At 42.1% G+C, this 72,089-nt stretch overlaps 1 protein-coding gene and 1 long non-coding RNA gene across 2 annotated transcripts; both read left to right on the top strand.

Annotated features, from left to right (window-relative positions):
* Positions 1–39,297: 39,297 nt before the first annotated feature.
* LOC311119154 lies at positions 39,298–40,360 on the top strand. Its single transcript, XR_014611916.1, has 3 exons — positions 39,298–39,700; positions 39,830–40,058; positions 40,345–40,360. It is a non-coding gene; the product is annotated as an uncharacterized lncRNA (long non-coding RNA).
* Positions 40,361–40,370: 10 nt separating this feature from the next.
* On the top strand, positions 40,371–48,145 carry LOC311119144 (NLR family CARD domain-containing protein 3-like; the record flags this gene model as incomplete). Its single annotated transcript, XM_084193889.1, has 2 exons — positions 40,371–42,110; positions 47,171–48,145. Coding segments are annotated over 2 exons (2,283 nt in total), but the record flags the coding sequence as incomplete, so codon positions are not given.
* Positions 48,146–72,089: the final 23,944 nt, after the last annotated feature.

The raw sequence follows: 72,089 nt of genomic DNA, 5'->3' as shown, positions 1-72,089 counted from the left end.
CTGGACACACACACACTGGACACACACACACACACACACTGGACACACACACACTGGACACATTTCCATGTGTAGGATTTTGATGAAAGGAAATCCCATATAGCCTACTGGACAGGACTTTGCTATGGCATCTTCTGTTTGGGTGTCTCAGGTCAGGTCTGAGCCATGATCAGAATGTGTCTCTGTGTCTATTTCCAGCCCTGCCATTTCTACCTGTCCTGATCTAGTGTTTCACCCCTGACCTCCTCACACCGTCTCACTGTCCATGTCTGCTTTTAGCTCCCACCTCTACTTCACTGTGTTATAATGGACCTTATGCTTGTTATGTCACCTCTGGAACCAGTTATCAAACATACTGACCTTTCTGACCCTATCCCATGGCCCTACTTTCTACAATTGAACATGTAAATTCCTCTATGAGTTTTGTTTAGTGTCCATTTACTTATCTATGTATTTGTTGTATATTGGGGTTGTGCCGCAGAGCATCATGGGGGTTTGTATGTGTTGAGATGATCACATTCCAGATAAATGGTTGAACTGATCTCCTGTCTCATCATTATTGAATTGTTATACAGACGTGGTTATGAATCCCACGAGACATAACAAAAGATTGGTGATGAGTAAGTCTGAATCTACAGGAACTATTCTGTCTGGAAGTTGTGGGTTTTTACAACTGTTTAAAAATGTTATTTTCTGTGGTCCAGTCTAGGCTAATGTTAGCACAGTGTACTGCTAGCAGAGGCAAGTGCATAGTCGAGCTAGCTAAGAAAGAGAGTTAACCAGTGGTGTAAAGTACTTAAGTAAAAATACTTTAAAGTACTACTTAAGTAGTTTTTTTGAATGCTTAGCAGGACAGAAAATGGTCCAATTCACACACTTATCAAGAGAACATCCCTACTGCCTCTGATCTGGCATACTCACTAAACACATGCTTTGTTTGTAAATTGTCTGAGTGTTGGAGTGTGCCTCTGGCTGAACATAATTTTAAAAACAAGAAAATTGTCTGGTTTGCTTTATGTGAGGAATTTGAAATGATTTATACTTGTACTTTTACTTTTGATACTTAAGTATATGGAGAATTATGACTTTGCTAATATTTTCAAGTGGAACCTGAGAGGATGTTTATTCAGTTTCAGAGGGAGACGTTTTAGAGTGACACCTAATAGAACATAGGGAGTCTGTTTGTTGTAGGGGTCAGTATGGGGAACCACCCATATTTTGGGAAAGATTATAAGTATGGGCTAGAGACAAAGAACATTAGAACAGACTTATTATTTTGGGACTCTGTTCTCCGGATGCTATATACATCTGTAAACTTATGCTGAAATCTTGTGATATGAATAAAACGTATGATCAAAGTTCAGTATTAGCGGACTCCTTTGTTTAACAGTATATAATATTGTGGAGATACTTAAAGGACATTTTTTACCAGAACCACTAGTTAATGCTGAAAGGTTCAGGTTCCACAGGAGACATCAGGAAGAGGGAGAATCAGTAACAATGTTTGCTGCTGCATTAAAGAAACTACCAGAACACTGAGTTTAATGCTGTTCTAAATGACATCATTAGAGACAGACTAGTATGTGGGCTACGGAGTGAAGCTACACAAAAGAGACTGTTGACTGAAAGTCATCTGACCTCGGCAAAGGACATTGAAATCAGTGTGTCCATGGAACTAGCTGCTAAAGAGGCTCACCAGTTGAGTTCATCAGGAACTTAGTGGGTTCATCTAACAATCCTAATCATCAGCTGATACATTTTAATCTCATACACAGGGTAAACCTTCCACCTAGAAAACATAATTTTATATAAATCACAACTGCTCCTCTGTGTGATCTATGTAATCAAGGTGCCTTGGGCTCCTTTAATTATATGTACTGGGAGTGACCAGGGGACATGTTTTGGAAAGAGGTATCCTCATACCTTGTTCCCCCAAACTCACCACTGTCATTACAGCAAAGACGTATAATGTTGTCAGGTTGGACAGCAGCTAAAAATATTTTGGAACTAAGATGGCAACCACCACACCTCATTGGATCAGCACTTTTATAGATATCATTTATTTAGAACTATCTACTGCTAGGATCAATGGGGCTAGCCAAACAACAATTGCAGCTGAAACCATAAAATAACTCCTGTAGTTGGTTTTACCCAACAGATTAACCGTTAATTATAATTTTTGTGCAAATGTGTACCTTGATTTAGTATTTAATTTAATGGAGATCAGGTTGGGTGTGTTGGGGTGGTCCCAGGAGGGGTTGGAGGGTGGGTTGGGGTGGTCCCAGGAGGGGTTGGAGGGTGGGTTGGGGTGGTCCCAGGAGAGGTTGGAGGGTGGGTTGGGGTGGTCCCAGGAGGGGTTGGAGGGTGTGTTGGGGTGGTCCCAGGAAGGGTTGGATGGTGGGTTGGGGTCGTCCCAGGAGGGGTTGGAGGGTGGGTTGGAGTGGTCCCAGGAGGGGTTGGAGGGTGGGTTGGGGTGGTCCCAGGAGGGGTTGGAGGGTGGGTTGGGGTGGTCCCAGGAGGGGTTGGAGGGGTTGGAGGGTGGGTTGATGCAGCTGAGGTGGGTGATTGTATATGTGGTTTATTATAATTGTATTTATCTGCAATAACTAGTTTCCATAACATACTGATATATATTTTAACAGTATTGTGTCTCTAGCTGTATAACCATTCCTGCTGCTAGTTGTTCTTGTCTGTGTTTCTTTAAAATAAATACAAAGTTGATCACAAAAAAAGGAAAAGTGCACAGAGTTTCAACTGAAAATCAGAGACCGGGAAATCAAGTCACATGTTTCCACTGTGGCAAGGTGGGACATCAGCTATCAACATGCTGGTGGAAGGACATGGATTGTCCAGCCTGTGGTAAAAAGGGCAACATCGAACAAGCCTCCAGAAACAAAAAGAGAAGAGGGAGAGCAGGACCTGCTGTCTTGACATTGTGTATTTTTCCCCAGTGGGAGCAGTGGTTCTTGGGGAAGAGGGAGAGCAGGACCTGCTGTCTTGACATTGTGTATTTTTCTCCAGTGGGAGCTGTGGTGCTTGGGGAAGAGGGAGAACAGGACCTGCTGTCTTGACATTGTGTATTTTTCCCCAGTGGGAGCTGTGGTGCTTGGGGAAGAGGGAGAGCAGGACCTGCTGTCTTGACATTGTGTCTTTTTCCCCAGTGGGAGCTGTGGTGCTTGGGGAAGAGGGAGAGCAGGACCTGCTGTCTTGGCAGCCTGCTTGGTGACTGTAGCTTCTTTCTCTGCGTTCATGTGGTTCTCACCAAGCTCACATGCCAGATCCATGATGAAATGTCTCCTGCTGACTGTCTTGTCAAGGCATTGCTTGTACAACAAGTGTTGATAGCAGTCATGTCGAGCACATTGTAGAACACCTCAACAGGCAAGAGGAGAGTACCCCCTTTTACAGAGTACAGTCAACAGGCCAGAGGAGAGTACCCCCTTTTACAGAGTACAGTCAACAGGCCAGAGGAGAGTACCCCCTTTTACAGAGTACAGTCAACAGGCCAGAGGAGAGTACCCCCTTTTACAGAGTACAGTCAACAGGCCAGAGGAGAGTACCCCCTTTTACAGAGTACAGTCAACAGGCCAGAGGAGAGTACCCCCTTTTACAGAGTACAGTCAACAGGCCAGAGGAGAGTACCCCCTTTTACAGAGTACAGTCAACAGGCCAGAGGAGAGTACCCCCTTTTTCAGAGTACAGTCTGGACATCTGGTCGAGTGCATCCACACCAACCTTTTACATAAAATAAAATAGAATAGAATAGGTTATAATTATATAGAATGATAATACTAATAGTAATAATATGAATGTAATATAATAAAAGGGGATCCTATTTGGTGTTTGGCAGATGGGAAGGCTATCTGTATATGGTAGAGATACTGTATATACCTTTGTGTGATTGTAGTCTGTCACTGTCTCCGGTTTCTTCTTCTGGTCACTGCCGGTGGCAACAGTGGGGTGCATGGTGCTGAGGAAGCTAACACTTATTTATTTTACATCTGTACACCGTGAGTGTTGCTTTACCACCCTCCATCACACCGTGAGTGTTGCTTTACCACTCTCCATCACACCGTGAGTGTTGCTTTACCACTCTCCATCACACCGTGAGTGTTGCTTTACCACGCTCCATCACACCGTGAGTGTTGCTTTACCACTCTCCATCACACCGTGAGTGTTGCTTTACCACTCTCCATCACACCGTGAGTGTTGCTTTACCACTCTCCATCACACCGTGAGTGTTGCTTTACCAGCAGCTTCTGCCTTTGTTTGTTCACTGTTTTGTTCACATTCATCCCATCAGATTGTGTAAAGGATTTTATGAGTTCTGAAAAATACTGACTTGGAAGCATCTCTCTGACCTCACACTGCTGAAACACACCCAAGTAAAGACCACATAGCTACAGTTATATGCTTTTCTGTTTTTACCCACTTTTACAGCCAATGTATGGACTGGCATCCATATGAATCAGTAGAATATACAGACTAGTTAGCCAATAAGGGTTCAGCAACATCAAGCAAGCAGCACTAAACAGGCAGGCATCTCAGGCAACACAATCTCACACTCAATACGTGCAAATATATGTTAAAAGTATTGCAGCAGATTTCGTGCGAATGTGCGCGTTTTTGTGCTACTTAATTCGTAAGAAAAGACTAAACTAATTGTGTGACTTCCTTTGTGCGAAAAGACACACATTTAACGAGTACACGCAAGCCTTTGCAGCAACCATTTTTTTTTTTTTTTTTTTTTTTTTTTTTTTCCCACCTTTATTTAACCAGGTAAACCAGTTGAGAACAAGTTCTCATTTACAACTGCGACCTGGCCAAGATAAAGCAAAGCAGTGCGATAAAAACAACAACACAGAGTTACATATGGGGTAAAACAAAACAAAGTCAAAAATACAACAGAAATACATATAATATACAGTGTGCAAATTTAGCAAGTTATGGAGGTAAGGCAATAAAATAGGCTATAGTGCAAAATAATTACAATTAGTATTAACACTGGAATGATAGATGTGCAAGAGATGATGTGCAAATAGAGATACTGGGGTACAAATTAGCAAAATAAATAACAATATAGGGATGAGGTAGTTGGGCGGGCTAATTTCAGATGGGCTGTGTACAGGTGCAGTGATCGGTAAGGTGCTCTGACAACTGATGCTTAAAGTTAGTGAGGGAGATAAGTGTCTCCAGCTTCAGAGATTTTTGCAATTTGTTCCGGTCATTGGCAGCAGAGAACTGGAAGGAATGGCGGCCAAAGGAGGTGTTGGCTTTGGGGATGACCAGTGAGATATACCCGCTGGAGCGCAGACTACGGGTGGGTGTTGCTATGGTGACCAATGAGCTAAGATAAGGCGGGGATTTGCCTAGCAGTGATTTATAGATGGCCTGGAGCCAGTGGGTTTGGCGACGAATATGTAGTGAGGACCAGCCAACAAGAGCGTACAGGTCACAGTGGTGGGTATTATATGGGGCTTTGGAGACAAAACGGATGGCACTGTGATAGACTACATCCAATTTGCTGAGTAGAGTGTTGGAGGCTATTTTGTAAATGACATCGCCGAAGTCAAGGATCGGTAGGATAGTCAGTTTTACGAGGGCATGTTTGGCAGCATGAGTGAAGGAGGCTTTGTTGCGAAATAGGAAACCGATTCTAGATTTAACTTTGGATTGGAGATTCTTAATGTGAGTCTGGAATGAGAGTTTACAGTCTAACCAGACACCTAGGTATTTGTAGTTGTCCACATACTCTAAGTCAGACCCGTCGAGAGTAGTGATTCTAGTCGGGTGGGCGGGTGCAAGCAGCGTTCGGTTGAAGAGCATGCATTTAGTTTTACTAGTGTTTAAGAGCAGTTGGAGGCTACTGAAGGAGTGTTGTATGGAATTGAAGCTCGTTTGGAGGTTTGTTAACACAGTGTCCAATGAAGGGCCAGATGTATACAAAATGGTGTCGTCTGCGTAGAGGTGGATCTGAGAGTCACCAGCAGCAAGAGCGACGTCATTGATATATACAGAGAAAAGAGTCGGCCCAAGAATTGAACCCTGTGGCACCCCCATAGAGACTGCCATAGGTCCAGACAACAGGCCCTCCGATTTGACACATTGAACTCTATCTGAGAAGTAGTTGGTGAACCAGGCGAGGCAGTCATTTGAGAAACCAAGGCTATTTAGTCTGCCAATAAGAATGCGGTGGTTGACAGAGTCGAAAGCCTTGGCCAGGTCAATGAAAACGGCTGCACAGTACTGTCTATTATCGATCGCGGTTATAATATCGTTTAGGACCTTGAGCGTGGCTGAAGTGCACCCATGACCAGCTCGGAAACCGGATTGCATAGCGGAGAAGGTACGGTGGGATTCGAAATGGTCGGTGATCTGTTTGTTGACTTGGCTTTCAAAAACTTTTGAAAGGCAGGGCAGGATGGATATGGGTCTGTAACAGTTTGGATCTAGAGTGTCACCCCCTTTGAAGAGGGGGATGACCGCGGCAGCTTTCCAATCTCTGGGGATCTCAGACGTTACGAAAGAGAGGTTGAACAGGCTAGTAATAGGGGTTGCGACAATTTCGGCGGCTAGTTTTAGAAAGAAAGGGTCCAGATTGTCTAGCCCAGATGATTTGTAGGGGTCCAGATTTTGCAGCTCTTTTAGAACATCAGCTGTCTGGATTTGTGTGAAGGAGAAGCGGGGGGGCATGGGCAAGTTGCAGCGGAGGGTGCAGAGCTGGTGGCCGGGGTAATGGTAGCCAGGTGGAAAGCATGGCCAGCCGTAGCAAAATGCTTGTTGAAATTCTCGATTATTGTAGATTTATCGGTGGTGATAATGTTTCCTAGCGTCAGTGCAGTGGGCAGCTGGGAGGAAGTGCTCTTATTTTCCATGGACTTTACAGTGTCCCAAAACTTTTTGGAGTTAGTGCTACAGGATGCAAATTTCTGTTTGAAAAAGTTAGTCTTTGCTTTCCTGACTGCTTGTGTATATTGGTTCCTAACTTCCCTGAAAAGTTGCATATCGCGGGGGCTATTTGATGCTAATGCAGTACGCCACTATATAAACAATATAAACGCGATATTATAAATATACAGAAATATTGTCTTAATTTAATCCCTTTTAAAAACTTGTAGTTGTTTAGAAACTGTTGTAGATTTTTCTGAACAGACTTTTCAGAATACAATGAATATAAGCAAAGCATGATGGATAACGGTGTTTTACATGATTGCAGTTCCATGTATTTCTTACAGAAAACAAAGGTGTAAACCGTTGCTGACGTAAAAAGGGCTTTATAAATACATTTGATTTATAAATTAGATTTTATTGACCAGAATGTAACCGAAAATACAATACAATAGCCTTGCCATTGTTAATCAATACCAATTTCAGTATCAAATGTGGGGAAATTGATTCAGTCATTGTAGTCTTAAAATATTGTTGGCCAACCAAAATGTTAACCCGCAAGCGGATAGGGTGGAATTGTACTGTGAGCTGGCTGAGTCTAAACACATGGCTCTGGGTGTAACCACCTTTTGTCTTTCCACTGAAAAGGGGGTAGCTGTATCCAAATATGGCCAACGGAGTATGGCCGAGTGGGTGTGTCGAAAGGAAAGTAGTGGGCGTGTGGAAAAGGAGTGGGTGTGTCGAAAGGAAAGTAGTGGGCGTGTGGAAAAGGAGTGGGTGTGTCGAAAGGAAAGTAGTGGGCGTGTGGAAAAGGAGTGGGTGTGTCAAAGTGCTCTGCTACAGGTTAGACGGTTTTGATTGAGAAGTGTTGTTTTTCTTCTGTGTCTTCCCAGGAAACTACCGTACATTGAGCTACCGTACCACCAGAGTTTGGACTTCTGTTTTTAAGCCAGAGGATGAGTGTGAGTCGTATTTCACTGTTAGTTTTACACAAATAATTGTACATTGTCAGTTCTAAAACTGATGATTGTTTATTTGTGATTAAAAGTATTGATGATGGGTGTAGTTCATGCGTAGAATGCGTGTGCAGCTGTCACCCAGCTACTAGGTAGCTACTTCCCATTGAGTCTGAGTTAGTTTTAGTAGCTACTTCCCATTGAGTCTGAGTTAGTTTTAGTGGCTACTTCCCATTGAGTCTGAGTTAGTTTTAGTAGCTACTTCCCATTGAGTCTGAGTTAGTTTTAGTAGCTACTTCCCATTGAGTCTGAGTTAGTTTTAGTGGCTACTTCCCATTGAGTCTGAGTTAGTTTTAGTGGCTACTTCCCATTGAGTCTGAGTTAGTTTTAGTATCTACTTCCCATTGAGTCTGAGTTAGTTTTAGTGGCTACTTCCCATTGAGTCTGAGTTAGTTTTAGTATCTACTTCCCATTGAGTCTGAGTTAGTTTTAGTAGCTACTTCCCATTGAGTCTGAGTTAGTTTTAGTGGCTACTTCCCATTGAGTCTGAGTTAGTTTTAGTATCTACTTCCCATTGAGTCTGAGTTAGTTTTAGTAGCTACTTCCCATTGAGTCTGAGTTAGTTTTAGTAGCTACTTCCCATTGAGTCTGAGTTAGTTTTAGTAGCTACATCCCATTAAGTCTGAGTTAGTTTTAGTAGCTACTTCCCATTGAGTCTGAGTTAGTTTTAGTGGCTACTTCCCATTGAGTCTGAGTTAGTTTTAGTAGCTACTTCCCATTGAGTCTTAGTTAGTTTTAGTAGCTACTTCCCATTGAGTCTGAGTTAGTTTTAGTAGCTACTTCCCATTGAGTCTGAGTTAGTTTTAGTAGCTACTTCCCATTGAGTCTGAGTTAGTTTTAGTAGCTACTTCCCATTGAGTCTGAGTTAGTTTTAGTAGCTACTTCCCATTGAGTCTGAGTTAGTTTTAGTAGCTACTTCCCATTGAGTCTGAGTTAGTTTTAGTGGCTACTTCCCATTGAGTCTGAGTTAGTTTTAGTAGCTACTTCCCATTGAGTCTGAGTTAGTTTTAGTAGCTACTTCCCATTGAGTCTGAGTTAGTTTTAGTAGCTACTTCCCATTGAGTCTGAGTTAGTTTTAGTAGCTACTTCCCATTGAGTCTGAGTTAGTTTTAGCAGCTACTTCCCATTGAGTCTGATTTAGTTTTAGTAGCTACTTCCCATTGAGTCTGAGTTAGTTTTAGCAGCTACTTCCCGTTGAGTCTGAGATAGTTTTAGTAGCTACTTCCCAGCTTTTGACTGGTAGTGTATATATCAACACTGTATCAACCACCCCCTCATAACTAATATATCAACACTGTATCAACCACCCCTCATAACTAAGATATCAGTATTGTAACAACCACCCCCTCATAACTAATATATCAACATTGTATCAACCACCCCCTCATAACTAATATATCAACATTGTATCAACCACCCCCTCATAACTAATATATCAACATTGTATCAACCACCCCCTCATAACTAATACACTGCTCAAAAAAATAAAGGGAACACTAATATAACACATCCTAGATCTGAATGAATGAAATAATCTTATTAAATACTTTTTTCTTTACATAGTTGAATGTGCTGACAACAAAATCACACAAAAATTATCAATGGAAATCAAATGTATCAACCCATGAAGGTCTGGATTTGGAGTCACCCTCAAAATTAAAGTGGAAAACCACACTACAGGTTGATCCAACTTTTATGTAATGTCCTTAAAACAAGTCAAAATGATGCTCAGTAGTGTGTGTGGCCTCCACGTGCCTGTATGACCTCCCTACAACGCCTGGGCATGCTCCTGATGAGGTGGCGGATGGTCTCCTGAGGGATCTCCTCCCAGACCTGGACTAAAGCATCCGCCAACTCCTGGACAGTCTGTGGTGCAACGTGGCGTTGGTGGATGGAGCGAGACATGATGTCCCAGATGTGCTCAATTGGATTCAGGTCTGGGGAACGGGCGGGCCAGTCCATAGCATCAATGCCTTCCTCTTGCAGGAACTGCTGACACACTCCAGCCACATGAGGTCTAGCATTGTCTTGCATTAGGAGGAACCCAGGGCCAACCGCACCAGCATATGGTCTCACAAGGGGTCTGAGGATCTCATCTCGGTACCTAATGGCAGTCAGGCTACCTCTGGCGAGCACATGGAGGGCTGTGCGGCCCCCCAAAGAAATGCCACCCCACACCATGACTGACCCACCGCCAAACCGGTCATGCTGGAGGATGTTGCAGGCAGCAGAACGTTCTCCACGGCGTCTCCAGACTCTGTCACGTCTGTCACATGTGCTCAGTGTGAACCTGCTTTAATCTGTGAAGAGCACAGGGCGCCAGTGGCGAATTTGCCAATCTTGGTGTTCTCTGGCAAATGCCAAACGTCCTGCACGGTGTTGGGCTGTAAGCACAACCCCCACCTGTGGACGTCGGGCCCTCATACCACCCTCACGGAGTCTGTTTCTGACCGTTTGAGCAGACACATGCACATTTGTGGCCTGCTGGAGGTCATTTTGCAGGCCTCTGGCAGTGCTCCTCCTGCTCCTCCTTGCACAAAGGCGGAGGTAGCAGTCCTGCTGCTGGGTTGTTGCCCTCCTACGGCCTCCTCCACGTCTCCTGATGTACTGGCCTGTCTCCTGGTAGCGCCTCCATGCTCTGGGCACTACGCTGACAGACTCCGCAAACCTTCTTGCCACAGCTCGCATTGATGTGCCATCCTGGATGAGCTGCACTACCTGAGCCACTTATGTGGGTTGTAGACTCCGTCTCTTGCTACCACTAGAGTGAAAGCACCGCCAGCATTCAAAAGTGACCAAAACATCAGCCAGGAAGCATAGGAATTGAGAAGTGGTCTGTGGTCACCACCTGCAAAAGCAGTCCTTTATTGGGGGTGTCTTGCTAATTGCCTATAATTTCCACCTGTTGTCTATTCCATTTGCACAACAGCATGTGAAATGTATTGTCAATCAGTGTTGCTTCCTAAGTGGACAGTTTGATTTCACAGAAGTGTGATTGACTTGGAGTTACATTGTGTTGTTTAAGTGTTCCCTTAATTTTTTTGAGCAGTGTACATTTAAAACCAAATACTTTTAGACTTTTACTCAAGTAGTATTTTACTGGGTGACTTTCACTTTGAGTTGAGTCATTTTCTATTAAGGGATCTTTACTTTAACTCAAGTATGACAATTGGGTACTTTTTCCACCACTGGAGTTAACATCGTCATGGACGGCAGAAAAGGACTCGAGACGGACATTGGAGCGGGAAAACAACGTGATTAAAAAGGAGGAATATACAGTGATTAAAGGATAGGGCATTTATTCAACTGTGAAGACAAACCTTTTAATTAAAACTGCTAAATGAGCGAATTTAGGAGGAAACGTCAGTGAGTGAAGTGAATGAAGATCACGTGACTGAGGAAAATATTGCTTTGGTTGAGGACAATATTGAAGTGAGTGACAATCAGGAGCTTATTGAGAAATGAACAATTATTGGAATTGATGGAAACATTGGACAGTTTGATAAAAGTAGTATTGAACAGTGGAGCTCATATACAGAACGGTTTGAATATTTTGTTCTTGTAAATGACATGGATGAGGACAACATTGTGCCTCCATATTTTAGTGTAATGGGGCCAAAGACATTTAATTTACAAGGCAGGCTGCTACAGCCAGTCAGAACAGGTAATAAGACGTATGGGGATATTGTGGAGATACTTAAAGGACATTTTTCACCAGAACCACTAGTTAATGCTGAACGGTTCAGGTTCCAAAGGAGACATCAGGAAGAGGGAGAATCAGTAACAATGTTTGCTGCTGCATTAAAGAAACTATCAGAACACTGAGTTTAATGCTGTTCTAAATGACATCATTAGAGACAGACTAGTATGTGGGCTACGGAGTGAAGCTACACAAAAGAGACTGTTGACTGAAAGTCATCTGACCTTGGCAAAGGACATTGAAATCAGTGTGTCCATGGAACTAGCTGCTAAAGAGGCTCACCAGTTGAGTTCATCAGGAACTTAGTGGGTTCATCTAACAATCTTAATCACCAGCTGATACATTTTAATCTCATACACAGGGTAAACCTTCCACCTAGAAAACATAATTTAATAGAAATCACAACCTCTCCTCTGTGTGATCTATGTAATCAAGGTGCCTTGGACTCTTTTAATCATATGTACTGGGAGTGATCAGGGGCATGTTTTGGAAAGAGGTATCCTCATACCTTGTTCCCCCAAACTGTTATTACTGAATGATAATTCACCACTGTCATTACAGCAAAGACGTATAATGTTGTTGTAGTGTATTGACAATATGATGGTGTTAAATGTTGTTTAAATGGAACTGAAAGAAGGTTGATTTTTGGTATCAAGAAGGAAGGTTTTAGCGTGACGCCACATATGACAGACAGGAAGTGGGTTGTAAGATACGGGGATTGAACAGTAGAGGGAGCCATTCAACTCTTGGAAGGCTATATAAAGGGGGGAAGAACGGCGGAGAGTTAGAACGGCCATAGCAATCGGGGAGCCGTTCTCCGGACACCGCGGGTCTGTACATATACTGTAATCTTGTGGTTTGAATAAACCTTATGATCAATGTTCAGTATGAGCAGACTCCTTTTGTTGACAGCAATAATGACCACCATTCATCATATACGACATAATGGCGAGCTTGCCAGGAGATGGTTATGCAGTCCTTCTTTGCTGCATTTGGAGTCGCCAAGCTAACTCAAGCTGACTTCGGTTTGGAGTCATGACCCGACTACATACAGCTAAGTTGTTGGTTTTGTTACTGCTTGTGTACACTGGAGGAGTGTACCATTACGACCGTGTTTCGGGTGGCGTTATGGCTGTTGACTAGGAGTCTGAAAAATTTCTAAATTTGGTTGATGGGTAAACGGGGAATAATAGCATGTTTAGGACAATGGATTGGTAGAGAATAAATGTTGGAAGACGTCTGCATAGTTAGGGCACCGTGAATACGGAAAAGACCTCGGACCGAGGCGATTCTTTAGGAATGGGCCATAAAATCCTTGCAACGCGTTAGGTGGTGTAAGGTTGATTCTGGGAATTATTAAGCTGGACGAATTATATGCATGTTATATACTCATCGTATGGTTGACGAACTATAATGTATGGGGTAACCTCTCTATGATTATCCAGAACTTACGGCAACAAAAAGTTAGACGGAGATAATTGCGATGATGATGATTTGGCCACGGTGCGGGGTGTTCATTTGTATAGCTAGTAGGCCGCAGTTAGCTGGAGGCTAGGGCTAATGCTTGATTGTTTCAGGCCACGTGGTACATCGTGGCTAAATGCTAATGCTACATGCTAATTGTGTTTTGTGCCACAGTGTACCTTAGGCTAAGCTAAATGTTAATGTTGAAGGCTAATTGTGTTGCGTGCTACATGCTAACGGATATCCTTAGAGATTCCATTGCGATGGATTAAAGTCTCTTAAATTTGTCTCTGTGTTTAAGTCAGGTTGTATGTTTTGTGAGCGCTGTTAAATGTTGTTTGACTAGGAGGGGAAAACGAGAGTTACAGTTGGACGGTTATTCTGTCTGTTTGGGGAGAGATCTAAAATCTTCCACGGTGAAAACGTGTTTTTGAATGGATGTGCGCATGTGCATGATTTTGCGACACTACACTACAGAAAGGGGGAGTTTATGACACGAGATTAGGACACGTTTTGGTTTACGGCACTAAATCTACGACATGCGGTTGTGCTCAGCCTACAAAACAAAATGGTTGGTTAGGGTCATAGGTCCCATCTGGGGGCTGCAGGGAGACGGAGAAACACACAGACAGAGAGATTTTAGCACGAGTATTCTAGTTTAAAGATTGGTTAAAGATGAAACTTGTGGTGTGTCCTATTGAATTGATAAATTAAATATATGTTGGCGAAGAATAATGCATTGAATTAAATGACGGATTAAAATAAAAATGTTTTGTTAAAATAAAATAAAATAATGTTTTTGAGCGATCTATGTAGTTCTGATTTTAGTCTTAGAGTGAATAATGTAGAACGAACGAATATTGAATGGTTGAAATAACTCAGGGATTGCATTAACTACTAAGATGTTATTCTGTGTCTCTGTTTTTTTCCTGTCATATGAGTGGAGCAATACGATACGATACGACAGGAGAGAGGAGGGGCTGACGTGTGCGTCACGTGACAAGGTGTGACGAGGCAGACGAGAGGATCAGATCAGGCTAGTACACAAAATCATCCTAACAAAATATGTGATGTTATGACAATTTCACATAGGCTTGGCAAATACTATTTCATTAAAAATTGCATTTTGGAGGCTCTGTGTATCACTGGGGTTTGATGGGAATTGGAGTATTGAAGGGTTGTAAGGTTAGAAGGCTTTGTTTATGGGTATTTTAGTCTGAAGATGACTAATTTGCATTTACTGGCAGTTGATGGGTTGTGGTAAGATAGTCAACACTAATTGATAAATTGGTGATATAGGAATAAAACATTGGTTTTAAATTATTCATAATTTTTAATTGAGTTTTTAATTGGTTTTTTATTTTTTAATTAAAGGGTTTTTGAATAAGGCATTTAATTCAATTTTTTAATATTTATATATATATTTTTTATTTTTTGGGGGGGGGTTCTTAGGGTTATATTAATAATTTAAGGGGGGAAGCCATAGGCTATACAGTCTAAAATAACATAGTTCACAATAAAGGAATATAAAAGGCTTGATATAGGGGAAAATTGATTAAAATAGTCATTTTTTAATCAAAGTAGGGTTAGAGAGTAGTGTTAGAAAGACTAATGGCAGATGTTAGTACACCTTTTTCACATACGGATTAAGCAAAAAGACACCCACCTTACGAGAAGAAAAGTACAGCTTAGGGGTGTTTATCCTCAGCTTTCAGTGATCATCTAGCAGGGTGATTATGGCATCAGAGATGAAGACGAATACAAGCAGAAATGACGATGAAGATGAATTCAAAACTCCAGAAGGAAGGAAAACCGAGATGTCTGGGAACTTAAGGAGATGAGGATGATGAAGATGAGAGTGATTGAGAGAGGTCATGGGTGGATATGACTCTGTGATCAGAAGGAAGTTGGCAAGAGAGAAACGAAGAAGGATACACGAGATTTAATCTCTGATGAAAGTTGAACGAAGAAGGGGACAAGAGATTCGAGTTCTGATGAAGAAAGCGATGAAGATTTGGAGATGAAGGGTGCTTTATGTTCGAGGATTTTATCCTACAATGACTGGCAAAGAAGAAATAGAGATATAGACCGATGCTTATCATGCCTGGATAAAGCAAATAGTTTAGAAGTAACACAGTTGAAGATACAGAAGAGGAGAAACTGCTGAGAGGATCCCAAGAATTGGAGAAGAAGAAACTCTGAAAACTCAATCATACAACGGGTGGAGAAGATAAGTTTTGGTTATGAAGAATCAGAGTGAACCAAATCAACAATCACTGTTACAGCTTTAACTGAACAATATCCAATGCAATTGTACCAGTCAAGGGGGGACCAGATGTTCCATATCGACCGCCAGTTTCTGGACAGACACAGAATTGGAGGAGGAGGAAGAACAGAGAACATTTTTAAGGAAGATACAGGGGCAATTCAAGATCACCTGTTAGTGTCTAGAAGATCCGGAAGGGGGGTGCATTGCTGAGAGCATCGATTAGAGGAGAAGAGAAAATAGCTAACAGTTGAAACAACCGGCCATTAGAAGTGATAGTGAATAGGGGAAAAACTTATTTGGGTTTAGGCCTAAAGAGGTTAAACATCTCACTAATTGATAACGAATTAGGATAGGGATTTGTTGTAGTAAAACAGTTAATCAAAATAGACATACTAATATTAGAAGATACTGTTATTGCAGTGTTGGGAAGAGAATTGAATTGTACAATAAGATGTACACTAGACTGTCTATTAAGACAATCTGTCTGAAAAGTTAAAAGGGGTGATTATTATTCTGGGTTACATTCTTACACTAAGGGATTTCAGGCTAGGCTAAAAGGTGGTTAGTCGTTTTGCCAAGTCTGTGTGTAATGAGTCAGAAGCAGGTGGGGAACTTTCCCAATCACATATTCTACAAATTTGGTGGTAAGGGATTTTGTGAAAATCAGGGGAAAAGGTTTTAAATGTTATGAGAGAAAAGATTAGATTAAAATAAGTTAGGAGTAGATTAGGGTTGGAAGAACTCTGAGACAGTAAGCTAAGTTTCAAAGTTAGTAGTAAGACAGAGAGAGAACAGTGAGGAAGGACATTTTAAAGTTTAGTGGGAAGATAGGGTAGGAGTTTAGATCGGTTAGGAGCAGATGCATTGAGAAAGTATGTGTTGCTGAATGATAAGAGAAGATTGAGGGTGATTGAGTATCTATATTTACAGTTCCCAGCAGGGAGATCAAGGTAATTATGGGTGTATTTTGTGTAATCAAAAGTTTGAAAGTCAGGGATTTAGAGAAAGGACTGAGATTTGGGGAAAAAGTGACACTAGTGGTGATAGATGGAAGGACAAGCAAAGACAACTTTTATATTGGGGGAAAAACTAGGAGTAACTAAGGACATTCACACTTCAGTCTATTATAACAACAGTGAGAAGCAAGTTAACTCTTTCAACATTGATAGGTATTAAAGTCATAAATATATCGCATTTGATTATAAGGGAACCAATACAGCACCAATTTTAGGGGGAAAAATACTTATTAGGGTTTAGGATGGGGACGTTTCTCCCATATGGAGAGATAATTATGGAGAATAAGTATTGTTATCAGGACCAGGAGTAAAAGGAGGTATAGTTTAGAAGAGGGTTAGGAGTGACTGTTCACTTATGTTGCGTAATGTTATAGAGAAAGGTTAGGGAGAATATATGTGTACTTATCTAGTGCAAGCATTAGAAGTTGTTCCGGTTAGGAATTATTGGTTAAAGGGCTATGTAATTCATAAAGTAACGCTTATGATGGAAGATTTGAAATCTGTTAAAGCTCCACAGTCATTGAGGGAGTTCAGGAGGAGTAGAACTGAATGGACAGTAGTCACTCCAACAGTAGATAATACACAGAGGATAATGGGAACCTTTGCACTAGAAGTAATTAGGGTTGATACAGCAGCTAAATCAACTACTTTAATGGTAACTTTGGAAGGGATTAGTGATATGATGGCAATAGCGAAAGAGGGAGTATGACATCGACAACAACTGTTCTGAAATTAAGGGGTTATGTTACGGATGGAGAGTGCTGTCAATGATAGTACGAATAGGGTTAAAATAGGAGAACAGAGAGTAGTAGAGAGAATATAGATTCATCATGGAGGACAGGATGAGATCTTTGATTTTGATGACAGACAGGGAGAGGTATCTGATCAGTACCGCTCGTTCTTCTGTTGTGGAAATTAGAGATAGATTAACTCATTCTGTAAGATCAGTGAGGAATCTTGAGGGTCCATGTCTGTTGAGAATTCCAGCCCAAACGTGTTGGACGGTCGCGCGGCCTCTATCAGGTATGGGTCAGTCTTATGCTTTGTCATGACTGTGGTATTGGCAACAGTCATTGACAGATAAAATAATGTAGTTGTCAGAACAGTGGTTTAAGCCTAGGTTTAAGTATTCTTGGGTAAATGAATTACCCTATAGAAATTGTTAAATGGGAAAGGAAAATCAGGTAACAACGGAACCCTGAAGTATTCAGGTGAAACATTGAGGGCTAAAAGTTGTTTTTGTTCTAATAAAACATATGAGGTAAAGGGTATGTTTATGGGAAGATTAGATTGGGATGTTATATGATAACTTTGGATGAGCATGAACATAAGGTTAGAGATGACAAATATAATGTAATTTTTAATATACCAGGGAGTAAGAAGAGCAGGACTTTGATGGTGGAACGATTAGCTTTTGACTGACAATGTGACTATGGGGAATTTTAGAGATATTTAGGGGTTTGGGGGTGATAAAGCATATATATATACTTATATTAGGGATGGACAGGATTTGGTTACATGTCAACGTTGAAGCTTCCATATGAGGCTTTTACTATTAAAAGAGGAGTAGCACAGAACACAGATCGATCTGAAATTAGAGTTCAAAATAGGATGAAAAGGGACATGTCATAGGCTTCAAGCCTATCATTGAAGGATAAGTCTAAGGGAGAAGGGGGGACTTTATTCATGGTATGGTGTAACATTTGGGAAGATCATATTGATAAATATTAGTTATACTTTGAGTCCAGATAGTTCAGATAAGATCACTGGGGTTATAGATGCATTATAAGGGATGTGTTTGGGAGATCTGAGAAGATTTGGTTGCAAGATCAATTAGGCCAGTAGGGGCAGTGATGGGTCAGATTTTAGTTTCAGCTTTGATAACACTGTGATGTTTGTAATTTGTTACTGATCTTTGAGAAAGTTATGATATTGAGATAGGTTGGAGAGTGATTCCTGGAGACAACACTCAGATGCCGGTGTTGACTGTTCCGGATCTGGAGGAAGATGGATGGACTACTGATGGATAAATATCATTTTGATGATTTTTCAATTATTTTTTTTTTTTTCAATATTGGGGTGATGTTGGTATGATTTATGAATCAAAGGGGGGAATAGGTTTATGTGATTCATGCATCATTTATATATCATTTTTTAAATTCTTAGGTGAAATTGAGGTTTAATTTGAAAGTGTTTGTTTTGCAAAAGATACTGTTTGGTCGTTTATTTTCTTGTCATTCCAGAAGCATTTGGGAGAACATGTGGAGATTGGAATACTCAAACAAAGACAATATGAAGGGACAATATGACTGGAGGAGATGAAACAAGGAGGGTGTGGCTGATTCCATCATCAACAAGTCCATTGGAAGAGGACACTACAGGGAGATGAAGTGTAGTGGACTACATTCCAGTGTTTGCAATGAAATATAGACATGTGTAATACATAATTGTGTCATATTTTTAGGTATTAATTTTGGTAGAATGATGTTTGATGTTATTGACTACATGTAAGGATCTTAGATGTTTTTGTTTATTTCGGTGAATGTTTAGGGACAGAGAGGCTAGGAAGGGAGAGTTTCATTGTCCGGTCCAATGGGTTGACCAGCCGTACAATGGATGTTTATGGATAGGATTTTGTTTAAAGGGGCTTACATGTGTATTTAATTGCATCATAGTTTCAAATTCATTTACATGGTTAATGAGGTTATCTGGAGTACCGACGGTGGTTGCCTGGGGTAGAGGGACCGTGAGAGAATTTTACTGTCTTGATTGATATGGATGGATGGCTGCCAGACAGTTTTTCGCTCTTACACTCCATAGAGATTTCTTCATATGCCATAGTAATGTATTCCCACTTCATAAACAGTTATTGCATAGAAAGGAATTTACGCTCTAGAGAAGAATGTTTTGGTTTAATGTTAAAGATACTCAATGAGATAAATTGTTACTTGTTATAATCTTATTCTGTTTGGTTTCGAGACGTTTAGGTTGTCTCGAAAGGGGGGAATGTAGTGTATTGACAATATGATGGTGTTAAATGTTGTTTAAATGGAACTGAAAGAAGGTTGATTTTTGGTATCAAGAAGGAAGGTTTTAGCGTGACGCCACATATGACAGACAGGAAGTGGGTTGTAAGATACGGGGATTGAACAGTAGAGGGAGCCATTCAACTCTTGGAAGGCTATATAAAGGGGGGAAGAACGGCGGAGAGTTAGAACGGCCATAGCAATCGGGGAGCCGTTCTCCGGACACCGCGGGTCTGTACATATGCTGTAATCTTGTGGTTTGAATAAACCTTATGATCAATGTTCAGTATGAGCAGACTCCTTTTGTTGACAGCAATAATGACCACCATTCATCATATACGACATTGTCAGGTTGGACAGCAGCTAAAACGATGTTGGAACTAAGATGGCAACCACCACACCTCATTGGATCAGCACTTTTATAGATATCATTTATTTAGAACTATCCACTGCTAGGATCCAAGGGGCTAGCCAAACAACAATTGCAGCTGAAACCATAAAATAACTCCTGTAGTGGGTTTTACCCAACAGATTGACCGGTAATTATCATTTTTGTGCAAATGTGTACCTTGATTTAGTATTTCATTTAATGGAGATCAGGTTGGGTGTGTTGGGGTGGTCCCAGGAGGGGTTGGAGGGTGGGTTGGGGTGGTGCCAGGAGGGGTTGGAGGGTGTGTTGGGGTGGTCCCAGGCGGGGTTGGAGGGTGGGTTGGGTTGGTCCCAGGAGGGGTTGGAGGGTGGGTTGGGGTGGTCCCAGGAGGGGTTGGAGGGTGGGTTGGGTTGGTCCCAGGAGGGGTTGGAGGGTGGGTTGGGGTGGTCCCAGGAGGAGTTGGAGGGTTGGTTGGGGTGGTCCCAGGAGGGGTTGAAGGGTGTGTTGGGGTGGTCCCAGGAGTGGTTGGAGGGTGGGTTGGGGTGGTCCCAGGAGGGGTTGGAGGGTGAGTTGATGCAGCTGCGGTGGGTGATTGTATATGTGTTTTAGTATAATTGTATTTATCTGCAATAACTAGTTTCCATAATATACTGATATATATTTTAACTGTATTGTTTCTCTAGCTGTATAACCATTCCTGCTGCTATTTGTTCTGATGTATATTTTAACAGTATTGTGTCTCTAGTTGTATAACCATTCCTGCTGCTATTTGTTCTGATATATATTTTAACAGTATTGTGTCTCTAGCTGTATAACCATTCCTGCTGCTATTTGTTCTTGTCTGTGTTCCTTTCAAATAAATAAAACGTTTCAACAGAGTTTCAACTGAAAATCAGAGACCGGGAAATCAAGTCACATGCTGGTGTAAGGACATGGATTGTTCAGCCTGTGGTAAAAAAGGCAACATCGAACAAGCCTCCAGAAACAAATAGAGAACAGAGAAATCACAAAAACGGGAAACAAGAAACAGACATTCCAACGAAAGACACATAGACATGTTCACACTGTTGAGTAAGAGAACACTGAGGTGAGTGACTCATCAGACGAGGAAGTCAAACTGAAAATCCTGACCTTTTCCTGGCGGGCCGCACGGCTACTATGTCTCCCCCTTGCTAGAGGGACAGCCGGTGGGTATGGAGATTGACACAGGGGCAGCTGTATCTCTTGTGTCAGAAAAAATACACTGAAACACCTTCCACTTCAACCAGCGCACCTCGTGTTAAAGACTTACACAGGTGAATCTGTCGGTGTGAGAGGCATCACTGATGTCACAGTTCAGGTAAACAGACAAACTGAAAAGCTGCCACTCTATGTTGTGAAAGGAGACTATGCATCACTACTGGGATGTTCATAGATTGAGAAAATCACACTGGACTGGCCATCAGTGCATACAATGACACATGGAGACACAGACCTACAGTGGGGGAAAAAAGTATTTAGTCAGCCACCAATTGTGCAAGTTCTCCCACTTAAAAAGATGAGAGAGGCCTGTAATTTTCATCATAGGTACATGTCAAATATGACAGACAAAATGAGAAAAAAAAATCCAGAAAATCACATTGTAGGATTTTTTATGAATTTATTTGCAAATTATGGTGGAAAATAAGTATTTGGTCAATAACAAAAGTTTCTCAATACTTTGTTATATACCCTTTGTTGGCAATGACACAGGTCAAACGTTTTCTGTAAGTCTTCACAAGGTTTTCACACACTGTTGCTGGTATTTTGGCCCATTCCTCCATGCAGATCTCCTCTAGATTAGTGATGTTTTGGGGCTGTCGCTGGGCAACACGGACTTTCAACTCCCTCCAAAGATTTTCTATGGGGTTGAGATCTGGAGACTGGCTAGGCCACTCCAGGACCTTGAAATGCTTCTTACGAAGCTACTCCTTCGTTGCCCGGGCGGTGTGTTTGGGATCATTGTCATGCTGAAAGACCCAGCCACGTTTCATCTTCAATGCCCTTGCTGGTGGAAGGACATTCATTCTTTCCTTTACACGGATCAGTCGTCCTGGTCCCTTTGCAGAAAAACAGCCCCAAAGCATGATGTTTCCACACCCATGCTTCACAGTAGGTATGGTGTTCTTTGGATGCAACTCAGCATTCTTTGTCCTCCAAACACGACGAGTTGAGTTTTTACCAAAAAGTTATATTTTGGTTTCATCTGACCATATGATATTCTCCCAATCCTCTTCTGGATCATCCAAATGCACTCTAGCAAACTTCAGACGGGCCTGGACATGTACTGGCTTAAGCAGGGGGACATGTCTGGCACTGCAGGATTTGAGTCCCTGGTGGCGTATTGTGTTACTGATGGTAGGCTTTGTTACTTTGGTCCCAGCTCTCTGCAGGTCATTCACTAGGTCCCCCCGTGTGGTTCTGGGATATTTGCTCACCGTTCTTGTGATCATTTTGACCCCACGGGGTGAGATCTTGCGTGGAGCCCCAGATCGAGGGAGATTATCAGTGGTCTTGTATGTCTTCCATTTCCTAATAATGGCTCCCACCGTTGATTTCTTCAAACCAAGCTGCTTACCTATTGCAGATTCAGTCTTCCCAGCCTGGTGCAGGTCTACAATTTTGTTTCTGGTGTCCTTTGACAGCTCTTTGGTCTTGGCCATAGTGGAGTTTGGAGTGTGACTGTTTGAGGTTGTGTACAGGTGTCTTTTATACTGATAACAAGTTCAAACAGGTGCCATTAATACAGGTAACAAGTGGAGGACAGAGGAGCCTATTAAAGAAGAAGTTACAGGTCTGTGAGAGCCAGAAATCTTGCTTGTTTGTAGGTGACCAAATACTTATTTTCCACCATAATTTGCTAATAAATTCATTACAAATCCTACAATGTGATTTTCTGGATTTTTCTTCCTCATTTTGTCTGTCATAGTTGACGTGTATCTATGATGAAAATTACAGGCCTCTCTCATCTTTTTAAGTGGGAGAACTTGCACAATTGGTGGCTGACTAAATACTTTTTTTCTCCACTGTACCTGCCATCTTAAAGAAACATGGAGAAGTCTATAATGGACAGCTGGGTAGTATGAACGACATTACAGGGAATCTTAGCATTAAGCCAGACAGCAAACCAACGTTTCTGAAAGCAGGACCTGTACCTTATGCTATCAGACCATAAGTCAAGGCTGACTTGGAGGCTTTAGTCAAGAACAAAGTACTGGAGCCGGTCAGCATGAGTGAACGCATGAGCAACACCCATCTACCAGTCCTTAACACTAGAACCGTCTGGCCTTTCAGCTAGTAGGGATGGGTACTCCAATCCTCGGGGTGTCACACTTGTCCCCCATCCCTAGCAAACACAGCTGATTAAACTAATCACATTCTAAACTGAAGATCATGATTAGTTAATTATTGGAGTCATGTGTGTTAGCTGGGCCTGGGGCAAAATTGTGACACCAATCAGGCCCCGAGGACTGGAGTTTCCTATCCCTGCACTAGAGCAAGGTGTGACACCAATCAGGCCCAGAGGACTGGAGTTGCCCATCCCTGCACTAGAGCAAGGTGTGACACCAATCAGGCCCAGAGGACTGGAGTTGACCATCCCTGCACTAGAGCAATGTGTGACACCAATCAGGCCCCGAGGAACTGGAGTTGGCCATCCCTGCACTAGAGCAAGGTGTGACACCAATCAGGCCCCGAGGACTGGAGTTGCCCATCCCTGCACTAGAGCAAGGTGTGACACCAATCAGGCCCCGAGGACTGGAGTTGCCCATCCCTGCACTAGAGCAAGGTGTGACACCAATCAGGCCCCGAGGACTGGAGTTGCCCATCCCTGCACTAGAGCAAGGTGTGACACCAATCAGGCCCCGAGGACTGGAGTTGCCCATCCCTGCACTAGAGCAAGGTGTGACACCAATCAGGCCCCGAGGACTGGAGTTGCCCATCCCTGCACTAGAGCAAGGTGTGACACCAATCAGGCCCCCGAGGACTGGAGTTTCCCATCCCTGTGCTATAGCAAGGTGTGCAAACATGGTTGATAAATAAACGCTTGATACATAGTGCATAAACTATTGTAAAAGATTAATTGCATGAAGAAATATTCGTGGAAATATATATTTTTTGTAACTTAAAAAAAAGTTGATTCTACAAAGTAAAAATAAAATCGCCCTATATCCTATTTCTGTTTCCCTTAAAATAAAAACATTACAGTATAATCCATCTGATCAACTTTATTTGTAGATTCAATTAGTAATAGAGTTATAGTACTTAATAAAGTCGATTTACAGTTTATTTTGACAAAGTAGAATGAAAAATATAATAATAATAATAATAAAATAACCAGCCAGGTTTTTAGGTGAAATTATTTGCTGTATTCATAAACAAACGCACCAGTGCATGAACAATTATAAAGGATTAATCAATGAATAAATATTTGTGGAAATATATTAATGACAAGATGTAAAAACAATAATGTGTTGATTGTATCAGACACTGTACCGAGCCTTTACATATGAAACAATCACGTCTTCTCTTTATGCTTCAGGTCCATAGTCAGCACACAGCTTCGGGGCTTTGTGTGAGCAAGCCCCACAAACAAATCGGTTGCCCTGCACACAGTTTTTATGGGACTTTTTCCGTCCGCTCTTACTTACTTGACATTGTGTCTCCTTTTTCTCCAGTGGGAGCTGTGGTGCTTGGGGAAGAGGGAGAGCAGGACCTGCTGTCTTGGCATTGTGTCTTCTTTTTCCCCAGTGGGAGCTGTGGTTCTTGGGGAAGAGGGAGAGCAGGACCTGCTGTCTTGGCATTGTGTATTTTTCACCAGTGGGAGCTGTGGTTCTTGGGGAAGAGGGAGAGCAGGACCTGCTGCCTTGACATTGTGTATTTTTCCCCAGTGGGAGCTGTGGTGCTTGGGGAAGAGGGAGAGCAGGACCTGCTGTCTTGGCATTGTGTATTTTTCCCCAGTGGGAGCTGTGGTGCTTGGGGAAGAGGGAGAGGAGGACCTGCTGACTTGACATTGTGTATAATTTTTTGGGGTTCCACGTGTCTCAAAACCACAGTCTCAGACAGTCTCCCACTCGGCTGGTCTGGTTTCATCTTTCCCCAGATATGGAAAGACACTGAGCAAGTTGGTTTCGACATCGGCTGCTAACCAAAACAGAAGTCACATGCATCATTATCAGTTTCTATCTGCTTTCTATTGGCCATTCATCCATTGACGACAGAATATGATGTTACTCGTTGTTGCTTAGTAACCAGAGCAATGCTGGCACTAGAGTGGTCATGTGCTAAATGAATGAACAGCAGGGATGTTGGTGAAAAAATGATATTTGGAAATAGAGCTTCACCTCTTGAATTTGGAGAGTTATTTGATAAAGGTAAGTGTCATAGAAACTGCAGAATATGCTCTTTCAGATACAGCACTATATAGAAATCACAATGTTTTACCTGCATGTGACTCTGAAGGAGGATTTGATAAAGAGATGCTCCTTTCCCTGCATCTGTCAATTATAAGATGCGTCCATCTCTTCATGTACAATTTGACAACTGATAATATTGTCACTCATCAGACTATTTAATCTGGTCTATAGGCTAACTCTTATTATGTGTGAAATGAGTTGAGGTATAGTTTAGGTGTAGTTTTGATGGGCCGGCTGTGAGGCTGACTGGCATCATTTGTTCACTCATCAACTTCGGTAGTCAAGGATATGTTTTGCATTATTCTAAAGGCCTTCTTTTTGCAACACATTCTCACACTCAATTCGAGCAAATATGTACAAAAAGTATTTTAGCAGATTTTGTGCATTTTTGTGTGGCTTAATTCGCCCCCCAAAAAATGTATTTTCCTATGAATTAAGTCGTACAAAAATGTGTATTTTCACACAAAATCAGCCACACAAAAATGCATGCTTTTTGTGCATATTTGCACGGATTGAGTGTGAGATTGTGTTGACTGCAACACATAGCATGTTTTCGTTTCCCACAATACATTTGATTAGTTATAGACTTATAGTAAATAAAACAGACCTGTAACAGTTTATTTTTACAAAGTAAAACATAAAAGAGAAATGTATCAACCCACAAGGCGTGTGGTCAAATGATTTGCTGCTGATAAACAGGCATAACACAAACTCATCATTACACTATTGTTCTAAACGAATTCAACATCTGCACCCTCCTTATCATTCAGTTAAGCCTAATTTAAATTCAATTGTGAAGTAAGGTGCAAAACTATCGCCCATTCATCCATTTGTCATTTATTCAGTGAGGAAAGAGAGACTCATTAGTGGCGCATTGTCTTGGCAGATTAAATGGGGAATAGGTGTGAAAAAAATGGGTAACAAGGCTCAAAATACTTTTCTGTTTGTGGAAACAGCATGTTTCTATGATCTGTCATTAAAAAGATAAAAACAAAAGTCTTTAAAAATGAACCCGTCCTCCTATAGCTCTTCCCACCAGCCTCCTCTGGGAAATGTCTCTGTTCTGGTAGAAGTAGATAGTATCACATCTTGTTTCTGTTGTATCTACATGTTTCTACATTAAACAACATGTTCTGTTCTTGAGACTGATGGGGAAGAGTGGGGTGGAAAGGCTTTTGCAACACTACTTTAGTTAGCACAACCTTGTGACTAATTTTACTTCCTGTTTGCGATACTTGGGGGAAATTCAATGTTATCTTTATACCTTCCCAATACCTTCCCCCCATGTCTCATATTCACTGTTATCTTTCTGTCTTCCCAATAATTTCCCACACAGAGATGGCTTGATGTGGTGTGCAGCATAGAGTGTATAGTCCTTTAGTCTCTATGGGCCAGATGGTAGTATACAGTTCAGAGATGGCTTGATGTGGTGAGCAGTATAGAGTGTATAGTTCTTTAGTCTCTATGGGCCAGATGGTAGTGTACAGTTCAGAGATGGCTTGATGTGGTGTGCAGCATAGAGTGTATAGTCCTTTAGTCTCTATGGGCCAGATGGTAGTGTACAGTTCAGAGATGGCTTGATGTGGTGAGCAGTATAGAGTGTATAGTCCTTTAGTCTCTATGGGCCAGATGGTAGTGTACAGTTCAGAGATGGCTTGATGTGGTGTGCAGCGTAGAGTGTATAGTCCTTTAGTCTATATGTGCCAGATGGTAGTGTACAGTTCAGAGATGGCTTGATGTGGTGTGCAGCATAGAGTGTATAGTCCTTTAGTCTCTATGGGCCAGATGGTAGTGTACAGTTCAGAGATGGCTTGATGTGGTGAGCAGCATAGAGTGTATAGTCCTTTAGTCTCTATGGACCAGATGGTAGTGTACAGTTCAGAGATGGCTTGATGTGGTGAGCAGCATAGAGTGTATAGTCCTTTAGTCTCTATGGGCCAGATGGTAGTGTACAGTTCAGAGATGGCTTGATGTGGTGTGCAGCATAGAGTGTATAGTCCTTTAGTCTCTATGGGCCAGATGGTAGTGTACAGTTCAGAGATGGCTTGATGTGGTGAGCAGCATAGAGTGTATAGTCCTTTAGTCTCTATGGGCCAGATGGTAGTGTACAGTTCAGAGATGGCTTGATGTGGTGTGCAGCATAGAGTGTATAGTCCTTTAGTCTCTATGGGCCAGATGGTAGTGTACAGTTCAGAGATGGCTTGATGTGGTGAGCAGCATAGAGTGTATAGTCCTTTAGTCTCTATGGGCCAGATGGTAGTGTACAGTTCAGAGATGGCTTGATGTGGTGAGCAGCATAGAGTGTATAGTCCTTTAGTCTCTATGGACCAGATGGTAGTGTACAGTTCAGAGATGGCTTGATGTGGTGTGCAGCATAGAGTGTATAGTCCTTTAGTCTCTATGGGCCAGATGGTAGTGTACAGTTCAGAGATGGCTTGATGTGGTGAGCAGCATAGAGTGTATAGTCCTTTAGTCTCTATGGACCAGATGGTAGTGTACAGTTCAGAGATGGCTTGATGTGGTGTGCAGCATAGAGTGTATAGTCCTTTAGTCTCTATGGGCCAGATGGTAGTGTACAGTTCAGAGATGGCTTGATGTGGTGAGCAGCATAGAGTGTATAGTCCTTTAGTCTCTATGGACCAGATGGTAGTGTACAGTTCAGAGATGGCTTGATGTGGTGTGCAGCATAGAGTGTATAGTCCTTTAGTCTCTATGGGCCAGATGGTAGTGTACAGTTCAGAGATGGCTTGATGTGGTGAGCAGCATAGAGTGTATAGTCCTTTAGTCTCTATGGACCAGATGGTAGTGTACAGTTCAGAGATGGCTTGATGTGGTGTGCAGCATAGAGTGTTTAGTCCTTTAGTCTCTATGGACCAGATGGTAGTGTACAGTTCAGAGATGGCTTGATGTGGTGTGCAGCATAGAGTGTATAGTCCTTTAGTCTCTATGGGCCAGATGGTAGTGTACAGTTCAGAGATGGCTTGATGTGGTGAGCAGCATAGAGTGTATAGTCCTTTAGTCTCTATGGGCCAGATGGCCAGTTGGTGAGGGCCACAGCATGGGGAAATAAACTGTTCAGATGGGGGTCTATAACATCCAATCACATAGGTTTACAGCAGCTGACAGTTGCAACATCATTGCTAATAATGCAAACTGCCTTGGTTTAGATAAAGACATGTTCTGTACAGATGTAGGATCTTAATTTAATCAGCCTGTTGCAGGAGAACTAAAACTTGTTGTGTATTGGAGGGTTAAAAAGTCTTCTGAAGTTTGTAATTTTCCCCTTTTCCACCTTTCCCTTTTGGAAAATGTCAGTTATCCACATAATAATTCAAATGTTGAGTTGCTTCAGGATTATTTTCCTGCTGTAGCAAACGGGCTCAAATTAAGATCCTACATCTGTAGCAATATACCTGTCTTTAATGTACATGGCTATATTAGGAGGACAGGATTCTCTTTACACCATTGTTTTTTGACCATTTGACATATTTTATTTACTGTTGTTTAGGCTGGTTGAATGAGTTCCCTATGAGAGGCTACTTAATCTGCAAGAAAACAGGCGGCCGCACCAGTTTCCTCATATGAAATACAAAGTAAGTGTGTAGCCTACGCACTTACAAAATGGCTGTTGAAACTGTGGGACACATTTCTCGGCAACATTAAAATTAGGGTAAATGTGTTGATTTGAAGGAAAGACGGGCAGACTCTGGTAAGTCTAGGCTACATAGAACTATTATATTAGAAAGTTAGGTCGTTTACAGACATTCAATAGTCAGAGTAGGTTTGATATATGATCACTTATCATGCTGACCAACCTGAAGGTCTCTGTTGGAAATGTGAAACATATCATGCCTAGGCTACATGCTCTGTCCTGCTACTGGTAGGCCTGTAACGTTATGGGAACTGATCTGAACAGGTTTAGGCTGGTCATCTAGGATATGTAGGCTATAGCTGAGGTATAGACCTCCATCTGCATATCACTAACAAACTGCTATTATATACTCAGCAAAAAAAGAAACGTCCTCTCACTGTCAACTGCGTTTGTTTTTAGCAAACTTAACATATGTAAATATTTGTGTGAACATAACAAGATTCAACAACTGAGACATAAACTGAACAAGTTCCACAGAAATTGAAAAATGTGTCCCTGAACAAAAGGGGGATCAAAATCAAAAGTAACAGTCAGTATCTGGTGTTGCCACCAGCTGCATTAAGTACTGCAGTGCATCTCCTCCTCATGGACTGCACCAGATTTCCCAGTTCTTGCTGTGAGATGTTACCCCAGTCTTCCACCAAGGCACCTACAAGTTCTCAGACATTTCTGGGGGGATTGGCCCTAGCCCTCACCCTCCTATCCAACAGATCCCAGACGTGCTAAATGGGATTGAGATTCGGGTTCTTCGCTGGCCATGGCAGAACACTGACATTCCTGTCTTGCAGGAAGTCACGCACAGAACGGGCAGTATGGCTGGTGGCATTGTCATGCTGGAGGGTCATGTCAGGATGAGCCTGCTGGAAGGGTACCACATGAGGGAGGAGGATGTCTTCCCTGTAACGCACAGTGTTGAGATTGCCTGCAATGACAACAAGCTCAGTCCGATGATGCTGTGACACACCGCCCCAGATCATGATGGACCCTCATTCCTTCTACGATAAACGTGAATCCGACCATCACCCCTGGTGAGACAAAACCGCGACTCATCAGTGAAGAGCACTTTTTGCCAGTCCTGTCTGGTCCAGCGACCAGCGCCGGTGATGTCTGGTGTGGACCTGCCTTACAACAGGCCTACAAGCCCTCAGTCCAGCCTCTCTCAGCCTATTGCGGACAGTCTGAGCACTGATGGAGGGATTGTGCGTTCCTGTTGTAACTCGGGCAGTTGTTGTTGCCATCCTGTACCTGTCCCGCAGGTGTGATGTTCGGATGTACCGATCCTGTGCAGGTGTTGTTACACGTGGTCTGCCACTGCGAGGATGATCAGCTGTCCGTCCTGTCTCCCTGTAGCACTGTCTTAGGCGTCTCACAGTACGGACATTACAATTTATTGCCCTGGCCACATCTGCAGTCCTAATGCCTCCTTGCAGCATGCCTAAGGCACGTTCACGCAGATGAGCAGGGACCCTGGGCATCTTTCTTTTGGTGTTTTTCAGAGTCAGTAGAAAGGCCTCTTTAGTGTCCTAAGTTTTCATAACAGTGAACTTAATTGCCTACCGTCTGTAAGCTGTTAGTGTCTTAACGACCATTCCACAGGTGCATGTTCATTAATTTTTTATGGTTCATTGAACAAGCATGGGAAACAGTGTTTAAATCCTTTACAATGAAGATATGTGTTATTTGGATTTTTACGAATTATCTTTGAAAGACAGGGTCCTGAAAAAGGGATGTTTCTTTTTTTGCTGAGTTTATATTATAACCTAGCCTACTTTACATAATATAACATCTCTTACTTGTTGCAAAAAATACTTTCTGAATGTATCAATGATTTCCCCTCAGATCAATCATGCCCGTTTTAGCCCTTCTGTCTACATTCTCAGATTCAAAGACAACAAATAGCCGACTTTTAATTAATACAAATAAGTGTGAGACATGGCCTTGTGTTGCTGCACTGTCTATAACTACCTTAACAAACAGTGACTTATTATTATTATTGACAGTTAACATGGAGAAGAGATGTCACAACCAGATGTTCATCTGATTGCATTAAATAGCCTGACTGTTTCGATATGTCTGTTAGTAAATGTTTTATTTCTAAGAGATCATGAGTAAAAGAGAACAATGGACATTCTAGAATGAGTTGTCACTGTGTTCACCACAACCAACATGCTGCATCTCTGTTTAGGGGTCAGTGGTCTAAAATGAGTCTCTCTGGGGAGAGAGAGGAGGGGGTCCCTGCCTCTAAAATGAGTCTCTCTGGGGAGAGAGAGGAGGGGGTCCCTGCCTCTAAAATGAGTCTCTCTGGGGAGAGAGAGGAGGGGGGCCCTGCCTCTAAAATGAGTCTCTCTGGGGAGAGAGAGGAGGGGGGCCCTGCCTCTAAAATGAGTCTCTCTGGGGAACATGACACCAAAGCTAAGAGGTGAGATTATAGTTTTGTTTAAGAATTATTAAGTACATTTCCAAAACTCTATGTCCACAATTTTTTTTAATTATTGCTTATGGGTACCTAAAATATTACGCTTTGAACACACCGACTGCGTCATTGCGCAAAATAGTATGCAGCATCATCTAAATATGTGTGCAACAAAAGTTAAATATTCACTTTCTGCTACCATTTCTGTCAAGCCGTCTATGTACACTGTTTGACGCATACGTTCGATAAATCCAACGTACGCACCACACAGAACGCACTGCAACTGCCTCTGCAACGCAATGCTGAAAGGCAAACACAGCGTTCCATTGGAAATGAATGTACTTCTGGTACCAAAATGCAAAAACGCAGTCGGTGTGTTCAAAGCGTTACTGATCTCAGATTTTTAATTAATAGATTTTAGATGTATATGAAAATGTGTTTTTTCGCAAAACCCTATATTTCCAATGTTTAGCTGGAATGGGATGTTCGTTTCCTGTATATTTGACTGTGATATGTGGTTGTCTCACTTAGCTATCTTAAGATAAATGCACTTAATCCACATAATAATTTGACCCAGTTTCTCATAGCAGAAAGATTATCCTGGAGCAACAGGAAATGTGAATTATTATGTGGATTATAATTCATTAACATTTTTTGTTAGGGCAAATCAAGTCTTTTAAAAGCTAAAATACACTACAATACAGCAACTGTATTGTAAGTCACTCTGGGCCCGGTTTCCCGATGGCGATGGAATTTAGGTTTACGAGTGTTTTAACGGTCGCTATGATGACTGAAAACACAACCGTGGGACAAACGAGTGACACCTTTCTGAAGATGTAACATGCATTTCCCACGCACCACGCAGAGAGAACGGTCCATTTAAAATTCATTCATTCTTCCCTCACCCTTTGCCCTGCAAGTGTCCACTCATCATACTTCATTATACGTCATCAGAAGTGTCCACTTAACTTGAGGGCTGAGGGGAGAGGGAGTCTTTTAAGTGTTTGAAACACTGCCATGGAGAGTTTTTGAAGTAACATTACCACATGATCAATGACGTCCGAAGCTTCGTTTGGTCTCATGCTTTTTCGAACCATGTGTTGCAAAATGTGAGAGATCTCACTGATTTCTCCCTGGTGCCGGTGCTTTTTTCAAAGCAAAGACTTTTTCAAACACTGACCTCTACTGGACACCTTATTTACACATTTAGTTTGATGTCTTACAGATTGTAGCCCCTGAATGGTAGCTCAGCAGGTAGGGACGGGGATTTGGATCAGACATCAACATAGGCACAAGATTGAATCCCTGCTATAGTTGAACAATTATTTTCTGTGAAACCGCACTATCTTCCCATTGTTGTTTAAATAATGTGTTTTATTTAGTGTAGCCTATGATAATATTATGTCTTTAGTATCCTAAATAATACCACAGATGCATCGTTTTTCAAAACATAGTGAACCTGGAGGCAAAAAGCGAACCCCACATTCTAACTAAATGTTGTTTATTAGCACTCAAATCTATCAAGGGCATTTTCGGCACAATTTGGTGAAAGCCCCAAAGCGTTCAGAAAGCCTCTGATTCCCATCACTAGTGGACACCCCCAAGAGTGTCTTTCAGAACCCCTCCTAAAACCACCTGTTTCGTTTTGGTTGTTGTTAGTGACTCTTTGTTAGTTCCTTCTTCTGTTTGAGAGACAATGTTTTATTTCTTGTCGAGGAACGTAACAATGTTCATGTGATTAAATTAAATCACCCGACTGTTTGGATATGTCTGTTAGTAAATGTTTTATTTCTAAGAGATCATGAGTAAAAGAGAACAATGGACATTCTAGAATGAGTTGTCACTGTGTTCACCACAACCAACATGCTGCATCTCTGTTTAGGGGTCAGTGGTCTAAAATGAGTCTCTCTGGAGAGAGAGAGGAGGGGGGCCCTGCCTCTAAAATGAGTCTGTCTGGGGAGAGAGAGGAGGGGGTCCCTGCCTCTAAATCGAGTCTCTCTGGGGGACATGACACCAACGCTAAGAGGTGAGATTACAATTTTATGAAGAATGTATTATGTTTATTTCTAAAATAAATAGCTATCTTAAGATGAATGAATTTACTGTAAATCACTCTGGATTAGAGTATCTGCTAAATCAGGAGTTCTCAATCCGGGGTCAGTGGAGGTACTGCAGGGGTTCTGCAGCACCCTGACTGGACTCGTTGCAATGGAAGACATTTTATAGAATTTTCACGACACAACCACTTTGCCTACTCTTCATTATTGCCTAATATAATGGAATGCATATTTCTTTTACCAATTCTGATGGTTGCTACAAGCCGAATTTTGACAATATTACCATTATACCAACACACTCTTCACACCCGTTTAACAACTATAAATAGCTTTGGCAAAAAAAACATTTGTCTCTCTGAAATGAAGCCATTAAGTGATCGATTTTAAACAAACACATGTCTGTTATTGAACAACCCCCTGCCATGATTAGATAGTGAGAAAACACAACCATTTATTTGATCATTTCTTTAAACAGTAGAAGCTAATTTACGAACATTTCTGAAAATGGATATATAGCGTTTTGGAATGAAACTCTTGTTATGTTTCCCCATCTGAGCTCAGAGTAGATGAGAGATGTAATGTTTGTCTCTGTTATGTTGAAGCCCAATCAAGCAGGAGAGACCAGCCTCCCCTGTCCCCAGCTGTGTGTCCATGAAGAGTGACCTGTCTATGAATCTTCCTATAAACTTTAGAGAGGGAGACTTTTCTACTGAACAAAGGTAAGAAGAACTCATGGGTCATGGTCAGTGAGTTAAACAACACTGTCTCTAGTAATTTCTCCTCTCCCATTTTCCCATTTATTTTTGTTGTTTTCATAATCCATAAGCTAATCCTTTTTCCATTTTCATAGTCCTGAAACAATATTAAACAAACTCAACTTTCCCTGTGTGTGAGTGAGTGTGTGTGTGTGTGTGTGTGTGTGTGTGTGTGTGTGTGTGTCTGTCAGTGAGTGTGTGTGTGTGTGTGTGTCTGTCAGTGAGTGTGTGTGCACTCCCTGGATGAGGAGATGTAATCTCTATCCTGATTGACGTGTCACTTTTAACCCTACCTACATGTACATATTACCTCAACTACCTGGTACCCCTGCACATTGACTCAGTACTGGTTCTCCTTGTATATAGTCTAGTTATTACCTCAACTACCTGGTACCCCTGCACATTGACTCAGTACTCCTTATAGCCTCATTATTGTTATTTTATTATGTTACTATTTCCTTTTTTTATTTAGCTAATTTTTGTTACTTTTTAACTAAATTGTTGGGAAAGGGCTCGTAAGTAAGCATTTCACGGTAAAGTGTACCACTGTTGAATTCGGAGCATGTGACATACAATTTCATTTAATTTAATTTGAAGGTCATGCGTAAAAACATGTCATCAGGTCGAGCAGTCATCTCACGCCGAACGGTCGTCTCACGCCGAACTGCGCATGTGCAGGCCGTCAAATCAAAGGCACTCCTTCCAAATAAAGTTGTTTTTGACTAACATGAAAACGTCAGTTTGTCACTTTCACGAGGTTGAAGTAATAATGTGTTCAACTACTAAAGACAGAACATTTATAAAATGAACAAATCAATCAATCCAAATTAGATTTGTCACATGCTCCTAATACAACAGGTGTAGACCTTACTGTGAAATGCTTACTTACGAGCCCTTAACCAACAATGCTGAGTTAAAAAATGTTTTACTAACAACTAAGGAAGTCATTTTTACTTCTTTGACTTCTCAAACCCTAAACCCTGGCCTGGTCTTCTTCATATGCGTACCACAATTATATATATTTTTTTACATCAGCAGTTGTCACAAAGTGCTTATATAGAAACCCAGTCTAAAACCCCAAAGAGCAAGCAATGCAGATGTAGAAGCCCGGTGGCTAGGAACAACTCCCTAGAAAGGCAGGAACCTAGGAAAAAACCTAGAGAGGAACCAGGCTCTGAGGGGAGGAGATTATAAGAGGATATGGCAATTAAGGCCAGATCGTTCTTCAAGATGTTCAAATGTTCATAGATGACCAGCAGGGTCAAATAATAATCACTGTGGTTATAGAGGTTGCAACACGTCAGCACCTCAGGAGTAAGTCAGTTGGCTTTTCATAGCCGAGCATTCAGAGGTCGAGACAGCAGCAGTGGTAGAGAGAGAGAGAGGGTCAAAACAGCAGGTTCGGGACAAGGTCGCACGTCTGGTGAACAGGTCAGAGTTCCAGATCCGCAGGCAGACCAGTAGAAACTGGATCAGCAGCATGACAAGGTATCACGTCCGGTGGAGCATGTATCGATACTGATAGGATCGAAAGAAGGGGAGCGCTGCTCTCGGATCAGTTTTGTCCATTCAAATCTTTCCTTAACATTAGAATTATTTCACAATACTGACAACGGATCAGCTTCTAGAAAGATGGAAGACATTTGATAGAATTTTCACGACACGACCACTTTGCCTACTCTTCATTATTGCCTAATATAATGGAATGCATATTTCTTTAACCAATTCTGATGGTTGCTACAAGCCTAATTTTGACAATATTACCATTATACCAACACACTCTTCACACCCGTTTAACAACTCTAAATAGCTTTGGCAAAAAAAACATTTGTCTCTCTGAAATGAAGCTATTAAGTGATCGATTTTAAACAAACACATGTCTGTCATTGAACAACACCATGCCATGATTAGCTAGTGAGAAAACACAACCATTTATTTGATCATTTCTTTAAACAATAGAAGCTAATTTACTAACATTTCTGAATATGGATATATAGCGTTTTGGAATGAAACTCTTCTTATGTTTCTCCATCTGAGCTCAGAGTAGATGAGAGACGTAATGTTTGTCTCTGTTGTGTTGAAGCCCAATCAAGCAGGAGAGACCAGCCTCCCCTGTCCCCAGCTGTGTGTCCATGAAGAGTGACCTGTCTATGAATCTTCCTATAAAGTTTAGAGAGGGAGACTTTTCTACTGAACAAAGGTAAGAAGAACTCATGGGTCATGGTCAGTGAGTTAAACAACACTGTCTCTAGTCATTTCTCCTCTCCCATTTTCCCATTTCTTTTTGTTGTTTTCATAATCCGTAGGCTAATCATTTTTTCCATTTTCATAGTCCTGAAACAATATTAAACAAACACAACATTCCCTCCCTGTGTGTGTGTGTGTGTGTGTGTGTGTGTGTGTGTGTGTGTGTGTGTGTGTGTGTGTGTGTGTGTGAGTGTGTGTGTGTGTGTGTGTGTGTGTGTGTGTGTGTGTGTGTCTGTCAGTGAGTGTGTGTGCACTCCCTGGATGAGGAGATGTAATTTACCCTTACCTACATGTAAATATTACCTCAACTACCTGGTACCCCTGCACATTGACTCAGTACTGGTACTCCTTGTATATGGTCTAGTTATTAACTCAACTATCTGGTACCCCTGCACATTGACTCAGTACTGGTACTCCTTATAGCCTCATTATTACATCAACTACCTGGTACCCCTGCACATTGACTCAGTACTGGTACTCCTTGTATATAGTATAGTTATTACATCAACTACCTGGTACCCCTGTACATTGACTCAGTACTGGTACTCCTTGTACATAGTCTAGTTATTACCTCAACTACCTGGTACCCCTGGACATTGACTCAGTACTGGTACTCCTTGTTTATAGTCTAGTTATTACCTCAACTACCTAGTACCCCTGCACATTGACTCAGTACTGGTACTCCTTGTATATAGTCTAGTTATTACCTCAACTACCTGGTACCCCTGGACATTGACTCAGTACTGGTACTCCTTGTATATAGTCTAGTTATTACCTCAACTACCTGGTACCCTGCACATTGACTCAGTACTGGTACTCCTTATAGCCTCGTTATTGTTATTTTATTGTGTTAATATTTCCTTTTTTTATTTAGCCAATTTTTGTGACTTTTTAACTCTGCATTGTTGGGAAAGGGCTCGTAAGTAAGCATTTCACGGTTAAGTGTACAACTGTTGTATTCGGGGCATGTGAAAAATACAATTTGATTTGATTTGATGCGCATGTACAGAAATACGTCATTGGGTCTAATGGTCGTCTTGTGTTGAACTGCACATGTGCAGGTCGTCAAATCAAAGGCACTCCTTCCATATAAATTTGTTTTTGACTAACATGAAAATGTGTCAGTTTGTTAAACTACTTAAGACAGAACATTTTCAAAATTGACAACTAAGGAAGTCATTTTTACCTCTCATTGACTTCTCAAACCCTGGCCTGGTCTGCTTCATATGCATTCCCAGAATATTTTTTTTTACATCAGCAGTTGTCACAAAGTGCTTATACAGAAACCCAGTCTAAAACCCCAAAGAGCAAGCAATGCAGATGTAGAAGCACGGTGGCTAGGAAAAACTCCCTAGAAAGGCAGGGACCTAGGAAGAAACTTAGAGAGGAACCAGGCTCTGAGGGGTGGCCAGTCCTCTTCTGGCTGTGCTGGGGGGAGATTATAAGGTCAGATCATTCTTCAAGATTTTCAAATGTTCATAGATGACCAGCAGGGTCAGATAATAATCACTGTGGTTACAGAGGGTGCAACACGTCAGCACCTCAGGAGTAAATGTCAGTTGGCTTTTCATAGCCGAGCATTCAGAGGTCGAGACAGCAGGTGTGGTAGAGAGCAGGTTCGGGACAAGGTTGCACGTCCGGTGAGCAGGTCAGAGTTCCATATCCGCAGGCAGACCAGTAGAAACTGGATCAGCAGCATGACAAGGTATCACGTCCGGTGGAGCATGTATCGATACTGATAGGATCGAAAGAAGGGGAGCGCTGGTCTCGGATCAGTTTTCTCCATTCAAATCGTTCCTTATAATTATTTCACAATACTGATGACAGATCAGCTCCTAGAGAGATATTACCACCTACGGCTGCAAATATTGAGGCGGCTTATTCTAAATCACAGATTTGGCACATCATTGGGCACATGTTAGGCTACACATCATGAAATATATTGAGACAAATTACAGACCATAGTCTACAAGTAGCAAAATAGAACTCAATTGATTGAACATGAAATGTATTTCAATATGATTGAAATAGGACTATAGCCTACTGTTTATATTTTAAAGCAGTTATCTTGGTTTTCATATGAAGCATCATTTTATACGTCGCTTGTTTGCATCAATTGCAAAGACATTTGCAACTTTGTATTTGTAGTCAACTTTGTTCTGAATTTATCTGAGGTCACAGAGAGACGGATGAACCATGTGATTCTATGTTTAGCGGAGATCTTCTGTGTATAAAGTGACGTGGGAGGGCAAAAAAGCATCTAACGACGCACTTGGCTGTTCTACAAGTGGTCTGAGGCAGGTGTTAGAATATGAGCGTTTTCAAGTGCAACGTTAATAACGATGGTTTTGGGAAACAGCTCAGAGATTTAACAATGCTCCTACAAAGGTTCTAACGATGAACTTGGCCTTAAAATGCTTTTGGGAATCCGGACCCTGGATAAAAAACATCTGCTAAATGTTAAATGACTAAATGACTAAAAAATAAACGTAAATGTTTTACATACAGATCTCATATTACTGTATTTATTATTATTTTTTAAATACATTTAAATATTGATGTCACAAGTGTATCATTTCTACAGTTCTTAATTACTTAGTACTACTTATTTCTCTGAGAGTGAGGCAGATATATAGCATTTTGCAAAAAAAAACATTTGTCTCTCTAAAATTAAGCCATTATTTGATCGATTTTAAACAAATACATGTCTGTTATTGAACAACCCCCTGCCATAATTAGATGGTGAGAAAACACAACCATTTATTAGATAATTTCTTTAAACAATAGAAGCTAATTTACGAACATTCTGAAAATGGATATATAACGTTTTAGAATGAAACTCTTGTTATGTTTCCAAATCAGAGCTCAGAGTAGATGAGAGACGTAATGTTTGTCTCTGTTGTGTTGAAGTCCAATCAAGCAGGAGAGACCAGCCTCCCCTGTACCCAGCTGTGTGTCCATGAAGAGTGTCCAGTCTATGGGTCATCCTATAGTGTTCAGAGAGGGAGACTTTTCTACTGAACAAAGGTAAGAAGAACTCATGGGTCATGGTCAGTGAGTTAAACAACACTGTCTCTAGTCATTTCTCCTCTCCCATTTTACCATTTATTTTTGTTGTTTTCATAATCCATAGGCTAATCCTTTTTTCCATTTTCATAGTCCTGAAACAATATTAAACAAACACTACATTCCCTCCCTGTGTGTGTGTGTGTGTGTGTGTGTGTGTGTGTGTGTGTGTGTGTGTGTGTGTGTGTGTGTGTGTGTGTGCACTCCCTGGATGAGGAGATGTAATCTGATGTTTTGTCCACAGAAACCAACAGGAGAGATCAGAGTCAGAGATTCTCAGTGGTCAGACTTCCCAGAGTCATCAAACAGACCTGGCCTCCATATTCAGTGTATGTGGTCCTGTTATGTACTTTTGTTTTTGTTTACCTCAAGTAAATTTGATCTGTAAATCATTCATTCATGTGTTAATGAGAAAGCATTTTGTCTCTTGCTTAACTTATTTACTTGATTTATTTCAGTTGCTTGAAGAGAATATTATGACATTTGTGAAGAACGAGCTGAAGATGTTCAAGAGGATTCTTAGTCCAGAACTCCCAGAAGGCTTTGAGAGTCAGAAGCAGGATAAGGAAGTGGTGAATGCTGAAGATGAGAAGCAGGAGAGCATTGCCAGAGAGGGGGCTCTGAAGATCACACTGCACGTCCTGAGGAAAATGAACCAGAAGGAGCTTGCTGACACACTGGAGAAAAGTAAGAGCTGTCTACCTCATGTTGAATGCTGTTTTAGAACATTTAAAAGCTGTAGCTAAAGTACAGCTAAAGTAGCTGTGTAACTAAGTGATATTGTAGCAGCCTTAACACAACACCTAGTGACCTCATCAAGTAGCAGCAGGGATGTGTTGTGTTGATTAATTTAGACAGAGAGAGAGAGAGAGAGAGACATTTTTACAATTTAAAATTTTATAACAGTCCTAGAATACTGTAGGCATTAAAACTGACGTAATATTAATATCCTCTGTGTTATTTCTTCATTCAGATGAGCTTGCTGTGATTTGCCAACGTGAACTCAAATCTAATCTAAAGAAGAAGTTTCAATGTGTATTTGAGGGGATCGCTAAACAAGGAAACCCAACACTTCTCAATAAGATCTACACAGAGCTCTACATCACAGAGGGTGGAACAGGAGAGGTCAATAATGAACATGAGCTGAGACAGATTGAGACAACAACCAGGAAACAAGCAAGACCAGAGACTGCAGTCAAATGTAACGACATCTTCAAACCCTTAACTGGACAAGACAAACTCATCAGAACTGTGCTGACAAAGGGAGTCGCTGGCATTGGAAAAACAGTCTCTGTGCAGAAGTTTGTTCTGGACTGGGCTGAAGGAAAAGCAAATCAGGATGTCCAATTTGTATTTTCATTCCCTTTTCGGGAGCTGAATTTGATGAACAGGGAAAAACACACTTTGATTGAACTTCTCAATCACTTCTCAAAGGAAACCAAAGAATCAAGAATCTCCAACTACGACAAGTACAAAGTTCTGTTCATCTTTGATGGTCTGGATGAGTGCCGACTGCCCCTAGACTTCCAGAAGAACAAGATGTGTTGTGACGTCACAGAGTCAACCTCAGTGGATGTTCTGCTGACAAATCTCATCAAGGGAAATCTGCTTCCCTCTGCTCTCCTCTGGATAACTACCCGACCTGCAGCAGCCAATAAGATCCCTTCAGGGTGTGTTGACCAGGTGGCAGAGGTACGAGGGTTCAATGACCCACAGAAGGAGGAGTACTTCAGGAAGAGATTCAGTGATGAGGACCTGGCCAGCAGAATCATCTCACACATAAAGACATCAAGGAGCCTCCACATCATGTGCCATATTCCAGTCTTCTGTTGGATTTCTGCAATAGTCCTTGAACACATGTTGAGTACAGACAAGACAGAAGAGATGCCCAAGACTCTGACTGAGATGTACTCACACCTTGTGGAGTTTCATACCAAACAGAAGAATGAAAAGTATCTTGGGAAAGAAGAGACAGGTCCACACTGGAATAAAGAGAGCATTCTGTCACTGGGAAAACTGGCTTTTCAACAGCTTGTGAATGGCAATCTGATTTTCTATGAAGAAGACCTGAAAGAGGCTGGCATTGATGTCAATGAAGCCTCAGTGTACTCAGGATTGTGCACACAGCTCTTTAAAGAGGAATGTGGGCTGTACCAGGACAAGGTGTACTGCTTCGTGCATCTGAGCATTCAGGAGTTTCTGGCTGCTGTATATGTGTTCCTCTCATTCATCAACAACAATGAGAATCTAATGGCCAATCCGCAATCAACGGCCAAGAACTTCTTTGCGCTGTTCAGAGACAAGCCTGAAGTTACTGTCTACAAGAGTGCTGTGGATAAAGCCTTACAAAGTGAGACAGGAAACCTGGACCTGTTCCTCCGCTTCCTTTTGGGCCTCTCACTGAAGTCCAATCAGAAGCACTTACGAGGTCTACTGACAAAGACAAAAAGCAGCTCACAGAGCCATGAAGAAACAGTCAAGTACATCAAGGAGAAGATCAGGGAGAATCCCTCTCCAGAGAGGTGCATCAATCTGTTCCACTGTCTGAATGAACTGAATGACCATTCTCTAGTGGAGGAGATCCAAAGCTACCTGAGATCAGGAAGTCTCTCAGAAGAAGAACTGTCACCTGCACAGTGGTCAGCTCTGGTCTTTGTGTTGCTGACTTCAGAAAAGGAGCTGGATGTGTTTGACCTGAAGAAATACTCCAGATCAGAGGAAGGTCTTCTGAGGCTCCTGCCAGTGGTCAAAGCCTCCAGAGCTGCTCTGTGAGTACATAAAATGACATTTAAGTACTAATCATCAGGAAGAAATATTCAGTTTAGAGACAAATATGTATTATTGAAAAACATATTGAATCAATGCATTGATCTTCACATTAGTATAACAATATGACCATACAATTCTAGGAGACGGAAGATGAATCTATATGTTGTTTAAGAGAATAAACCAAATGCATCTGCCATTGTCCTTCTACACTACTGGTGTTAAATTAACAGTGTGTTCGTGAAATCATGATGATCTCTTTGCAGAGTGTCATTCTGTGGAGTCACAGAGGAAGGCTGTGCTTCTCTGGTCTCAGCTCTGAAGTCAAACCCCTCACACCTGAGAGAGCTGGATCTGAGTAACAATGACCTGAAGGATTCAGGAGTGAAGCTGCTCTCTGCTGGACTGGGGAATCCCCACTGTAAACTGGAGACTCTGAGGTCAGTATTCCTGTATTTGGTCAACAAGTGATAACTGTTCACCAGATCCACATGTGTTTACCAGGCACACATAGTCCACAACATATGTGTTTGGACAGTGAAGCTTACAGTTTTACATTTGGTGCTATGCTCCATCATTTGGGATTTGAGATGGAATGTTTCATATTAGGCAACAGAACAGAATGTCACCTTTTATTTGATGTTAATGGTGAGAGGTTAGCATGTTTTGTTGTAGCCTCTGTAACTTTCTCACTCATTATTATTCATGATTCATTCATGATTTGTCTTAATCATGGGATCATCAGGATTAATTTAGTAGTGTTTAGAAACCTGTTATCTACTCACTTAGACAGAAAATTACTCCAGTCATCATCCACCATTCAGTTACTATCGGGCAAAACACAACCCAAAACACAACCAAAACAAACTGAAAATGCAACCAACATGTTTGGAACAAAAACTAAACTTTAATGCACTATAAGTGAATTGGTCAGAATACTTATGACTTCTTCAAATAGGGGGACTAGATACATAAAGTGCTTTCATTTCTAAATGGTGAAACAGATATGTATGAAAATACCCTCAAATAAAAGATGACATTATATACTGTCACCTCATATGAAACATTTGATCTCAAATCCAAAATGCTGAAGTACAGAGCCACATTTAAAATGTTAGCTTCACTGTCAAAATAGATATGGTGTGGACTGTATACTCAATACAATCTAAATCTGATACCTCACTGTCTGTCTTTTGACTGATACTGCTTTTTAAACTGCTATGGTCAGTCTACTCAAATATTTGTAATATACATTTTTCTCTCTACAAGCAATATTATGATAATTTCTAATAAAAATACAATCATTTATGAATAGATATGGCAGGTTTCAGGACACTGATATATCTGAACATGTAAAATGTTGTACAATTACTCACCACCAAAGAATAGCAGTGTGGTTTTAATATGATTTGACTCTTTGCAGGCTGTCAGGCTGTCTAGTCACAGAGGAAGGCTGTGCTTCTCTGGTCTCAGCTCTGAAGTCAAACCCCTCACACCTGAGAGAGCTGGACCTGAGCTACAATCACCCAGGAGACTCAGGAGTCAGACTGCTCTCTGCTGGACTGGAGGATCCACACTGCAGACTGGAGAAACTCAAGTATGTAGAGGGTTTATGTCAATGTTCATATCAGACATGTTGGAGTTATCAGGCTAGTTAAGACAAACATTCTGACCACCACTTGGACTAAGTTATATAAAGACTGTGTGTGTGTGTGTGGGTCCGTGTGTGTGTGTGTCTGTGTGTGCACGTGTATCAGTACACACACTGGACACACACACAAACACACTGGACACACACACACACACACACATTGGACACACACTGGACACACACATACTGGACTCACACACACACACACACTGGACACACACACACACACACACTCTCACACTGGACACACACACACACACACTCACACTGGACACACACACACACTGGACACACACACACACACACAAACACACTAGACACACACACACACACACTGGACACACTGGACACACTGGACAGACACACACACACACACACACACTGGATACACACACAAACAGTGGACACACACATTCACTTGACAAACACACACAAACTGGACACAGACACAAACTGGACACAGACACACACTGGACACACACACACACACACTGGACACACACACACACACACACACACACACACACACTGGACACACACACACTGGACACACACACACACACACACACACACACACAAACAGGACACACACACACAAACAGGACACACACACACACACACTGGACACACACACACACACACACACCACACACACACACACACACACACACACACACTGGACATACACACACACACATAGACAAACATTCTTACCACCGCTTGGACAAAGTTATATGCTGTGTGTGTGTGTGTATGTGTGTGTGTGTGTGTGTGTGTGTGTGTGTGTGTGTGTGTGTGTGTGTGTGTGTGTGTGTGTGTGTGTGTGTGAGTTCAGGTGTATCCCTCAATGACTGTCTGTTCTTCTGCTTACCGCTACAGTGTGGAACATGGTGGAGAGAACACAATGAAACCTGGACTTAGAAAATGTGAGTGTTGACTGCTGGGAAGAATATGACTAAGAATAAGTCTTAATTCAAGTGAAGTCAAAGTCAAAGACCACCATCATTACTTACTTGGTCATATTAAATATCAGCTGTAGTTCTACAGAAGCACAAATCAGGGACACTGAAGTTTACAAAGAGTTGCTTTGACAATGTGTGTGTCTGTGTATGTGTGTCACGCCCTGGCTCTGGGGACTATTATATGTTGAGCCAGGGTGTTAGTTTCTATGTTTTGTGTTCTATGTTCAGGTTCTAGTTTGTGTGTTTCTATGTTGGCCGGGGTTGTTCCCAATCAGAGGCAACGTGTATCAGCTGTTGCTTGTTGTCTCTGATTGGGAACCATACTTAGTCAGCCTGTTTGGCACTTGTCATTTGTGGGATCTTGTTCTGTGTAAGGTTTGTTTTGGTGTTTAACCTTGGACTTCACATATCGTTATCGTTTTGTTGTTTTGTTGCATAGTATAAAGTACACATTAAAAGAATGTACGCATATCACGCTGCGCCTTGGTCCACTCATTATGACGATCGTGACAGAAGATCCCACCAAAACAGGACCAAGCAGCGTGTTCAGGAGCAAACGCCGGGTAAGGAGCTGGAGAAGTTGGCGATGGCCCAGGTGGGCCAATGGTGGTCCTGGGAGGACATGTTCGCGGGCAAAGGGCCATGGGCAAAAGTTAAAGCCCTGGCGAGAGAGGAGGTACGGCGCCAACAGTGCCGTCGTCGGACAGGAGAGAGGCAACCCCAATAAAACATTTTTTGGGGGGGGCACACGGCGTGGACGACGGGGATGCTGGAGGCAGCTACAGGGCGAATCTGCAGAATAGGAGAGGAGGCCACCAGGTTACGGGGGCTATTGGTCATGAGGGAGCAGGAGTTAGTTGGTCAGAGGGAGGAACTACTGGAGGCGATAAGGGAGAAGGAGAGTGTAGAGGCACGGCGAGAGGAACTGAGTAGGCAGCAGAGGGAGCGGAGGTTTATGAGGAAACTCAGTCCCGCTCCTCGCACCAAGCAAGTGGTGTGTGTCACCAGTACGGTCAGGCCCGTTCCTGCTCCCCGCACTAATTTAGTGGTGCGTGTTCCCAGTACGGCCCGACCCGTTCCTGCTCCCCGCACAAGGCCAGTGGTGTGTGTTCCCAGTACGGTCAGGCCCGTTCCTGCTCCCCGCACTAATTTAGTGGTGCGTGTTCACAGTCCGGCCCGGCCCGTTCCTGCTCCCCGCACTAAGTTAGTGGTGCGTGTTCCCAGTACGGCCCAACCCGTTCCTGCTCCCCGCACTAAGTTAGTGGGGCGTGTTCCCAGCCCGGCCCGGCCTGTTCCTGCCCCTCGCACCAAGCCTGTGGTGCGCGTCGCCAGCCCGGCCCGGCCTGTTCCTGCCCGTCGCACCAAGCCAGTGGTGCGCGTCGCCAGCCCGGCCCGGCCTGTTCCTGCCCCTCGCACCAAGCCAGTGGTGCGCGTCGCCAGCCCGGTCCGGCCTGTTCCTGCTCCCCGCACCAAGCCAGTGGTGCGCGTCGCCAGCCTGGTCCGGCCTGTTCCTGCTCCCCGCACCAGGCCAGTGGTGCGCGTCGTCAGCCCGGTCCGGCCCGTTCCTGCTCCCTGCACCAAGCCAGTGGTGCGCGTCGTCAGTCCGGCACAGCCCGTGCCTGTTCCACCGGTGCCTGGTCCGGCACCGGTCAGCTGCTCCACACCGGAGCCTAAGCAATCCGCTCCACCGATGTCCAGTCCAACTCCAGCTAGCGACCAGACCAGAAGAGCTACGGGGGGGTAGCTAGAGAGTGGTGGTCACGCCCGGAGCCGGATCCGCCTCCGAGGCGGAATGCCCACCCGGCCCCTCCCCTGTTGGGTTTAGTTGGCGCGGTCGCAGTCCGCGCCTTTGGGGGGGGGGGGGGGGGGGGGGGGGGTACTGTCACGCCCTGGGACTCTTTATGTTGAGCCAGGGTGTTTAGTTTCTATGTTTAGTGTTCTATGTTCAGGTTCTAGTTTGTGTGTTTCTATATTGGCCAGAGTGGTTCCCAATCAGAGGCAACGAGTGTCAGCTGTTGCTTGTTGTCTCTGATTGGGAACCATACTTAGGCAGCCTGTTTGGCACTTGTCATTTGTGGGATCTTGTTCCGTGTAAGGTTTGTTTTGGTGTTTAAACTTGGACTTCACGTATCGTTATCGTTTTGTTGTTTTGTTGCATTGTATAAAGTACACATTAAAAGAATGTACGCATATCACGCTGCGCCTTGGTCCACTCATTATGACGATCGTGACAATGTGTGTGTGTAATCAATTGGAATAAGTGTGTTTTTTGTATTACCATACAGTATAACATATGATCATTGAACAAATCTCAAGCTACCTAAACTTCTCCTTTTGATACCTAGAAACATCTACATTAAATTAATTAGTGAAAAGTGAGTTAACATTCTAATGTGAATGATGATGATTTCTAATATTGTGTCTGGTTTCATCCATCAGATGTCTGTGATCTCACACTGGACCCAAACACAGTAAACAGACTCCTCTCTCTGTCTGAGGAGAACAGAAAGGTGACATGTAGGAGAGAGGAGCAGCCGTTTCCTGATCACCCAGAGAGATTTAAGGACTGTGGACAGGTGCTGTGTAAAGAGGGTCTGACTGGGCGCTGTTACTGGGAGGTAGAGTGGAGTGGGAGAGAGGCTGTTATAGGAGTGGCATATAAAGGAATCAGCAGGAGAGGAAGGGGTGATGACTGTTGGATTGGATGTAATGACAAGTCCTGGAGTCTGATCTGCTCTGACAACAGTTACTCTGCCTGGCACAATAATAAATCCACTACCATAGACGTCCCCTCCTCCAGCTCCCACAGAGTAGGAGTGTATCTGGACTGGCCAGCCGGCACTCTGTCCTTCTACAGAGTCTCCTCTGACACACTGACCCACCTGTACACATTCCACTCCACATTCACTGAGTCCCTCTATCCAGGGTTTTGGGTTCATGTTGACTCCTCAGTGTCCCTGTAAATAATAACCTTGGTAACACTGACACACACACACACACACTGGACACACACACTGGACACACACACACACACTGGACACACACACATACACACTGGACACACACATACACACTGGACACACACACACACACACTGGACACATACACACACACACACACACACTGGACACATACACTGGACACACACACACTGGACACACACACAAACACCGGACACACACACACAAACACCGGACACACACACACACACACTGGACACACACACACACCGGACACACACACACACAAACGACACACACACACACTGGACACACACTGGACACACACACACACACACACACACACACACACACACACACACACACACACACACACACACACACACACACACACACACACACACACACACACAGACACACACACACACATTGGACACACACATGCTGGACACACACACACTGGACACACACACACTGGACACACACACACTGGACACACACACTGGACACACACACCGGACACACACTGGACACACAAACACTTGCCACACACTGGACACAGACACACACTGGACACACACACACACACTCACACTGGACACACACACACACCGGACACACACACACACCGGACACGCACTCACACACACACACACAAACTGGACACACATACTGGGTACACACACATACACACACACTGGACAAACACACACACACACTGAACACACACACACTGGATACACACACACCGGACACACACACATGCTGGACACACACACACAGGAGACACACACACTGGACACACACACACTGGACGCAAACACACACACTGGACGCACACACAGGAGACACACACATATTGGACACACACACACACACACACTGGACACACACACACACTCTGGATACACACACACTGGACACACACTCACACATCTTCCTATAATAGTGAGGACCTTGACACAGGACCTTCAAATGAGGACCATCATTTCTGATAGAATTGGAAACAAACAGACTCCTCATTCCAGCACTAAGTGTCCAACAAACACAGACATCACTTCAAAACCTGATAAACTCCAATGAACAAATAGACATGCAGGGCACCAGTCTAGTGAGGACCAGTGGTTGCTAGGCAGTTTCTGGATCCCAGGTTCCAGAACAGCTTCTATCCCAGTTCTATCTGCCTGTTAAATCAAGCAACCTAAACTGTTTCCATCAGACTTTTAGAACATCACTGAATTTTTTTTTCCTTTTATGATCTTTTACAACTTTGCATGTTTTATTGATGTTCTTATGATATATTTTACTGTTTGTGTGTACGTACCACAGGAGGTTGGTGAGACCTTAGTTGGGGAGGACAGGCTTGTAATGGCTGGAGGGGATTGAGTGGAATGGTATCAAATACATCAAATACATGGTTTCCATGGTTTCCATGTTTTTGATGCCATTTAATTGGCTCCGTTCCAGCCATTATTATGAGCCGTCCTCCCCTCAGCAGCCTCCACTGGTATGTACTGTCCTATATGAGCTCCAACAAGGAATTACAATGTATGTATTACTTTTAATACCTGCAAATGGCAAATAAACTACTTGAACTCCTTATGAGTGTCTGCAGCCGACTAGGCTGTTGCCGTCTGACAAGATGCCATCTGACATTACAGGAATATTCTGCAAATGTTGATGAATCCACCCAAAGCAACATGCAGTCTTTCCACTAGACTCCCATGAAGTTATAGTGGGACGTCATGAGTTGACGTTAAGGTAACATACTCAGAACATACTGCACTTGTTTTATACTGTTTTAGATGTATCCTCTGTTTAAACATTTAAACTCTTACAATAACATTGTTGAAATACCTATGTGATAATTTGTTGCATATATTTTATGTTGAAAAACTAATTGTATAATTGTACATGGACATATGCTCCATAACTGTACAATTGTACATGGATATATTGTACTTTTCATAATAAAACATACTGTAAACAAGAAAAAGCAAGTTAAACAATTTCATTATCGATTTTACATTGTCCTCTCCCAGTCACAGGTTGACGTTTTGTCATGAATCTTGACGTGGAGGCAGAACTGCACGATTTCCTCTAGATATGCCAGCTGCAAAGTCAAAATTGGCTATATCGTAAACATTTGTGGAAAATAATTTTGTTTTATGGTCTTAATTTAAGGTAAGGATTAGCAGTGAGGTTAAGGTTAGCATTAAAATCAGATATTATTACTTTATGCCTGTGCCAGCTAGTGACCACTTTGCAGAACTGCCTCCAGGGCAGGATTCATGACAAAAAATGCCAACCTGCCTCCCAGTCATCCCCTCCCTATCTCTACAAGGCTGCAGAACATGCAAGCTAGTGATGCGGGGGTTGTCTCATAACCCACAGTCCCCAGGCGGGTGGGTGGCAGGCAGGTTCAATACAGAGAAAACAATAGACTACATAAGAAAATCCATCAATGGATCATTATTGTGCAATTTGTGCAACAGTTAGCGAACTCTATTCAGCCTCCAGCTTCTAGTACAGGGGAAGACGTAGAAGAGGATAGTGACAATATGATTGGTTATATCCACAGTTAGCGAACTCTATTCAGCCTCCAGCTTCTAGTACAGGGGAAGACGTAGAAGAGGACAGTGACAATATGATTGGTTATATCCACAGTTAGCGAACTCTATTCAGCCTCCAGCTTCTAGTACAGGGGAAGACGTAGAAGAGGATAGTGACAATATGATTGGTTATATCCACAGTTAGCGAACTCCATTCAGCCTCCAGCTTCTAGTACAGGGGAAGACGTAGAAGAGGATAGTGACAATATGATTGGTTATATCCACAGTTAGCGAACTCTATTCAGCCTCCAGCTTCTAGTACAGGGGAAGACGTAGAAGAGGACAGTGACATATATGATTGGTTATTTATATAATCTTATGGGGGTTAGGCAAAAAAATACATAAAATCCTAAAATCAGGTCAAAATATATGATAACTTTGAGACCAAACGGTGGTGTGAGGAATGCAGGTCCATTGTGGATCCAAAGGTTTGGTAGAGCTTTAGACACGGCAGGAAGAAGGTTTAGAGGTCATACAGGACGAATAAACACTGAAAAAATTAGATATACTAGAGAGTGTGTGGAAAATGAATATCAAATGATATTTACAATAATCAAACAAAACCAAAATGTCGATTTAAACAATAGATTAGCAAATAAAATTATGTAATTTTTGGTTGAAGCAGGGGAAGGATTATTATGGAGGTAGAGGAAGGTCCAATGGTAATTCCAGAGGAGGAAGAAGGAGCTTTAACAGAGACAGGGATACTTGCAATTATTGTCAACACTGGGGACATTGGGTTGGAGACTGTAACGTTAGAATACAGGATGAGGAGAGACGAAGATATGGAGATAGAGAGAGGGGAAATTGGACTCCTGCCCAACCGCACCCTAATTCCCAGAATACACCTAGAGAGGAGAAGGCAGGGTAATCTATTATGGGGACAATGACATACAACACCGATAAGCAGGGAGGAGGTTAAACACATGATCAATGCACCACGACACCGATAAGCAGGGAGGAGGTTAAACACATGATCAATGCACAACGACACCGATAAGCAGGGAGGAGGTTAAATACATGATCAATGCACCACAACACCGATAAGCAGGGAGGAGGTTAAACACATGATCAATGCACCACAACGCTGATAGGCAGGGAGGAGGTTAAACACGTGAACAATGCACCACAATTGCATATTTCGGTTAGCCCATTAGATATACCACAGTTAAGTTTATGTGTATCTGGTAAAATAATTCCATTTCTAATAGATACAGGGGCAACTATGTCATGTTTAAGGCAACAAGATTGAAGGTGTCCTTTAAGTAATCAGAAAGTCCAGTCTATCGGAATTAGTGGAACTATGCAAATTGATCCTATATCTCTCCCATTACAAATTGATCCTATATCTCTCCCATTACAAATTGATTTGGAGGATATTATTTTTCAATATTCATGTATAGGAAGTGCTGCAACTCCTATGGCGTTAATGGGAAGAGACCTTTTAAGTCAACTCAATGCCACCATTTTTTGTTCACCAGATGGCATCGAGGTACATGGAACAACATGGGCTATTTTATGAACAAAGAGCAGGAAGTCATTTTAATCTGAAAGGGTGCATAATAAATTATATGAATGTGTTTATGATCATTTGATATAAGTTTGGATAATAAGCTTTGATATAACATTATATTGTGGTTCCGTACATCAATGCCAATCATATAATATCAAGGAGTGGTATGGAGAGCGTGAGGTTATTTTAGAGTGTAGTGGAAAAGTATATATGTTTTAATGAGAGGCTTGACTTTGATGGAGTTTCCTGAATTGGTGAGGATCCAATGACAGGAAGGTCAGTGTGGACAAAACCTAGGTGGGGAGGTCAGTACTAGGTGTTGCTGGTTACCTCTATGGAGGGGAAAGTACCAGAGAGAGATACCTGCATCTATCCCACTGTAGGAGTGTGCCAACCCAGAGAAGGAAGATGACATCGCCACTGCGGAGCATTGTTTTATTTTGTGTCTGTCTGTGTCTGTGTGTCTTTGCAGCAGGAATTCTCAACTTCCCTATTGGTACGCTGCCAGGAGGACACACTCCACAGAGCCATGTTGAGAAATGGAGAAGGACACACTCCACAGAGCCATGTTGAGAAATGGAGAAGGACACACTCCACAGAGCCATGTTGAGAAATGGAGAAGGACAAACTCCACAGAGCCATGTTGATAAATGGAGAAGGACTCACTACACAGAGCCATGTTGATAAATGGAGAAGGACCCACTCCACAGAGCCATGTTGATAAATGGAGAAGGGCCATGTTGATAAATGCATGATCCTAGACCCTAGTGACGGAAGAAGGTTCAGAGCTAAAAGGACCATACATCGTCACCCAGTGTTATGATGAGTTTCTGGTATTGAGAAGTTCAAGATGCAAGAATTTACTTAGACATTCTGTGGAGATTTTATACCAAGTATTTATTAAATCACGAGCTCGTGGGTTCATCTAACAAACGGACATGGCTTTGCCATTCGTCAGTTGAACTCCCCACACATACAGATCTAACCTCCTTTATACTCTTGGTTATACTCCCTTTCACATACATCTGGCAACCATCCCTTTCTCTGTTGTTATTACCCTAAACATCAGTAATCTCCTTTGACATAATGGAATGTAGACTTCCTGACTCCAAACCCATTATCTACTAACTCTTTACTTTCACAATACTATGACATGACATCATTATACCATAAAAAACATCATATCAATCCACTTTTTTTTGTTCTTTTTTTGGTAATTAAAATTACTTATCCCCCATAAATTCATATAAAATACAATATTCCCCCTCTGTAGTACATACAGTGGGGGAAAAAAGTATTTAGTCAGCCACCAATTGTGCAAGTTCTCCCACTTAAAAAGATGAGAGAGGCCTGTAATTTTCATCATAGGTACACGTCAACTATGACAGACAAAATGAGAAAAAAAAATCCAGAAAATCACATTGTAGGATTTTTTATGAATTTATTTGCAAATTATGGTGGAAAATAAGTATTTGGTCAATAACAAAAGTTTCTCAATACTTTGTTATATACCCTTTGTTGGCAATGACACAGGTCAAACGTTTTCTGTAAGTCTTCACAAGGTTTTCACACACTGTTGCTGGTATTTTGGCCCATTCCTCCATGCAGATCTCCTCTAGAGCAGTGATGTTTTGGGGCTGTCGCTGGGCAACACAGACTTTCAACTCCCTCCAAAGATTTTCGATGGGGTTGAGATCTGGAGACTGGCTAGGCCACTCCAGGACCTTGAAATGCTTCTTACGAAGCCACTCCTTCGTTGCCCTGGCGGTGTGTTTGGGATCATTGTCATGCTGAAAGACCCAGCCACGTTTCATCTTCAATGCCCTTGCTGATGGAAGGAGGTTTTCACTCAAAATCTCACGATACATGGCCCCATTCATTCTTTCCTTTACACAGATCAGCCGTCCTGGTCCCTTTGCAGAAAAACAGCCCCAAAGCATGATGTTTCCACCCCCATGCTTCACAGTAGGTATGGTGTTCTTTGGATGCAACTCCGCATGCTTTGTCCTCCAATCACGACGAGTTGAGTTTTTACCAAAAAGTTATATTTTGGTTTCATCTGACCATATGACATTCTCCCAATCCTCTTCTGGATCATCCAAATGCACTCTAGCAAACTTCAGACGGGCCTGGACATGTACTGACTTAAGCAGGGGGACACGTCTGGCACTGCAGGATTTGAGTCCCTGGCGGCGTAGTGTGTTACTGATGGTAGGCTTTGTTTCTTTGGTCCCAGCTCTCTGCAGGTCATTCACTAGGTCCCCCCGTGTGGTTCTGGGATTTTTGCTCACCGTTCTTGTGATCATTTTGACCCCACAGGGTGAGATCTTGCATGGAGCCCCAGATCGAGGGAGATTATCAGTGGTCTTGTATGTCTTCCATTTCCTAATAATTGCTCCCACGGTTGATTTCTTCAAACCAAGCTGCTTACCTATTGCAGATTCAGTCTTCCCAGCCTGGTGCAGGTCTACAATTTTGTTTCTGGTGTCCTTTGACAGCTCTTTGGTCTTGGCCATAGTGGAGTTTGGAGTGTGACTGTTTGAGGTTGTTGACAGGTGTCTTTTATACTGATAACAAGTTCAAACAGGTGCCATTAATACAGGTAACGAGTGGAGGACAGAGGAGCCTCTTAAAGAAGAAGTTACAGGTCTGTGAGAGACAGAAATCTTGCTTGTTTGTAGGTGACCAAATACTTATTTTACACCATAATTTGCAAATAAATTCATTAATAATCCTACAATGTGATTTTCTGGATTTTCTTTTCTCAATTTGTCTGTCATAGTTGACGTGTACCTATGATGAAAATTACAGGCCTCTCATCTTTTTAAGTGGGAGAACTTGCACAATTGGTGGCTGACTAAATACTTTTTTCCCCCACTGTATATCTCTGACTAGATCCTAAACTATGCTAGATAACTGAGAATTGACCCCTTCAACCTTTCATACCTGAATCCAACCTGATTCTCCATATATTTAATCAACAAAGGTATAAATTCCCAGTCATCTATCTTATGCAATATCAAACCTCTCAAACCTCTATAAACTCAGTCTGAGTAAAAGATAGACACATAATTAACTACTATATATTCATGCTAATAATCTATGTAGTCAAAACCTTCTTTTTATATATAAGGAAAAATGCCACATAGACATCCCCTCTTTTAAAATGACCCCTTTTTATGATACACGCTAAAAAAAGAAACATCCATAGAAATAAATTGTGACCATCATGACATCATCCATACAAAACAATTCTACATAACCATTACAAAATTACATGAAACTATAATCTGAACACATTAATATAAAAATAACAAAAACATCCGTCTTCCTCATCCATGCGCTGTCAGAGGACCCCCAAGCTTATCACTGGTCACCTGGGGGATCCATCTGATCCACTGAGATCGCCATCTGTCCACCTCTTCTTCCTGTAAACCTTAATTCCATGTCATACAATTCCAATCTAACATTCCCATTCGTTTGTACAGATCTTAAAATCAATCCCCGAAAAATTGGAAAACAACACCCAATAAATATTGCTACAATAAATACTATAATACTTGCCATCCATGTTCCTATGGAATTACCACTGAAGAAACTTTGAAAAGACTTCAATAGCATTCAAATTACCATATCCTCCTAATCTTAATATAATAGCATCCAATGCTAATGATTATCATCTCAGACCCAATTCTTAAAAACTCATGATTGTTAAAATATACAATGTTAAACTCCGCCTTTGTCCTCCTAATATACCTAATATAACATACACATTATAACACTCTATTATCACTCCCTGTTACATCATCACATCCCTAGACTATTCCTGCTTTAATCATTCAACCAAATTCACATCATATGAAAATATCATAACCCCGTGATAGGAACCAATTAAGTACTTGCCTATCAACATAGATATTTACCACTCTAAACATCCATATCAATATCACTCCATACTTCAAATCTATATCATTACTAATATGTTAATACTTTAACCCAATTAATCAACATATTCATGATTTCATTCACAATCCTCACCTTAACTTCCATGTTTCAAACAGTATGAGTCAACAATGTCTATTCAATAAATCATATAAATGTATCCTAAGACATGACCTTAATGTATCACTGTTTAAACCCATAATATCTATAGAAAACATTTCTGTACTAATACATACTAATACTTCACTTAAATCACTCATTAATCTTATCAATTATAACCAACCAAATTACTGAACTCAACCAAATTTAAAATGACAATTCTTATTCACTTTATCCTTATCACTGAAAATGAAAACTCTCAACTTAATCACCCATTACAACTTTGAGAATGTATACTTATATTACAGTTTTTCTCCATTGGTTTGGCTCATTTCTTGAAACAGAAATTACATTCTCAAAACTACATGGACAAACCTCCAAACCACTTGGCAATTGTTCACAACAGAATTGAATTTCTCATTCATTTCATCAAATTGCAAATGTCTAAGTACATGTCTCAATGTCTCAGTACATCTTTGCAAATGATTAAGTACAGGTAGCCTACATTTAGCACAATTTCCAAGTGAATAGATCTTGTTGATCTAAACTGATTGTTGATTCTCAGTCTAATGGTTGTTCGCTCCAAAACGTGTCAGCGTCATTTCATTGTATAAGTCATCACATGCACAATAGTCTGTTCAATTGTCAAAATTAGTCAAGAACATAATACCATGAATACCATATATGAATCCCTTGGAACATTTGATAAATTTATTACAGCAATTGACAGTCAGGTGAAACTAGAACTTGACTAACGAAGGAGGAGTTTCACACATCTCAGATGACCAATCAAACAGTATGTTTAGTTACCTGACAGGTGCTGTCCATGACTGTGAATGCTGCCAAACATGTATGTAAAGAGCTTGACCATGCAGGACCAGTACAATTTCTGAACATGGAGGCACCTGGCCAAGTAAATGAACAAGGGCAACTGCCTGCTCGAGGAAGAGGAAGAAGAAGAGGAGGAGGAGGAGTAAGGGTGCGTGGTGGTGGAATAGGGGGAAGAGGCCGAGGAGCACGAAGACACCATGCTGTCCCGGATGAAATTCGGGCCACAATTATAGACCATGTCATCAACCATGGCCTCACAATGGCGGAGGCAGGTCGCCGAGTGCAGCCTAATGTGCCTCGCTCAACAGTCTCCTCCATCATCCAAACCTTTCGCAGGGAAAACAGGTATGTAGTCAGTCAATGATGGAATTATATGTTGTATAGGACAGGACACTGTGCATAGAGCAAGAAATATATTTATTTACATATTTACCTATTCATTTAGTGTGTGTGTGTGATAGGCCTACAGTAATATCTTACCTCAATGGGATGTTATGATACTAAAAATGACAAGAAAAACATTGGAGAAAATAAACTATGGAATAGTTTATTTTCTACAGTATTGATGATACAGTTTACAGTAGTATTCCAGTCACTGTGCAGTGATGCATTAGAATTGTGGTAAAGTTACTGTAAGTAAAACAACAATACAATTACATAGGTAACTCATTCTGTAAGGAATACATAAGGTATACATTACGAATGGAGTGTTGTCCTTTGACTTCTATATCTAGGATTGGACGACAACCTTGCACAGGTGGCAGAGGAAAACTTCTCAATGAACAACAAGAACAAGAGATCTGTAACATGGTGATGGCAAATAATGCCATCACATTGAGACAGATCCGCGCTGCAATCCTACAAGACAATGCCATATTCCAAAATGTCAACTCTATAAGCATCTCCACAATAGACCGGATATTGAAGAAGCATCAGATGACAATGAAGCAAATTTACAGGGTACCATTTGAGAGGAACTCTGATAGAGTGAAAGAGCTGCGGTACCAGTATGTACATGTAAGTCAGTTACTGGTTGTCCATCATTATAACATTTTTACAATTAAGCAGTGGTTCCCAAACTTTTTTGGCTTCAGTACCCACTTTACCTGATTTGTGTATCCAGGTAATCCAGGTATGGAAGTTTTTGATTTATCTGACTTCAACATTTCGCCTAAAAACTGCAGCTTACTGTATGATGCAATTATCATTATAATCCTTATTTTGAAGAATATAACATACAATAAGAAAAGGGGTCAAAGAGCTGCAATTAGTGCCTCCCATGTAAATCTATCTAATACTGTGGGTTTTACTGTAACATTTCAGTAAGTCTAGTCATTGATGATTTCCCCCCTCCCCTTTCTGTCAAATACCCCCTGTAGTACCTCTGCATAGGGGTACATGTACCCCAGGTTTGGAACCACTGGAGTAGTGGCCAGTAGTATATTGAACTTGTGGAGAACATAGAACATTCCTATGTAATTGTCTGTAACTGTAGTGTATGACTCTTCTGTATGACTGATTTGATGTTTTCTTTTTTTACGCTATTGTAGAGAATAATGGCATTGGAAGGAAACGAGACCCATCACATCCTCGTGTTTGTGGATGAAGCTGGCTTCAACCTGGCCAAGGGCCGAAGACGTGGCCGTAATATTATTGGCCACCGGGCCATGGTGGATGTCCCAGGCCAGCGAGGGGGCAATATAACTATGTGTGCTGCCATATCGGAGAATGGTGTGGCCACTCACATCCCCAGTCTTGGCCCATACAATACACAGAAGCTCCTCATCTTCTTGGACCGCCTTCATGTTGATTTGATCCCTGAAAATGAGAGCGGTCTCGTAGGGCCTCACCTACCACAATATGTCATTGTATGGGACAATGTGAATTTCCACCGTGGCCCGCTCATCAGGGCCTGGTTCACTACTCATCCAAGGATGGTCATGGTGTTCCTACCACCTTACTCTCCTTTCCTCAATCCTATTGAGGAGTATTTCTCCGCTTGGAGGTGGAGAGTGTATGAGCATCGGGCTCAAGATCAGAGGTCCCTGCTCCATGCAATGGACGCTGCGTGTGAGGATATTACAGGAGATCAGTGTAGGGGATGGTTGCGACATGCACGCCGTTTCTTCCCTCGTTGCATCGCAAGGGAGAATATACGCTGTGATGTGGACGAGAATCTGTGGCCAGACAGACAGCAGCGTGTGGATGGCCAGGAGGGTGAGGACAGCGACCAGTGAAGAACTGTTAGTTGTGAAACTCCAGCTTTATTTACAGCACTGTAGGCTGCATATAATTTTCATTGTTTTTTGTTTGTGTGTTTATATTACAGTATATTATGCTGTATACATTTTCTTTTTACTCTGATGTATGGAAGTTACTTTATGTGTGTGAATGATAATGGTTACAATTTCCTTGGCAGTATGAGTGCAATGTGTGATGTCAAACCTTGGAGGCTACTCTTACCCTAAAATCCTATTTATTTTTTTCAGTTTTATACACAATTGTATTCTGTTAGCTAGACAAAAAACAGTACAGTAACCATTGTCAATGAAGGGCTAAGACTGAAAGGTGGACATGAGGGATATTTCAATGGTCCTCTGCCATAGTGACAAAACATCTAAACATTTTGACTTGCAGTGCTTACACAATGCCAAAGGGACGAAGCATTTTGGGGGCACTGACTGTTTAAATGAGAAGGAAATTTAGTTTTGACACATGCGTGAACTGTTTTGGGAGAGGTATGAGCTTTTGCAGGTGAACCATGGTGTTGTGCCGAACCATCCACGTTATTTTGGCTAAAGCACCAAGAGTGTTGAGAACGTCCGGTCTGTTTCAAGAAATGAGCCAAAGCAATTGAGAAGGATCTTTGCCATTTTCGTGGCACTGACTCCTTATATGGGAAAGGAATTTAGTTTTGAAGCATGAGTGAACAGTTTTAGGAGAGATATGAGCTTTTGCAAGTGAGCTATAGTGTTGTGCTGAACTGTAAGACTGTTTTGCCAAATGATCTTAGAGTTTTGAGAATGTAATTTCTGTTTCAAGAAATGAGCCAAACCAATGGAGAAAAACTGTAACATACATTATAAACATTCATAATTCAATTATGACTTTCCTCATCCTGAAAATAAATAGAGATCATTATCTCAATGCATTCTCAATACTATCACTTTAGCAGTGTATATACCTACTATCATCTCCAGATCGCCAGTTTCCTCGTAGCAATCTGTAGCATTGGTTGACATGATACCTGTTCAATCTCCCCGCTATCCATACCTCCGTTGGTGTAGACTGTGTGATGATGCATGAACCTTCTTCCTTCACTAGTTCTATGATCATGCAGAGTCCTTCTCCTTTTATCACCATCTCTCTGTGGAGTGTATCCTTCTGTCAGCGTACCAATAGTCTCTGATGCAAAAACACACAGACAAAACAAAACAATGCTCCGCCGAAGCGGTGCCACCTTCCTCCTTTGCGTTAGAAAAGTCCTACAATGGTACATATAGATCTAGGAATCTCTCTCTCTTACTTGGCCCTCCATCAAGGTAGCCATCAACACCTATTACTAACCTTCCCACTTGGGTGTTGTCCATCAATGACTTCCTTAATCCTTTACCACCACATAGTCTCCAAGTCGCAGAAAATGTCCTGATTCTCCTGGTAGGTCTGGCAGAGAAGCCTTCACCTTATCTAAAGAAAGTCTGCATAACATTGTTAGTTGAGACACAGCATGCTACTTCATCCTGTCTTCTTATCAGTCCTGATAAGCCTTTTATATTAGGAAGTACACATTCTCAGTTTGTTACCTGTATAAAAGACAACTGTCCACAGAAGCAATCAATCAATCAGATTCCAAACTCTCCACCATGGCCAAGACCAAAGACCTCTCCAAGGATGTCAGGGACAAGATTGTAGACCTACACAAGGCTGGAATGGGCTACAAAACCATCGCCAAGCAGCTTGGTGAGAATAATAATATAATATAATATGCCATTTAGCAGACGCTTTTATCCAAAGCGACTTACAGTCATACATTTATTTAGTGTATGGGTGGTCCCGGGGATCGAACCCACTACCTTAGCGTTACAAGCGCCGTGCTCTACCAGCTGAGCTACAGAGGACCACAGAGAAGGTGACAACAGTTGGTGAGATTATTCGCAAATGGAAGAAACACAAAATAACTGTCAATCACAAAATCAGCAGGGGATCAAATACCTTTTTCCCTCACTGTATGTGTGTATATATGTATATATATGTATATATGTGTATATGTATGTGTATGTGTATTATCCCCTGAGTGGCGCAGTGGTCTACTAGAGATCCTGGTTCAAATCCAGGCTCTGTCGTAGCCAGCCGCGACTGGGAGACCCATGGGGCAGCTCACAATTGGCCCAGCGTCGTCCAGGGTAGGGGAGGGAATGGCCGGCAGGGATGTAGCTCAGTTGGTAGAGCATGGCGTTTGCAAAGACAGGGTTGTGGGTTCGATTCCCACGGGGGGCCAGTATTGAGAAAAAAATAAAATAATGTATGCACTCACTCTGGATAAGAGCGTCTGCTAAATGAGGTAAATGTAAATATGTGTGTGTGTGTGTGTGTGTGTGTGTGTATATATATAAAACATGGGGGACTGGAAGTGATGCAGACAATTACATTGATGGAAGATACAATCTATCTGCAATATTAAACTGATCTATCCCCTTAAAAAAAACAAATAAATAAAATAATTATATTAATTACCTGAAAATTGTATGTCATCCAGTCTTAAAATGTCTGCAAAAACCAAATATTGAAATACTGTTAAATATTTAAAAACTCATTGTTATCCATTGAGTGAATTGTTATCCATTGAGAGAGGGATATAGAATAGTATACTATCGTGCTGGGTAATTTATTTCTACAACTGTGATGTAACTGAACATCCACTAGGTGGAGCCAGTGGTCATCTCTTGATTAGACACTTCACATAAAATAGAAATTTGTTTGGTAAAAACAGTAGGATAAATACATATGTAGGTAGATATTTATATAATATTATACTAACATTCTAGATACACACAAACACACACACACACACACACACACACACACACACACGCACACACACACACACGCACACACACATGATCAATTGACTAGTAATTTTTCTATAACTGTGATGTAGCTGTACATCCACTAGGTGGAGCCAGTGGTCCACTCTTGAGTAGAGACTTTCATGGGTTCTGAGACACCTTGAGACATGTCACATAAAATTGACATTTGTTTGGTATAAACAGAAGGATATATACATATGTAGGTAGAGTCCATTCTCGTTTAAAAAAATCAATAACACAACATCTCATTCATTATATACTATATCATTTTATACAATACATTATTAAAAACATTCATTTATAATATACAACATAAATTATATATATATATAAATATATATATATTCATAGTTAGATATAAAAGCCTTCATCATATTGAAAATTCAACTCACCTTCAAAATGCTCCATGAGGAATAAATTATTCAAGGAGTCTCTTTAAGATGTATGTCTTCAGGCCTTCTGGTCCTCTGGGTCTTTTTTCTTGGTTGACTGAGACATCCCACGGACGCTCTTTTATGGGGTCAAATGGATCTGTTTAGGTCAGCAGTAAAACGGGACATCTTTAAGAATACAATTACCTTTTTAGTTTTTTATTGACTGAGACATCCACTGGACATTCCATCCTCGGACGCCTCCCGGACATTCCCGGATAGATTGATAGATAGATAGATAGATAGATAGATAGATAGATAGATAGATAGATAGATAGATAGATAGATAGATAGATAGATAGATAGATAGATAGATAGATAGATAGATAGATAGATAGATAGATAGATAGATAGATAGATAGATAGATAGATAGATAGATAGATAGATAGATAGATAGATAGATAGATAGATAGATAGATAGATAGATAGATAGATAGATAGATAGATAGATAGATAGATAGATAGATAGATAGATAGATAGATAGATAGATAGATAGATAGATAGATAGATAGATAGATAGATAGATAGATAGATAGATAGATAGATAGATAGATAGATAGATAGATAGATAGATAGATAGATAGATAGATAGATAGATAGATAGATAGATAGATAGATAGATAGATAGATAGATAGATAGATAGATAGATAGATAGATAGATAGATAGATAGATTAGATAGATTGATAGATAGATAGATAGATAGATAGATAGATAGATAGATAGATAGATAGATAGATAGATAGATAGATAGATAGATAGATAGATAGATAGATAGATAGATAGATAGATAGATAGATAGATAGATAGATAGATAGATAGATAGATAGATAGATAGATAGATAGATAGATAGATAGATAGATAGATAGATAGATAGATAGATAGATAGATAGATAGATAGATAGATAGATAGATAGATAGATAGATAGATAGATAGATAGATAGATAGATAGATAGGGGAGGGACGGAGAAAGTGAGAGAGAGCTGTAATTCATTGAAGGGAAATGCAATTTTCTTTCAAACCTTTTATTTTCTTCTAAAATGTTGCTACAGAAATGGAAGCATTTATATACAAGTTATTAAAGTTCACTAAACAATATTGAATATTAAACTATGACACTAATGTTTACTACTAAACCTATATATGGATCATAAACATTATTATTACACAATACTGCACCTTACTAAACAATACATGTTTATATGTAGAATTATTATAATAATCATAATTTTTCTCCTTTTCAGGGGCCTTTTGTAACCCGACACCCCCATCAGTCTCCAAATCCCCGTCTTCAAGCAGTGAGGGAGTCAGACGTTGCCTCTTCCACGCTGGCTCTCCATGGCCTTCAAGGTTTTGCATGTTTTCTTTTCGATGATAGATCAACCTTCTTGCCGATAAGTCCAAGTTTTGTCTTGAGAACAGAAGGGACCATCTTCGTAAATGTTCACGATGGTGGAAAAACTGTTGCACTTTATTCATCATATCAAGCACCTTAAACCAATCTGGCCACTTGAAGCTAAAGACAGGCACAAAATAGTTGACCTCTGTGCAAGCGTTTGAAAATACATACGAACTAACAGATTGGGTGGCATTTGAGCTATTGTATTCAGAACAACCTAAAATTGCCACTTTGGAGTCTGGACTCTACGCTACTGAAGAGATTCGTATGACTTTCAAATCATCTGGCCCACAGACTTCCTCTTCCAGTGCGTACCCAGGCAGGGATGTTCCATTCAGGGCCTTTTAGATCTGACATAGAGCAAGTCTTATCTTAAGACATTCCCTCATGTGAGAAAAACTCCCGGTTTTTGGCTGAAAAAGGTTGTTGAGACAGCTGTGTGTGAAAATCTTCACTGTTGAATCGTCCGGTTGGCATCCACTCATATCAATCCCACCATTAAAACAATCAGGTGCATCACAAAGAATGGCATCGATGGTTTTGTCCTTGTGGCCCAGACATGAAGGACACAACACACCTAGAATTGGTCTAGGAGACGTGTTTTCTGGAGTTTTCTGTGGTTGATCTCTCTTGAGGTTTCTTGTCGCTCGTAGTGTTCACAGGACAAGTCTAACACTTACTTTAAAATGTTAGCTTCACTGTCAAAATAGATATGGTGTGGACTGTATACTCAATACAATCTAAATCGGATACCTCACTGTCTGTCTTTTGAATGATACTGCTTTTTAAACTGCTCTGGTCAGTCAACTCAAATATTTGTACTATACATTTTTCTATCTACAAGCAATATTATAATAATTTCTAGTAATGATACATCAATTCATTTATGAATAGATATGGCAGGTTTCAGGACACTGATGTATCTGAATATGTTGAAAAAAATATACTGCCACTATTTTGACCACCAAAGAATAGCAGTGTGGTTTTAATATGATTTGACTCTTTGCAGGCTGTCAGGCTGTCTAGTCACAGAGGAAGGCTGTGCTTCTCTGGTCTCAGCTCTGAAGTCAAACCCCTCACACCTGAGAGAGCTGGACCTGAGCTACAATCACCCAGGAGACTCAGGAGTCAGACTGCTCTCTGCTGGACTGGAGGATCCACACTGCAGACTGGAGAAACTCAAGTATGTAGAGGGTTTATGTCAATGTTCATATCAGACATGTTGGAGTTATCAGGCTAGTTAAGACAAACATTCTGACCACCACTTGGACTAAGTTATATAAAGACTGTGTGTGTGTGTGTGTGTGTGTGTGTGTGTGTGTGTGTGTGTGTGTGTGTGTGTGTGTGTGTGTGTTGTGTGTGTGTGTGTGTGTGTGTGTGTGTGTGTGTGTGTGTGTGTGTGTGTGTGTGTGTGTGTGTGTGTGTGTGTGTGTGTGTGTGTGCAGTGTGTGTCTGTGTGTGTGTGTGTGTGTGTGTCCAGTGTGTGTGTGTGTCCAGTGTGTGTGTGTGTGTCCGGTGTGTGTGTGTGTTTGTCCTGTGTGTGTTTGTCCAGTGTGTGTGGACACATACACACAAAGGACGCGCACACACACACACACACATACTGGACAAACACACACACTGGACACACACACACTCACACTGGACACACACACACACACACAAGACACACACACACACATTGTACACACACACACAATGGACACACACACACACTGGACACACACACACACACACACACATACACACACACTGGACACACACGCACACACACACACTGGACAAACACACACACACACACACTGGACACACACACACTGGACACACACACACACACACACACTTGGACAAATGTATATACTTACAGTTTGTATGTGTGTGTGTGTGTTTGTGTGTGTGTGTGTGTGTGTGTGTGTGTGTGTGTGTGTGTGTGTGTGAGTTCAGGTGTATCCCTCAATGACTGTCTGTTCTTCTGCTTACCGCTACAGTGTGGAACATGGTGGAGAGAACACAATGAAACCTGGACTTAGAAAATGTGAGTGTTGACTGCTGTGAAGAATATGACTAAGAATAAGTGTTAATTCAAGAGAAGTCAAAGTCAAAGACAACCATCATTACTTACTTGGTCATATTAAATATCAGCTGTAGTTCTACAGAAGCACAAATCAGGGACAGCAAAGTTTACAAAGAGTTGCTTTGACAATGTGTGTGTCTGTGTGGTCATATTAAATATGCATGAAGGTGTGTGTGTGTCCAGTGTGTGTGTTTGTTCTGGATGTGTGTGTGTGTGTGTTCAGTGTAATTGTGTGTGTGTGTGTGTTCAGGATGTGTATGTTAGTGTGTGTGTGTGTGTGTGTGTGTGTGTGTGTTCAGGATGTGTGTGTGTGTCCAGTGTGTGTGTGTGTGTGTGTGTTTGTTCAGGGGGTGTGTGTGTGTGTAATTAATGGGAATAAGTGTGTTTTACAGTATAACATATGATCATTCAACAAGTCTCAAGTTACCTTAACTTCTCCCTTTGATACCTAGAAACATCTACATTAAATTAATTAGTGAAAAGTGAGTTAACATTCTAATGTGAATGATGATGATTTCTAATATTGTGTCTGGTTTCATCCATCAGATGTCTGTGATCTCACACTGAACCCAAACACAGTAGACAGACTCCTCTCTCTGTCTGAGGAGAACAGAAAGGTGACATGTAGGATGGAGGAGCAGCCGTATCCTGATCACCCAGAGAGATTTGTGAGCTGTGGACAGGTGCTGTGTAGAGAGGGTCTGACTGGGCGCTGTTACTGGGAGGTAGAGTGGAGTGGGAGAGGGGCTGGTATAGGAGTGGCATATAAAGGACACAAACACACCTGACACACACACACACACACAGGTCACACACACACACACACACTCACACACACTGGAAACACACACAGACACTGGACACACACACATACACACTTACACACACACTGGACACACACACACACACACACACACACTGGACACACACAAACACACGCACACAGTGGACGCACACACTGGACACACACACATACGCTGGACACACACACACTGGACACACACACACACACTCACACTGGACACACACACACATACACACAGGACACACACACCTGACACACACACTATTTACCAAGAGAGTTTTCATCTATATTTTTCATAGCTGTCTATTTACCACCACAAACCAATGATGGCATTAAGATTGCACTGAATGAGTTGTACAAGGCCATTAATCAACAGGAAAACGCTCATCCAGATGCAGCGCTCCTAGTGGCCGGGGACTTTAATGCAGGGAAACTTAAATCCGTTCTTCCTAATTTCTACCAGCATGTTAAGTGTGCAACCAGAGGGAAAAAAAACTCTAGACCACCTTTACTCCACACACAGAGACGCATACAAAGCTCTCCCTCGCCCTCCATTTGGCAAATCTGACCATAACTCTATCCTCCTGATTCCTGCTTATAAGCAAAAACTGAAGCAGGAAGCACCAGTGATTCGGTTAATAAAAAAGTGGTCAGATGACGCAGATGCTAAGCTACAGGACTGTTTTGCTAGCACAGACTGGAACATGTTCCGGGATTCTTCAGACAGCATTGAGGAGTACACCACATCAGTCACTGGCTTCATCAATAAGTGCATCGATGATGTCGTCCCCACAGTGACCGTACGTACATACCCCAACCAGAAGCCATGGATTACAGGAAACATCCGCACTGAGCTAAAGGGTAGAGCTGCCGCTTTCAAGGAACGGGACTCTAACCCGGACGCTTATAAGAAATCCCGCTATGACCTCCGACGAACCATCAAACAGGCAAATAGTCAATACAGGTCTAAGATTGAATCATACTACACTGGCTCTGACGCTCGTCGGATGTGGCAGGGCTTGAAAACTATTACAGACTACAAAGGGAAGCACAGCCGCGAGCTGCCCAGTGACACAAGCCTACCAGACGAGCTAAACCACTTCTATGCTCGCTTCGAGGCAAGCAACACTGAAGCATGCATGAGAGCACCAGCTGTTCCGGATGACTATGTGATCACGCTCTCCGTAGCCGATGTGAGTAAGACTTTTAAGCAGGTCAACATTCACAAGGCCGCAGGGCCAGACGGATTACCAGGACGTGTACTCCGAGCATGTGCTGACCAACTGGCAAGTGTCTTCACTGACATTTTCAACATGTCCCTGACTGAGTCTGTAATACCAACATGTTTCAAGCAGACCACCATAGTCCCCGTGCCCAAGAACTCTAAGATAACCTGCCTAAATGACTACCGACCCGTAGCACTGACGTCTGTAGCCATGAAGTGCTTTGAAAGACTGGTCATGGCTCACATCAACAGCATAATCCCAGAAACCCTAGACCCACCCCAATTTGCATACCGCCCCAACAGATCCACAGATGATGCAATCTCTATCGCACTCCACACTGCCCTTTCCCACCTGGACAAGAGGAACACCTACGTGAGAATGCTATTCATTGACTACAGCTCAGCATTCAACACCATAGTGCCCTCTAAGCTCATCACTAAGCTAAGGATCCTGGGACTAAACACCTCCCTCTGCAACTGGATCCTGGACTTCCTGACGGGCCGCCCCCAGGTGGTAAGGGTAGGTAACAACACATCTGCCACACTGATCCTCAACACGGGGGCCCCTCAGGGGTGCGTGCTCAGTCCCCTCCTGTACTCTCTGTTCACCCATGACTGCATGGCCAGGCACGACTCCAACACCATCATTAAGTTTGCAGACGACACAACAGTGGTAGGCCTGATCACCGACAACGATGAGACAGCCTATAGGGAGGAGGTCAGAGATCTGGCCGTGTGGTGCCAGGACAACAACCTCTCCCTCAACGTGACCAAGACAAAGGAGATGATTGTGGACTACAGGAAAAAAAAGAGGACTGAGCACGCCCCCATTCTCATCAACGGGGCTGTAGTGGAACAGGTTGAGAGCTTCAAGTTCCTTGGTGTCCACATCACCAACAAACTATCATGGTCCAAACACACCAAGACAGTCGTGAAGAGGGCACGACAAAGCCTATTCCCTCTCAGGAGACTAAAAAGATTTGGCATGGGTCCTCAGATCCTCAAAAAATTCTACAGCTGCACCATCGAGAGCATCCTGACTGGTTGCATCACCGCCTGGTATGGCAACTTCTTGGCCTCTGACCGCAAGGCACTACAGAGGGTAGTGCGTACGGCCCAGTACATCACTGGGGCAAAGCTCCCTGCCATCCAGGACCTCTATACCAGGCGGTGTCAGAGGAAGGCCCTCAAAATTGTCAAAGACTCCAGCCACCCTAGTCATAGACTGTTCTCTCTGCTACCGTACATATTACCTCAACTACCTCAACTAGCCGGTGCCCCCGCACATTGACTCTGCAACGGTACCCCCCTGTATATATAGCCTCCCTACTGTCACTTTATTTTACTGTATATATAGCCTCCCCACTGTCACTTTATTTTACTTCTGCTCTTTTTTTCTCAACACTTTTTTTGTTGTTGTTTTATTCTTACTTTTTTTGTTTAATATAAATGCACTGTTGGTTAAGGGCTGTAAGTAAGCATTTCACTGCAATGTCTGCACGTGTTGTATTCGGCGCATGTGACCAATAAAATTTGATTTGACACAGGACACACACACCTGACACACACACACACAGGACACACACACTGGACACACACACACACTGGACACACACACACACTGGACACACACACACACACACTGGACACACACACACATACACACTGGACACACACACCTGACACACACACTGGACACACACACACACACTGGACACACACACACACACACACTGGACACACACACACTGGACACACACACACTGGACACACACACACACACACACTGGACACACACACTGGATACACAAACACAATGGACACACACACACTGATCACACACACACACACACACACACACACTGGACACTGGACACACACACACTGGACACACACAAACTGGACACACACACACACACACACACTGGACACACACACTGGATACACAAACACACTGAATACACACACGCTGAACACACACACACACACACACACACACACACACACTGGACACACACACACTAAACATACACGCTGGATACACACACACACTGAACACACACACGCTGAACACACACACACACACTGGACACACACACACACACACACACACTGGGGACACACAATGGACACACTCACACACTGGACACACACACACTGGACAAACACACACACACTGGACACGCATCCACACACACACACTGGACACACACACACATACACACACACTGGATTCACACACACACACACACACACTGGACACACACATCCATACACATTGGACACACACACACTGAACACACATACACACACTGGACACACACACACACTGGACAAACACACACAGGACTCACACACACACACACACACACTGGACAGACACACACTGGACACACATACACTGGAAACACACACACTCACACACCGGAAACACACACACTCACACACTGAACACACACACACACACTGACACTGAACACACACACATACTGGACACACACACATTGAACACACACACACACTGGACACACACACACACACACTGGAAACACATACATACACTGGACACACACACACACTGGACACATTTCCATGTGTAGGATTTTGATGAAAGGAAATCCCATATAGCCTACTGGACAGGACTTTACTATGGCATCTTTTGTTTGGGTGTCTCAGGTCAGGTCTGAGCCATGATCAGAATGTGTCTCTGTGTCTATTTCCAGCCCTGCCATTTCTACCTGTCCTGATCTAGTGTTTCACCCCTGACCTCCTCACACCGTCTCACTGTCCATGTCTGCTTTTAGCTCCCACCTCTACTTCACTGTGTTATAATGGACCTTATGCTTGTTATGTCACCTCTGGAACCAGTTATCAAACATACTGACCTTTCTGACCCTATCCCATGGCCCTACTTTCTACAACTGAACATTTAAATTCCTCTATGAGTTTTGTTTAGTGTCCATTTACTTATTTATGTATTTGTTGTATATTGGGGTTGTGCTGCAGAGCATCATGGGGTTTGTATGTATTGAGATGATCACGTTCCAGATAAATGGTTGAACTGATTCCTGTCTCCTGTCTCATCATTCTTGAATTGTTATACAGACGTGGTTATGAATCCAACGAGACATAACAAAAGTGTCACGCCCTGGCTCTGGGGACTCTTATATGTTGAGCCAGGGTGTGGATTTTCTATGTGTGATTTTCTATGTTTCGTTCTAGTTCGTGTTTTTTATGTTGGCCAGGGTGGTTCCCTATCAGAGGCAGCGGATTCTCGTTGTCTCTGATTGGGGACCATACTTAGGCAGCTTGTTTGGCACTGTTGTTTGTGGAAAGAAGTTTTCTTTCAGCTCTTTAAACAGTGTAGAATATCTGTTTCAATCCCTGTTAGTACCGCTTCTTGTGAACAGAGTTTTTCTGCACTAAAGCTGGTGAAAACGTATCTTAGGTCCACAATGTCAGATGAGAGATTAAGCTATTTAGGTGTATTAAGTATTGAGTCAAGGAGGGCAAAGGCCTTGAATCCAGATGAATTTGCGGATCTTTTTGTAAGAAACCACAAAAACCGTAGAATACAGTTGATGTAACTGATAGTGAATATATAATGCAAATAATAAAAATGTAAATGTAAATGCAAATAATGTAAATGCAGAAAATGTAAATGCAAATAATAAATAGTTGAATGATTATAAACATGGTCATTTGTCTATTGATGCCTGCAATGCAGTGAAGAAAACGACATGACAACAATAATGTGTGATGTAACTGGCCCCTCTAACAGTACAACTGGCCCCAGCCTGGCCCCTCCCACTGGGAATGTTCTAGAACCACCACTGCTGCTACGGCGACATTGGCCCAGTTATTGTTGAATAATAATGAAGCTAGGTCGGTTCAATTCAAATAATATAGCTGGTAACTTCAAAATACTTACAGCTGAAATACACTGCCGTTTTCTTTGTGAACATGGTGAGATGGAGGAAGCCGCATCCACATGTAGAGTTGTGGGGGAGGGGACACGTTTCCCAAATAGACACTGGCTTTGGATCAGGTTTGAATTCCCCCCACTAATGATCCTTGTTAGGTTTGGGGGAGGGGAAGCTGATCCTAGATCTGTATCTAGGGGAAACTTCACCCCAGCAAAGAGAGATGGGGGAAGAGGAGGAGAGAGAGCGTTGCTCTCAGGATTGACAGATCATGTACAAAATCTACCAGTAGGAAATTGGTGTCAGAATATAATATCTGACCTTTAGCAGTTCTAATGTCTTCATTTGCTCCATTTCATTAGTCTTGTTGATTGATTGCTGACATCTAGTTTCACAGGTGAGATGGTGTTGATGAAGAGCATCCATCCGTTTTAG

This window comes from Coregonus lavaretus (assembly GCF_964263955.1).
Source record: "Coregonus lavaretus genome assembly, contig: HAP1_SCAFFOLD_353, whole genome shotgun sequence".
In the NCBI taxonomy this organism is placed as follows: Eukaryota; Metazoa; Chordata; class Actinopteri; order Salmoniformes; family Salmonidae; genus Coregonus; species Coregonus lavaretus.
Note: the sequence above shows the minus strand (reverse complement) of the source record. Positions and strands in the feature narration are given on the sequence as shown.